At 38.7% G+C, this 72,089-nt stretch overlaps 1 protein-coding gene across 3 annotated transcripts; it reads left to right on the forward strand.

Moving 5' to 3' along the window:
• Positions 1-10,842: 10,842 nt before the first annotated feature.
• Positions 10,843-51,954, forward strand: USP12 (ubiquitin specific peptidase 12). Of its 3 annotated transcripts, none has more exons than XM_064504989.1 (9): positions 10,844-11,447; positions 24,507-24,587; positions 32,571-32,784; positions 36,241-36,467; positions 41,585-41,661; positions 41,889-41,972; positions 44,826-45,023; positions 47,061-47,139; positions 49,226-51,954. In XM_064504989.1, the coding sequence occupies exons 1-9, from the start codon at positions 11,187-11,189 to the stop codon at positions 49,325-49,327; spliced, it is 1,323 nt and encodes a 440-aa protein (XP_064361059.1). In that variant the 5' UTR covers positions 10,844-11,186; the 3' UTR covers positions 49,328-51,954. The 3 variants fall into 3 exon arrangements, with proteins under 3 accessions (XP_064361060.1, XP_064361059.1, XP_025964665.1); XM_026108880.2 differs by having other exon boundaries at positions 10,847-11,234; XM_064504990.1 differs by lacking the exon at positions 44,826-45,023 and having other exon boundaries at positions 10,843-11,447.
• The last annotated feature ends 20,135 nt before the right edge of the window (positions 51,955-72,089 follow it).

A 72,089-nucleotide genomic window follows, 5' to 3' on the forward strand; every position in this document is an offset into this window, starting at 1 on the left:
AAGTAGCATGCTTATAGTTTTAACAGTGCTACAGATGCCCTGTTTAATAATGCATGAAGTAACCAGAGTTACTGCAAACTCAAGTATTCAGCAGACTGTAACAATCTTTCAGCAAACATTACTGCCTTACTCTAGTTGTACATATCTCCTGGATGCTAAAAGAAAATCCTCTCCAACCTTTAAAGCCACTTCTTGAAAGAAGAGGAAAGAAAAATAAAATACAGAAACTACAGGACTAAAAAGTATACTACTATTTGCATTAAAACACTTCATATTTGATTATAATCCCGATTAAATTCTCTTTCTTAGGTGCTACAGCAGTGTTTGAATTTGTGCTCGGAAGGTTCAGCCATCATTGATTTGCCTTTTTGCAGTCCAACCTCCTCTCCTCTTCAGTCTTACACATATCATGAGACATCACAAGATACAAATGCTTTAAAATAGTCGTATTTAAATAAAAAGAAATTCATTTTATTCTCATCCTTTTTTGAACATTTTCAGTTATGTGCCATCACATTTTTCAAGAGTTTTCTCTTGAAACTTACTATAGTAAAACTTAGTATAGTAGAAACTTACTATAGTAGAAACTTACTATAATAAGTAAAAGGTGAAATTCTCAAGTCATCTTCATCACTTGACCCCAGTAACTGTGGTTGCAAGGGAATTATCACATATAATGAGCGTTGGCTATACTCTAACAACTCTGTCAATGAGACGATAAGAGCTGCTCTGAACAAAGATGTACAGCCACAAAGGAACAACATAAGGGTGAGTTAAGTGAAATCGAGAATTAATAAACAATAAACTTTACCAAGTTATACCTCAACTTTTCCTCATGCAAAATGGGAATAATAACGTGTATTTACTGAGCAGGGTTATTGTTGATTCATTAAGATTTGCAAAATGCTATGGTGTCCTTAAATAGACTGCAAAATATGTGCTGCTGCAAGCCAGCCACAGCTTATGGTGCTCTTGTCCAACTTGGAGGGAGGGGGCAAGGGAGACAGAGGCAGTTGAAGTGATAGGCAAAAGGGACAAAGAAAACAGAGAGGGCATGGCAGAAATCACTACTGCAGGGAGAGAAGAGGAAATGGGGGAGGAAGTGGAGAGGGGAAATGGAAGGAGGAAACGAAGTCATATGGGACAAAGAGGCGATGCCAGGGTTGCTGCAGTGTAAAGACCCAGGGCACAGATCCATAGGAAGTTAAGCTTCATTAGTTCTGCTGCTCATGGGATAACCTGTGTTTATAGCTGTTGTTTTTTTCCTTTGTAGAGCAAACAAATTCAAAGTATAACCAGATGGGAGTATTTAACTGACCACCTGCAAGTACAGAGGGGAACTATGGGTTTTCCAGGGCATAAATCTTCTAGGAGAAGAAATCAAAATTATTCTACTTCTGTTTTACTCACAAAGAGAGCATTGTATGAGAACTGATTGCAACATGTACTTCAACAATAGCTTTAGATCAGCGGAAGCACAAAATATTGCTAACTGTGACATATGTTTCAATTAAAACGAAAATAATGAACCACCCATTAGTGTTATGAAAAACATAGGCTATTATCAGTAAATGTTCTTTAACAACTTTGTTTTCTACACAAAGTTGTTTCCAGTATTTTTTCAACCTCTCATTAATCAGGTTTTCCACTACATAACTGTTTGCTGTAGGCATGGTATTTATGGTGGCAAATACCCAATTCCTCCTCAGCTTCCTTTGCATCTTAATACTGTATAGAACTGATTAATGGGGGAGACTGAAATGATGCAAAGACTCTTCACCTGGAGGCTGCCTGTTCTCATATGGTGAGTCAGTGTTGTTATTACATGACAGCTAATCTTACTTTTGGAGAAATGATGCCAAGCTCACAAAAATACTACCTCACTGGCTGCAGTGGGAAGTTTTGCATCATATTCTGATAGAGAACACAGAGACTGAAGTGTCCTCTACTTCTCAGCTCTAGTAATGGATTTTCCAAGTTAAAGTTCACATGTGAACTATCACTGACTTCTGAGGTTTTCATTCTAAGGAGAAACTGAAGTTAGTCAATACAATGGTTCCCATAGTGCCTGTCTCAAGGATCAAATCCACTCAATTTTAAAAATGTTACTATTATAGAAAGTATTTCATTACAATATTAAACAACCTTATTTCCATATATACTTGTGGCCCTATTTCTGTAAAGGATCCTGCAGAGGACTCTGCAGCTGTTCAGAACAACACCAAAAAAACACACGGTTATTGTTTTCGCACCTAACTCACATCCTTTCATATTGAGATCACTGGGACCCAAGTTATACATGTTTCTCTTGAAGAATATGATCAAATCTTTCAAATGAGTTCCAATTTTTCAAGTGGAGTCTTTCTTCTGTCTAAGAGCTATAACTTTCTCAGAATTTCATCTTCTTTTAACAGTCTAAAGGCTGAAGTAGTGATAATAATTTAGAAATCTACTGTTATTTTCAACAAAACTAAATTCTCCTATGTCTGTTTTTACAGTCACATTGGACACCTCTCTGACTGAGGTATATTTTAAGTGGTGTTGGTAGAAAATTATATTCAGTTCAGTAGTGTATAATTTTTACCTTCTCTTTTATTCTTTTAACTTTTCATATGTTGGTAGTCTCTTGTGTAATAAAAGGTTAATCGTTTGCCAGCTATATATGCGGCAAGACGCCCAGTATCAGCTGAGCTGTGAAAGTAAAAGTATCAAAATATCCTCATGTGTGAACTCTGCAAGAAACAAATAATACTTTCTGCTTTAAAAAAAAAGGGCACACTTACTGAGGAAGCTTTGGTCTTTTGAAATGAGCATAAGGCCAAAACCATCATGAACAAACTTTACTCTGCCACAGGACTCTCTTTCACTTGAGTTATTCTGTTCGTAAAATTGATCTAATAATGATTATTTCTCATTTCTCTTTGTAAAATATTCTGAGATATATTGATGAAAAGTGCTAAAGAATTAAATAATTATGTATTGTACAATTATAATAGTTTATAGTTATAATTTTTATAATTTTGCATTGTTTATATATTTTTCTATAGTAATGCATAACATTAATTTCTCATTTATGATTATAACTAGGACTGAACTTACTCTTTTGAAACTATGAAGGAAATATATCACCTTTTTAACTAGATGCCTGAATTCCCCCATATGTGGTTAGTCCACCCAACTGTCATGGCTCCCAGACAGCAGGTACAGCTATTTTGAAAATAGTTGTTTTTTATGAAAATGTACCGTGAACATAATTTGCAAAGATTAATTCACTAATGTAGTTGTTTAACTGTCAGTCAGTAGAAGATGATGTGGTATGACACAACTTTCCAAATATATTTCCTGTTGTCTCTTCCATCCCTAAGAAGGATCCAGTTTCACTCACATAATCTGTTAAGATTCAAAGTTCTGTATAATTTACATAGAGCTTCACATTTTCTTGGAAATACAAAATACAGTTTGGGGAAGTTTTTCTTTTATGTCTCATTCTCTATTACTTCCTAGAACAAAACTTGTCACACCAGTTGCCCAGAAGGTAAGGTGTGTTTCCAGAGCAAGGTTGGTTCACTTATAGCATGACAACAGTGGATGACTCCAGTGGGCTGTGTGTCAATAAAAATCCAGATGGTGAATTCAGATGGTATTTTTGCAATGACCAAAAACCCTGTTATCATGTCTGGATCTAAAATTAGAATTTCTAGAACAAATAAGAAGGTATGTACAAAGCCCCGAGCAACCTGGTCTGATCTCACAGCTGACCCTGCTTTGAGCAGAAGGTTGGACTAGAAACCTCTAGAGGTCCCTTCACATCTGAATTATCCTATGGTCCTTTTATCCTTTGATCTTAACGGTCATTTATATTAGTCCAACAACAGATGCAATATGGCTGCATTCACATACTAGAGCAACAGGCTGACTGACTGGTTGATTGACTGGAAAAGAGGGAGGGAAAAAGATTGATGGGGCCAATTTTGTTGTCAAGCAACATCAGTGAAAACCTCATGTGCCCCAGACTCAGCAAAACCATCTGTAGTTACAGGTGTAACATACAGACGTAGATACAGGCATAAACATACCTGTACCAAGCCTACACTTCAGTTTCTAAAGCCAACCAACCCACACAGCCTAGAGTAAGCTGGGCTCCTGCCAAACCATAAGATTATGAAACAAGGAGAGGCACAGGATGAGCAACAGCAGTTTGCACTTGTGACATTGTCTCTTTGCTCCTCTGTGTCTATTGGTGTCTCTGTACATTTGGAGTATAAGCTCTTCAGAAGATGGAATGTGGTTTTCTCTCTCTGTCTCACAGAGTGATTAAGGAGGTGATGAGTTCTGGCCCCTGACTTGCATTTCTAGGTGTTATGGTAATTCAAATATTATATAATAACAACAACAAATATAGAGTTCTTGAGAGAATTAATTCTATCTGTTCATCTAAAGCATTTCTGTGAGAAAAGCATCTATTCTTTAACTGAAGCCCTCAGGAGATATCAGATGCACCATTTCTCTTGGCAGCATATTCCAACTATTAATTTCTTCCACTGTTCAAAAATGTGTATAATTTCTAATTCGAAATATGTTTGACTTCAGTTTATAGATATTATCTCTCTGTGCTAGATTAAAGAGCACTGTAGTCACCTTTCAATCTTCTTTTTGATTAGCCAAACACATTGCACTCTTTAAGTGTCTCTCTGCCAAGAATCTTCTCCAGCCTCAAATCATTTCTCAGGATTCTTTTGACAGTAAGGACACCAGAGACAAATGCAATGTTACTACAGAAATCTCACCAATGCCATACACAGAGGTGAAATAATGTCTCTCTTTGTGCTTGCCATGTCCTGGGTTATACAGTCACGGATCCCATTATTTGCTTGTACCATAACATTAGACTGGAAACACTTAATTTCTTTTCCATCACCATGCTCCATAATACAGCCCCTCATCTCTGCAGGCATGTCCTGCACACTGTATTCTTAAGTAAGTATACTTGTGCCTATGTTAAAACACAGTGCATTTGAATGGGATAGATTTACCAAGCAATACAGATCCTTATGATACCATGTCCTTAATTTAATTTCCCATTTAGCCACTCTTTCTCTCTGCTTCACAGAACATAAATTTTGCTTTCACATCACTGACAATATTGACTGGCATATAGTGTAGAACTAATCCATCAAGAGCTTCTCTCAACATTTAGAATAATAATTTTAAAATCTTTATCCTCGTTATCCTTGTGAATGCCTTTATTGTTTCCTAATGGTATATCATTAGAACAAATACAGTCTTATTTGTTTCTAAATGCTAGATAGAAACATGTACTGAAAACTTGTTTTCCAGATCATTATTTAAGTTTTACCATCTCCATCTAGTAATGGTCAACAGGATTCATTTTGTTCCCAACATACTTGGAAATGTCTTCTTAATGACATTAGCTCTGCAAATCATGGATTTTTTTATGTCTTTGACATGCAGTTGTGATTTTCCATAGATCAAAAATTTTAGTACATATTGATTACTCTTTTGTCTTTTTCCCTTTGTTATACTTTTGAATTTCTAATTACTTCCTTTGCTTTGTTACTAAGTCAGGACAGGCTTTTACCCCCTATTTTCCCTTCCTTTATGGGGTAATAATGTCCGTCTGTCTAGTAGAGTCTTCTTTAATAATATCTAATATTTGTTGACATTTTTCTACGTTGCTCTTTTTAGCTTTTTCCAAACTTTTCTTTAGCTCTGAGAAGTTTCCAAGTAAGTTAGGAACAAAATACACCATCTCAATACTATAGGTTCATTAGTAGATGGAAGGTGGTAGTACACTTAGTCCTCTCATCAGAGTGAATGTAAAACAGGTTGCTAATGAGAAGGCAAATACTGATGTCCAGCCCCAAGTCTTATCCCTCCACCATCAATCTTTTTTGATCTTAATAACATTTATAAAAAAGAAGCCAAATGCTTGTAGCAGTATGTTTTGTATTAAACAATTATCAACTACGACTTCTAGAAATTCCAGTTGTAATTTACTACTTGCCTCAGGGAACCTCCAGCATGTCTCTGAAGTGCATGTTCCCCAGAAATAACTGATATTTTGATACACTAGAGAAAAGTAGTAAAAAAGTAATAAAAAAGGAGTAAATTATTCTTTAAGATGATTTGTTGATCTCTTAAAATCACAGAAACACAGGATAATTCAGGTCAAAAGAGACCTCAGAAAGTCTCTAGTTCAACCTCCTGTTCAAAGCAGGGTTGGGTCTGAGGTCAGCCCAGGTTGCTCAGGGCCTTATCCAGTTAGATTGCACAACTGCTCTGGGTAACCTCTTCCAATACTTAGTCTGCATCATGAAAAGGTTTCTCCTTATATCCAGTTAGAACATCTCTTCTTTGCATGAGACCAAGCACCATTGTGAAAAGCCTGGCTCTATCTTCTAGATAACTCCCTCATAAGTACTGACAGGCTGCTATAAGGTCCTGCTGAAACCTTCTCTTTTCCAAGCTGAGCAAGCCCAGTTCCCTCAACCTCTCCTCGTAGGGCAAATGCTTCAGCCTATGACCATCTTGGTGGCCCTCTGCTGAATTTGTTACAGTTGATCTACATTCATCTTGCATTGGAGAGGTCCAAACTGGACTTATTAATCTAGATGTGATCTAATGAGTGCTGAGTAAAGAGGGACAATCACTTCCTTCCATCTACTGGCTCTGCCCCTGTCCACACTGCCCAGGATGCTGTTGGCCTTTTTTGCTGCCAGCACACACTGCTGGTTCATGCTCACCTTGCTGCCCACCAACCCCCAGATCCTTTTTCACAGAGCTGCTCCCCAGCCAGGCTGTCCCCAGCCTGTACTGGTGTCAGGGGTTCTTCCTTCCCAGGAACAGAACTTTGCATTTGTCCTTCTTGAATTTCAAAAGGTTCCTGTTAGCCCATTTCTCCAGCCTGTCTAGGTCCCTCTCGGTAGCAGCCCTGCCCTTGAACATATCATGTGGTTCCCCCCCAGTTTGGTGTCATCTGCAAACTTGACAAGAGTACAATTTGCCACCTCTTCCAAGTCATTGGTAAAAGTGTTAAACGGGACAGTACTCCATGTTTTACCAGCGTCTAGGCAGAGCATGACACATGAACCACTGCCTTCTCAGCTCAATCATCCAACCAGCTTTTAATCTTGCAGACTGTAACATCCCAATTTGGATACAAGAATGTTGTGAGATACAGTTGAAAGCTTTGGTAAAGTTGAGGCAAATGATATCCACTGCTCTCCCATTGTCCATAAATCCAGTCATTTTATTGTAGAAGGCAATCAGGTTGATCAGGCATGATTTACCCTTGGTAAATTCATGCTAACTCTTCCCAGTCACCTTCTTCTCCTTCATGTGCCCAGAAATGTGTTCTAAGAGGACCCACTCCATGAATTTCCCAGGGACTGAAGTGAAGCTGATCAACTCATAGTTCTCCAAATCATCTCTTTGGATGACCATCCTTTTTGGCCTTTTTTGCAGATGGATGAAACATCTGCCTTTTTCCAGTCATTGGGGACCTCCCCCAGTCTCTATGATGTATCAAAGGTGATAGAGAGCAGCCTTCCAAGGCATCAAGCAGCTCTCTCTTGGATGCAGTCCATCTGGTCCCATGGAGAGTCAAGATCCCTATAGTGATCCCTGACTCGATCCTCACCGATTGCTGGTAGTTCTTTTCCTTGAATCCTGCCTCTAAGCACAGAGTCCTGGCAGAACTTGCTGATGAAGACTAAAGCAAGGAAGCTATTGAGTACCTCAGCATTACCTGCAAATGCTTCACTAAATCACCCATCCTATTCAGCAACAGGTCCACATTCTCTTTATTCAGTTTTTACTACTGAAGTAGCAGTAGAAACTCTTCTTGTTCTTGACAACCCTTGCATCAATTCTAGGTGAGCTCTGGCTTTCCTAACATCATCCTTACATGCCCAGGCAAGGTTTCTAAATTCCTCTTTTGCAACCTATCCCTGCTTCCATGTCCTGTGTTTTCCATGTCCTGTAAGAACTGTTTTTTTGCATTGGAGCTCAGTCATGAGTTCTCTGCATAGCCCAACCAGTATCTTGATACATCTACTTGTTTTCCTGAGTATTAGGATGGACCATCCTTGTGCTTTCCTGACAGCTTTCCCATGCTCCTTTACCCCTCAGAGCTGCTGCTCAGGAGATCCCACCTAGCAGTTCCCTAACAAGCTGAAGTCTGCTCTCCTAAAGCCCAGCATCCATTCTCTGCTACTCTCCTTCCTCAACACCCTTACCACCCCTAACCACTGTTTCCTCATTTAACTGTGGGTCATAATCTACCTCCCCTGTTGTTCCTACTTTAAAGTTCTCCACACCAGGTTGGCCAGCCAGTTGGCAAAGATGTTCTTGTCCCACTTTGTCAGGTGGATTTTATCTCTCCCCACTAACACAAGATATCACTGTATTTTTCTCAGATAGGATTAGTTAGCATACCAGTCTATATGCATTATAGTAACTCTGTAACAACCTGTTTTTAAAGCTCTCTCTCCTCAAGCATACACAAACACATATGAACACCCCTAGTCTACCCACCCTGTTTTTCTTAAGCAGGTCAAATAATCAAAATGTTGAACTCATAAATGATTCCAATCACCTCAAGAGGCTTAATGATGAGAATTAAATGAGAATTTCCAGCTCTCTTACTTGTTTCCTCAGATTTTACGTCATTTTAATAGTCAAAGGTAGAGAAAGTATTTCAGTATTTCCCTCCATTCTATGCAGCATGAGTTCAGTTTGTTCGTGACACAGCATCTCAGTTTCCACAGCATTGTCTTTTTTTATCAAGCTCTATGTTATTAATTTAACATCTTCCCAGCTCCTCTGCTTAGACTCCCTTTGAGATTAGCCCCCATACGTGTCAGATGCTAACAGAAGCTAACATAGTCATACATCCCCCACTCTTTCTGAAATATGGTCCAACATTCCACTATATCTAAATTGTCTCTTGGAACTACAGACAGAAAGCACAGTTCACACCAGGTATATTCTATCTTCTTTCTCTAAATTATGGACAAGAAGGAGCTTAAAGACAATCTCTGACTTTCCATTTGAGTGCTATTCAAGATTCCTGCAGTTCTCTATGACCTGTACAATTCTACTTGGTGCCATATAATTAGTTCCAAACTGAATTATCTTTCAGATAATCTTATAAACTTGCCCAATAGTGCAATTACATTTTGTGTTTTTGCTCAAGGGAGACGGTGTGCTGTCATATTTTCCTTGTGTCGTTTTTTTGAATATTTTGTCCACTCTGGGTTACAGAGGAATATCTCTTGCAGCATACCTGATTAATACTGCAAGGAATCATATTACATTTCTATTTTGCAGCTTTGAATTGCAGATGAGTTGCTGAAGATCTGATGGCTTGACACTCCTAGCGGGACGAATGTCCTTTTTCCCTTTTTTGCTCATAAATAGCCAATCCACTTCTTTTGTTTCTTTTCTTTCTCATTCCCTTGATGCTGTCCTCCCCCATGGTTTCTGTGGCAACAGTTTCTGAATGTAGTTATCCAAGAGGCATTAATTTTCTCAAATACTATACTTTTGAAATGTGCAGTTCCAGACCACAGATATTATATAAAAGATTGCTTGAGTATATTTCAGGTTCAATAAAGAGTTCACTTATAAAACTTTTTAAAGTCAGATTCTTTGTATTTTAGCTGAAGGGAAACTGTTACTCTGTATTTCCATTAATAGAGTTGTAAGCATTTTTAAAGACTGTTTATTTCTGAAGATCAAAAAAACTATGTAATTTAATTTTATAGGTATTAAGCATAACTTTCTCACAGTGAGAGGATGTCTTCATGACACATGCCTTATGTGGCTACACATCATTCTTAAGAATAATATATCTCAATCTGCTAGATATTTCCCAAATATTTAGAAAGGTAGGATACAGCCAACTTTAGATTTCTATAATGCAGACATCAACATCTGACGTGGTCATCCAAATTTCTGTTACAGTCTGCGGACAGAAACAGGCACATATAGGGAGTGATTCATCTCACTCGAGAGTAGACACCTGAAGTGTCTTACGTGATACAGAGAAGTACCTTGCAGGTCAGCTTCTATTTTGGAGATGTCCGAGGAGAATCCCAAACCCACTGAACCCAAAGAGCTGGTAATCTAGAGACCAAGCAAGGAAAAGGAAGGAAGGAAGGAAGGAATTCATACTCCTGTCTTAGGTGTGCGGCCCCCTCTTACTGTGAGGGACAACTGCTATTCACATGTGGGAAGCTACTTTGAAGTTGGTTTGGCAATCAACTGATGAAGGCTGATAGGAGGCAAAAGGTTTAGTTCTGTTTTTTAATTTGCTTTTGCTGTTTGGCTATAAATTATGTCTATTTATTGTCTCCACCCTTCCAGGTAACTCCTTCCTTCCCTGGAACTCTTTCAGCACTTAAATCAAGGAAGCAACGGCCACTGCCCCCTCCCTCCAATTCTTTTCCCCATCTCCATTTCCTCACAATGTGCTGCCCATCCCTCAGCACACGAAAGGGGATTAAACTGATTAAAAGAAACGCTGTCCCACGCACCCCGGCACACTGAGAAAAAGGTCCTGGCCGGCCCCCGAGGCGAGGCCAGGCCCGCCCGCCCCGCGCTCAGCCTGCCATGACGGGACGCCCCACCTCCCGCCCGAGAGGGCCGCCGCGCCCCGCCCCTCAGGCAGCCCGGCGCGCCCCGCCCCCTCCGCTCCACGCATGCGCGTCCGGCGCCGCGGGGCGCCGTGGGCGGAGGGAGGCGGCGGAGGGGTGGGGCCAGAGGCTCAGAGGAACTGGGCGGGGGGGGGGCGGGGCGAGGGAGCTGGGCGCGAGGCGGCGCCGAGGCTCCGGGGCGGGGGGTTGGCCGCGGGCGCGGCGGCGCTAGGGCCCAGCGGGAGGCGGGGTCGGGCCGTGCGGGCTGGCGCTGTGTTGGCCGCGCGCGCGGGGCGGGGGGTGAGCGAGGGAGTCTGGCGCTCGCGGGGAGTCACGCGCCGGGCCGTTGGGGCCGTTAGGGCCGTTGGAGCCGTTGGGCTGCGTGCGGCCCGCGGCAGGCGCTGGCGGGGGCGGCGAGGGCTGCCCCCGTCGCCTGCCTTGCCTCGCCTTCCCCTCCTACTCCCGCCCGGCCCAGCCCGGCTCCGCTCGGCTCGGCGCTGTGATTGGGCGGAAGATGGCGCTGGGCGGATGGAAATCCTAATGACAGTCTCCAAAATCGCCTCCATCTGTACCATGGTGAGCGCGGGGCCGGGTCGGCCCTGTCCCGCCGGCTCCCCGGGCGGTGGGGGCGCGGCGGGTCCCCACGGGGTGGTGGAAGGGGTCGCGGGGAGGCGGGCGCGGGGCGGGCGCGAGTTGCGGGGGAGGCCGGCTTTCCGCAGCGCCCTGGCGGCGGGTGGTGCAGCGGCGTGGGGCACGGGGTGGCGAGAGAGCGGGGCCGGCAGCGGAGAGGTGCCTCCCACCCGCGGCCGTGGGTGGGGATCGGCAGCGGAGCGTGGTTAATCGGATTTGGAAGGCTGGATCTTGGTGCAGACGCTGAGGGGATTGGGTTGGGCTAGGTGTGAAGGGGAATCCTGGTTATGCACGGGATAGAAATCCGTGGCTGTTCAGCACAGCTTTCCCCCCGAAGTGTGCCGGCAGCTGGGAGGGGGAGCTTTAGAAGCATTGGCCGGAGTTCGGGGTTGCTTAGTGCAGATACGTTTTTAGGACAGGATTTCTGCAAGTGCCTTCCGTCGCTCGATCCACCTTGTGATTGTTCTCCGCTTTTACAGTACTTTACTGTTGTTGTGGAGCTCTAATTGCCTTACGTATTACCAGACGGGTGCTTCTCTAGTTACCCGGAAAAGTGTTAGCATTCCGTGTGATCTGTTTAGCCAAGCGCGTTCCACTCACTTGCATGTAATTTGAATTGTTTGCATCGATCCGGGTCCTGATAGGAGACTTACTTCAGTGATTGCTTTTCATTACACTCTGTCTTTATAAATTACAGGTATAAGCAGATGCATCGATGTAATAAGGCTCTCGGAGGTTTTGTATGTGTGGTTTTTGTTTTTTTTTAAGAGGGGTGGGGAACTCAATAGATTCACTGATGTAGGAATGCTGAATTTAAGGAAGGAAGTATGCTGTAGATAGTTTCTACTTGTCATGGATGAGATGTGTTGATGGGTCATAGTCAAAGATCTTGCATCTGTGCTCTTTTCTACCTGTTCCTTGAACAAATGCAAATTCTAGTTCCCAAATCTGTTTCCACAGAGGAAGGGAAGAGATAGTTAAGGGGAAAAAATGAACTCTGTCATCCAGTTCATTACTTTGCTAAATTGAGATTATAACATACATTAATGTCAAACAACAGGAAATGCTTACATGTTTATCATTGGAAAGCGCACTATGATTTTCATAAAGCTTGCTGCAAAGAGGCTTTAATATCTCAAGCAGTCATTTCAAAGTGGCCCAACAGTATTTTAAATGAATGAATGTCTTTAAGTCCATGGGCTAAGATTGCTCAGGTGGTTGCTAGTCAGCTGTAGTCTTGTTATTTTGTGATATGGGAGATCAAATCTTTTCATTTGAACTTGGAGTGTCAGGGCTCTTGTACTCATGGGCTATGTACTAAGATCCTTATGTGGCCAAATGTTGTAGGACGTGCACCATGTACTTCAAGAGTTCTCATTCTCTGAAGTAGTTGTATTTTAAGTGAAGGTGTTGAGGAACCAGTGTGATTGATCCTTGTAGAACGGAGTAGTCCCATTTTGTTGCAGTCTTTGCTGACATAATTCCACCCACAGTTGGCCATCACCCTTGTGGCAATATAGTTTCAGTGCAGGTTCCTTGATTTAAGTCTATTGTGGGAGCTTGCTTTTCTTATAGACAATTTGGAAGTTACTGGTCTGGGCTGGCCAAGCAGCTAGTTTAAGATTATTTTGTATGTGTGGATATTAGAAATGATGTTAAATTACTTATGTTAATCCATAAACAATTTTTTCAACTAAAAATCTTCTTATGAGTAACTAAAGTTTCTATAACCAGGAAGCTGAAATTCCGATGTCAGTTAGGTATAATCTGTCTAATCATAATCATGTGCACTGAGGTGAAAAACTCCAGGCATAAGATTTTTCCCATGCCCTTCTGATGCTTGAACTTTAACAGTGCTGTGTGGTGGGACAGCTAGCAAGGGATGCCCAGAGTAAAACCTTTTTTAATATTTAATGTAGGGTTGTGCTTAAAAAAAATTCAGTAGGATAGTACTAAAAAGGACTTGATATTTACTCTGAAGTTGTTCAGAACAGCATGGTTAGGGTCAGGCAGATCTTTTAAATTTTAACAAGCATGTTAAAACATATATTTTGTGGAAAAAAATGAATATAAATATTGATTTTTTTTCTGGCAATTATTCTTTGTGTCAATCCACTGTTTGATAAATTCCCAGATAACTTTCTGAAATTTCTCACAAGGTTTTTCTCACCTTTTCCCCATGCCTCTTACAAGAACTCTCAAGCTTTTGCTTCTCTTCATGTGTTTGGTTAGTACAAAACCAGTAACAGGCTATTTTTGTCCAGAGACGACTTGTGCTGACACAAACCTAACATGTATGTACACTTATGATCTACAAAACAGCTGTTTGGGAACTATGTGTGTTGAAGCTCTTCTGTCTCAGGCCTGCATTTCATGACTTCCTTTTTTATATCCAAATTCAAGTTTTACTTCTTCTGACTCACTTATATTTTATGCATCTTACCCTTTTTGTTCAAGCCCTGAATATGAGAAAGTAATAAATTAGGTTTTACAGCACCGGCAGGTTGTGTGGGTACAGTGAAGAGCAATATCCAGGATTTTTACTTTGTTAGCCACAATGCCTTTTCAAATGATCTTCTCTTCGTTAGTTCATTGATCTGTACTCCTGTGTTCATAGCAGTGATGTTATAGCTCTTCTTAAGACTCTTTCTAGTGTTATATCCCATCTTTGGGCTTCCTTGTACCTTTTTCTACAATCACCACTCCCATGGTTTTTTGTGTTGTAGTAAGACTTAATTACAAGGCTGGAGATTGTGGAGAAACTCTGTCCTTGAGTGACTTAGCCACTGTTCTTGCTGCAAAATGGATGAGGTTAAATGCTTTTCGTTGTTTTTTTTATGCTTTTCCAGTAAAAGTAGAACTTGTCTTACCCTCATCCATGCATTAAACTGCAGTGACAGTCTTACCTGACTGAATTATATGAGAGGTTTATGCCTGGCTAGAAAATAGTAAGGTAACCCATGCTAACTGCAATGAAGGTGTGCCCCAAGCTGTATTCATCATAAAACAGAGACTGAATCTAGTATTTCTGACTTTTGCTTCTGCTGTCTAGAATCTAGCAAACACTTGTTAGCAGCTGAGAGGTACCAAGTCTTTTGGTAATTGAAGTAAAGAGTAGAAATGATCTTTGTAGCTTTAAAGACAGCAGTCTGAATATGTCAGACTTAGATGTACAAAAGGAAGTTGCAGTAGTACTTGTTTTTCAGTGTTTTTTCTAGAAACTGATTAATTATATTAGCAAACCTGAAAAAGTTTAAAGCATTTTAAAAATGAGGCTGATCTATAATCTGTAGCATTAGATATTAAAATATTTTGCTTCATCTTTCAGGTATTTGTCTACGTGTTCCCTTCCTTTGCAATCTGCTAGTGTAGTGTCTTATATATGGGGCCAGTGTACTTTGTTTTGAAGTGCCATAGAATGTTTTCAGTGATTAATTCAGACACTGAAAACTGACATCAAACACACAGTTTGTAATTTGGATATGGATTGTGTGTAACAGCATGTTGTGTATCAGAAGTCTGTGTATATCTTAGAATACAAATTTTTGGTTTTAGACTTGTTTTTTAGAGGAATAAGACTTAGGGAGTCATACTGAATAGCTCGCTATTGTCCTTTGCCTGCCTGTCTCCCTATCCTACCACTACCCTTTTGTCTATTTCAGTCACATTTGACAAGGTTGAAGAGGTCTCAAAGATTCTTAACTTCATATAAGATTATGTGAGAAAAAGCCTGGTAAGAGGAAACAGACCCTATAAGTGCACAGCTGAGGTAAGCTTGCAGAGCACACAGTTACCCATCTCAAACATCGTATGGGAGAAATTTTCTAAAAATACTTAACTGCAAGAAAAGCTTATATTTGCAATTAATTGTAAGATAGGTATACATATATGAGCTGCATTACTGCTTAAGGAATTATATGCTTACAATAGAATTTTCAAACCTGGTTGTGAAATCTGCGCTTAATGTAAATTGAAGTTTGCCAGAGTCAGCCAGAAATGACTACCATGTATTTACTCCTGTCCCATCTAATTGGGCCGTCTGCTAATTGATGATCAGTTTAACAGACTCCATAGGAAAGTGGAAGGAAGAGGCATGCTGTAAGAAATGAGAACTGAGAGTTGCAGCAAGGACAGAAAAGTCATGTAGAAAAAGAGCTTCAAAGTGAGTGTGATAGAAAAGAAAGCAGAGGATGAGACAAGTAAAGTAACACATGTAAGGGTTCTGACTTGTGCTTGCAGAGAAAATAGCGGTGTTGCAGACAGCTTTACCCAGCTGTCTGACTTGCTTGTGTAGCAGAGTTGGCAAGAAGGAACATGTGCTGTGTCTTAGGCACTCCATTTCACTCCAGAATCATGACTTGAATCCACCTTGATCAATGTACTGGAGAGTGTCAGCACATGTTCTGTTGTGGTGATTCTGTTGCAAGTGCATTAAATTTTGGAGAAGTATGTGTTAGACAGTTGGAGTAAGACCTTAAACCGCTGCAGGGAGGTTCACCAGAGCTCACCTATTGGAGTTCTGATCGGGAGAATATCCCATGATGAATATGACACTAAGACTCGAGGCATGATTGTGATGTTTGTCATCAGTACTTTCACAGATGTAACCTGTTACAATATGATAACAGAACATGAGTCTATAAGTTTGCTCTTTAAAATACTGGGTTTGTGATACTCTTAAATATTCTAGTTAATTTATACAAATTTGTTTTAGTTTACATCAAAACACAAATTTGACTGTCTAAATGAATACAAAAAAGTCAAATACGAGACACATGAAAGAAAAAAAAATCCTCAAGCTGTGTAGCTGTAAAGCAATATTTATACCATAGAACACAGAGAATTACATAGTTGGTATTTTGCTAGAATAATTTCAATTATACAAATGCCTTTTCTTCTTTTTATACCCGTATGTATATGTATATTCATCCTGAGCATGAAAACATCATGAAATACAAACTTGGACTGTAATCTTGCCAACAGTGTGAATTTTTAGATGCTTCAGTGGGATTAATTGATCCTATTAATATACAAAACCTGAATATTTTTGTAGTCTTTATATTTACTTTTTAAACTAGTGAAGCAACTAATTTGCATTAAAACTTGTAAGGGTGATTCTATAAAAATGTAATTAAAGGATATCTGTTTATTAATTGATGTCCTCTATTTTCCTTTTTCAAATTTTTTGAAGAGGAGCCTTGTGTTGATAACTTTTCCTTTCCTAGCTTAGGAAATTTACAAAAGTTAAATGTGTTTAATAAATAGTATCTTTCAAGTAAGGTCCTTACTCTATCTACTCTTCCAGTATAAAAAAATCTAGGTCTTTTTTCTAGTGGTGTTATCAGAATGATGTATCAACAAAAATATACCTGGATTGGAAAAAGCTTTTACCATTTTTCATAAAGTCAAAAATATTTAATGATTACATGAAACCTGTGAATTATAAAAGCAGCATACTTGTTTTTATCGAATAGGAATTACTTGGATTAAATTAACTTTTAAAAGGGTACATGAAACACAGCATAGTGTGTGGTTTATTAATGAAACCATTTGAGCAAATGTGTCCTTACATTTCTTTTATGGTCTGCATTTTGGGTGATTGAGTAAATCTGATTTCTAGAAAATGAGTATAATGCTTCAAACTGTCTATATATATATTTAGTTGGTGAAAGTTTTTGTAAGGTCACCTCCTGATCCCCTTGAATACTTTTCATAGACTTCCTGTATTGTCTGTTAGCATAATTCAACCTTTAACTAAAAATCTATGAAGGTAATAGTTTTCATCTTTTGGGAACCTGCTTAATAAGTGTCATTACAAAATGTTTTGCATTGAAGCTGGCAAAAAGCCATCTCATTGGAGGAACCTAAAGCAAATGCATCTAATATCATAAACAGTGTTACCCCAGGAGTTTTTTGGAAATATACAAGATAAATAGTACTTATCTTATTGACAGGATTTTATTTTTAGCAGTGCCACTGACTTCCTTCTGCCTTGAGGATAACAGACAAAGTCTATTTGAAGTGTAGCAGCAAATTCATAAGAATTGTAGAGGCATAATTAGGTCTTTGCATGTTTTGAAGATCTACTCCATGAAAGAGCAAAGCCCAGAGTTCTAATTCTTGGAGTCCCTGCTTCATATGTGAGGGTGACTTAGCGTTGTATTTAGTAATCCATATGGACTTCTTCAGAGGAAGTATGAGTGTCCGGCTCTATGAAGGAAAATACTTTGTGTGTATGCGCAGTCAAAAACAGGTGTGGTAGACATTCCAAATGTGAAGAGAATGTAATTTTATGCTATACTTTCATCTTCCTTGTGCCATCAAGCTTTTTTTTTTTTCACTTTGTACTCCATAAAAATAATTTTTGTTGTAGTTGCATGTGGTTAGGATATATAAAGACAATCAGTTAAGAAAATACCACTTTTTAAAGTATTTTAAATGTATGAACTGAAACAATCCAAGTATTTCATAGTTAAGGCTATCAAGTTGGGTGTTATTAAAGCATGTTTTTTCACAAATAAATGGACAAGATGATTACTGAAGCTTATTCAGCATATTTCACTTCTGCTTCCTGGGCAAGGAATGCATCATAAGAAATGCATTTCCATTTTGGTTTCTGTTGAAACAACAAATGTAAATTGATTTAATATAGCTATATTGTTTGTTCTTAATCCTGATAATATAAATGCAGGGGAAAATGTGAATTTACACATTCTGATTAAACATGACTAGAAGAGTAGAAATATGTATTTCTTCTTTTATAGAAGATTTCATCAGCCACAGTATTGTGCATTATTTAGAACAGGCTATGCAAATCTGTACCTCTTCACTAGTAGCACAGACAAGGAAGAGTCTTCTAATACCTGGCAAAAAAAGTGAAAGCACAATTAAATGAGTGGCTGTACTGCTGAGATTTATTTTTACAAATTATAAATAATTAGTTTAATTTTGCACTCATAATATTTTGTGACAGAATTCAGTAATGTTTTATTCTTATTGAGGAAAACATTGCTATTCCTGGTTACAAAGTTTACTATTTATTTTTAATGTATTTCAGTCACCAGGAAAAATTTATTTTATGTTATTCTTTTAGTTACCTGTAGCTTAGGACATATTTGAAAAATTTGGTTCATGTATACCTATGCAACATGACTTAGTTATGTGGGTCGCTTGTCATCTTTATTATTTCTTGTTTCCTGGGGAAGATGGAGAGCATTGCAGGGAATAATCAGGCATAGGGTATATATGAAGGGAGAAATGGATCTTCAGAATTTTGATGGCAAGTATAAGTTTTGAGATAGAAAATTTCTTTTTAAAAATAAAATTTTTGGTTTTACATGGGAAATTTACAACACTAAAGCTAAAATACAAAGTGTGTTACAGCAAGCTACTGAAAAGATGACCCTCAACTTTGTCAACTACTGTTTATCCTAGAAGGGGATAGATCATCCCCCCTCCTTGCCCCCTAAAAGGTAAGACTAACACCAGTATAATCTTAAAAGCATGTTAGACTGGTTATGGTCAAGTCTTTTTAAGAGAACTGCTTTCAGCTGGACTGGATGATAATGACAAGGTGGAACACTAAAACTGCTATTGTTTGCCTGCATGCTGACATGTTTTTAGATAGTATTTTTAATATAGACTGACTATTTTTTTCTTTAGATACACTAACATAAATACACCCACTCTATAGCATATATTACTTCAAATAAGGCATGTGTGCTTCTGAAGAGCTTCTTCCAGGCATCTTCTTGTACCACAGTTTGGTTTCCATCTTAGAGTGGTCTTACAGTGCACAAATTAGATTCCTCTTGGAGGAAATGAAATTGGTCAATGTACTGCAGTCACAGCTGGGTGTTCATTCCCAGAGCCAGGTAGAACCAGACTGGTGGAAAGCCCCCTAAAACTCAAATAGTGTATATGTTAGATCATGAGCACCAACTGGTATGCTTTACAGATCTGCTCCTATTGGCTTACACATGTTATCTCTCTCGAGTACTAGTTCCACGTGTAGCACCAAAACAGTATGACCTCTGCAGCAGTGAAAAAAGGCAATTGTAAAAACCAGGAAATAGTAGTTAGAGAATCTATGTTTATAAAACTTGCCAATTAGGGAAATTCAACTGTTCTTAATTAAACAAACTTAGTATATTTTCCTCTTCCACTGTGTTTTCTGGCCTTTGAGTCCACTAAACTGAAATAAAAATACTCATTTGTTTCATGTTAAATGTTAATTTATAGGAACCTCAAGCTCTTTTGAAAGTAAAAATTGAGAAACTATTTGTTTAGGGCTTCTCATGATAAACATGGATTCTTATCCCTGAATTAAGTCATTAGCAGCTAAGGGCATCTTTGATAAATCAAGTAATATAGCCTCTTTCTTAACTTGGTGGGGGAGATAGGAGATGAATCATTAATAATCTTAATTTAACCTTGTTCAAGTCACTCTTTATCACCTATCAGTTTGAAGTTGCACACAGGATAAAGTGTACAGTGGTTCACACTTACCCCTAACTTTCATTATATGTGAGAATACTGTTTTCTAACCATTGATACTTTAATATCATTTCCAGGATCATGTTCAGTAATAAATAGAAGTTAGGCAAATCTTGAAATCTGTCCAGGATTAGTGTGTTAAGATTAAAAACAAAATGAAACTCTGTCATTTTTGAGACTTGTCTTTTGAAACTCAAAGCAGCATGTGCAGCATCTAGAACAGAATAGTTTACAAAACTGAAGCTCATACAAAGCCAAATATTATTTTACATTTCTGGAAACTGTGTGACTTGAAAACAATGTAGTGTAACTTATCCTTACAATTATCATCAAGTATATAGAGAACTTGAAATTTGTTTCTTTATGGAATTGGATTTATGTGTTTGCTGTATTTTTTTCTGTATCGAAATAATTATGTTTAATAGGTCATAATCAACATTTTGATCTTTTCGAACATCTGTTATATTGTAGTGTTGTTTTTCATATGCTGTTTGAACACGTGCTTCAACAGATCTAAATCAAATGAAGTTTATGTTTTGTCATTATTATCTGTTCCAGTGTAAGCTGTAATAAGCCAAAGTAGATGTGTTTTAAGATTTCATATTATGTTCTTTTATACACACCTTTGTTGTTGAAATTTTCTCTTCATTTTATAAAGCTATGTTGTGTTAAGTGTTACAAATATGTATGCCAGTATAATTATCTTCGGGCTGGAAGAAGAGTAGTGTAATGCAGTATATATAGGTAAATATTAGCTTTTGTTTGATCTCTGTTGTGCCTCTGTTCCTTTCCACTTCTAAAATTCTGGAATAAACCATCTGCATGGGCCCTGTGCTTCCACTCAGGAAGGCAGAGAAACTGGAGGTGGGGTTTACTAACCGGAGTTAATGATGTTCCTTTCTCTCCACTGCACAGTGTCAAAACCAAGGTACTGTGTGGGAGTTGAACGCCAGTTGTATAGGTTGTTCAGTGAGCCCCGAAGGGGGAGAGGATCATTCTGGGATCTTCCCACATCTCAGTTAAATGGCAGAGGAAGTACTTCTATACTCTGCAGCATGCATCATAGACTGAAGTCTCCCAAGTCTAGATCCCAAGCGCAGTAAGTCCATCTTGGCTGGTAGGAGATAGACTCTGCTTCTGCCTCAAACCTTTGCTGACTCCTTGCCCAAAAGATCAAATGGTACCACAATAGTTGGTGGTATCACAGTGCTTCCTTTACATTCATATTTGCATAATGGAAGATTCAAATGGTATTGATAATATGTACTGTAATACAGAATGGGAAACGTTTCTTATAGAAGGCTAGTTAGCTTTTAAAAAGCTTTTCTGGATCACAAGGTAACATGCATTTTAGCATACTCTTTCAAGCCCCAGCTGCATGCTATGTCCCCGCTTTCTGCAACTAACATACTATGCATAGTATAAATTGTTACTTCAAGGGGAGGATTGACTTTTTTTTATTACAGACAAAAAGAGAGCTGTAGAGGGCAGTCTCAGTAGTTAGAGGGCTTTTATATTGGTGTGAAACAGCCATGCTGGTTTGTACTAATAAAACATTCATAAACAATTACAGTCAAAAATAGATAATACCTTGCTCTGAAATTAAGTGAAAATCTAAGCCTTGAATGAATAGCTTTGAATAATCAAAAAATAGTAACAATAGAGGAGTATGTTAGCCTGTTTTACTTATTGGCCAGTAAGGATCATTTTTATGCTAGAGATCTAAATATGATGTTTGGGTCTATACAAAACAGAAACATCAGAAAAGTTTAACCATAATCACCTTCATTCCAAAGACAGAATAAAGTAACTAGTTCATCCTGGCTTGGGGGAGGGGAGGCATTTTCTAAAAACTTGCTCTTGAATTTATTTATTTTTAATGAACTGGAGAGTATAACAATAGGATGTAAAAGGCCTCCTCTGTTCCTTTTTTTTTTCCTAGTTTATTTGTAAATAATATCCACCTTGACAGAGCTCAGGGCTGTATTTTAATTTTGTTTTGTTTTAAGGCTGCAAAATCAAATATTCAGAAGTTATGGTGTGCTTTGATCTAAATGAGGGCTTATTCCCCTTCTCCTTACCACCAGCACCACCATTTGAGAACAGCTTCTAAAGTAGTAAGTCGCTGCGGCCTTGTCTCCAGTAAAAGAAAAGCTACACGATACCGGAGAACTGCAGGGAATATGACTGATGAGAAAATGGCCAGGACCATGATGTGAATGGAGTGGAGCTATACTGACCATCTGAAGTGCAGAGTTATGTTATCTCTGGCTCCATTCTAATTAAAGTTGCCATCTCTTAGTGGGCGTTTGGCAAAATGTTTCCAGTTTGAGAACGATTGAGCTAGATTGCATAACCAGTCTTAGTTCTGCAGTATTGCAATCACATCATGGTAGATAACACATAATATAGTTTTTAATTTAATTGTATGCATTTTGATACAGTCATAATTTTAACTCTGTCCCCTTTCCCCATCTGTAATTGATCTGTGAAATCCTGAGCACTGTTTTTAATGCACTTTGTGATTTTTGATTTAACTTTATTCAGCCAATGGTGTTGAGCATTAGCAATATCTTTGGTATAGATGAAGAACTTGTTGGGAAAGAGCCCTGTACTTAGAGATTCTTTGCTGTATAGTATGGGCTATTTTAGCTTCACTTGGACCCGACTTTAAACTGCAATATTCATGCTCATTTATTAGTTTGAGAGAGGGAGAGAGAGAGAGTGAGTGTGTGTGTGTGTGTGTGTGTGTGTGTGTGTGTATGTATATTAAAAATATATAATCAATGTTGTATGCAATGAGTGTTGTATGCAACAAAGGAGATTTAGGGTTGGATACAATTGCTTCTCTCTAAAAGCAGTTTGTGTGAAACTTCATAGAAATTTTTTTTTGTTCTCTGAATTTTCCAGAGCAGGGGCTTGTGTATCTCTTAATTTTTTTAATAGTTATTTGCCATTAGGTAAGGCCATGTTCACAGACAGTTATTATGGAGAAACTTAAATACAGCAATTTATTATCCTCTGTGAAACGTATTGTTTTACCTAGTAGGCAAGTCTAAAAATGATGTAGCTAGGGTCCCACAAATGGATTTAAATGCTCTGTTTATGTTATGAAAGCTGTGTGCGCTGTGCTGCTAGACTATTTGTGAAGAGGACTTCAGCTCTTTTTCAAAAGGAGTGTCATGCTTCTGTTCAAACTGGTTTACATGCAACTGTTGATGGATAAAATATTATGTTGCTATACTTCCCTCTTCATACCTCTTTATTTTCCTTCTTTTGAAATCAAGTGTTTATTGCACCAGTTCAGGCAAAGGTCATATGTTGGAACCAGAGTAACTAAAGTTACTTTCTTTGACTTCTTTTTGAGGATCAAAACAACAGATTTGTTGGGTAAAATCTGCAGCATTTCTAATGCACACCACCACTTGCTGCATTGTGTTGTCATTAAATTTACAAAACTCAAGGTATTTAACAGAGTACTTTGAATATCATATAGTTTTAGTGCAAGTGAAACAGACTCATCTCTTTGCTTCCTGTGAACAATCTCTCTCTTTTAACTTTTTACAAAATGTGCTACACAGTGTGGGAATTATCACTGTAGAGAGGAGCTCACTATTTGGCTTTGTATCACCTGCTTTGCAATACTATATAAGTGCAATTGTTACTCAAGGAACTGCACTCTGAAAATAATAAATGCAGCACACCAAAACAGTGTAATTGCATGAAAGTACAATCAAATGGTGTCACTTATTTTGAGATGGTTTTGAATAAAACATACTTAGAAACAAATCTCTGAGAGGTTTTGGATTATGTTGAAATCATTTGTTGGTGTTGGAATAGGTTCTTCTCTATATTATGAGTATCTAAGACATATGGAACAGAAGACTTGCTGGGTGACCTGCCTACTTTCAGGCCTGTGTGAAATGATTTTGTCGCCAATCTAAAGAAATAGAAAGTGTAAATCAACAGAGAACTCGACCAATTTTTCTGCATTCTTGGCCATTATCTCCCAGCCTAAGAGCTTGCATTTGCATTAAGAAATAGGACTAACTAAATATATTTGGCTAATTTGCCATGTATAATTTTTGAGCTGGGACACAAACTCTGCATTCTCCATCTTTTCCATCTGGATACAAATGGGAAGATGTTTAATCCATTCTTCATTTTTACTCTCTGGTTTATTTTTGTTTTCCTCCCTCCTGACTAGAGGGATTGCTTCAGTGTTGAGAAGTGAGCCTAACTCATTAACCCTAAGTCATATGGTCTGAGATATGACAATACTGGTTTAGTGTTAACGAAGTCTATACCTGTGACCGTATGTGGGGTTTTTTTTCCTGTAGGTAAAAGTAAAACAACATTTTGTTTGGAAGATAAAAACATTTGACCCAGACAACCGTAAAACTATGCAAATGTAAGAATCAGGATTGAAATACAATGTGAAATGCATAGCTGTATCTCAGTACACATTGTAGAAAACATAGCTGGTTCTTGAACAATGTCTGTTTGCCCCAGATGTCTACTGTGGCCAGACTCTAAGCTGTGACTGTGTTTCACATGCCTGAGATGTGTGTGAGTCGCCACTCGTGGCTGTAGTTATGCATTTTAGAATTTTCAGAGGCAGTCATTTATCCTTTCAGAAAAACTCAGAATATCTTTCTCAAGTAGTTAAACTCACTGTGTATATAGCTGCAACACTAACATTTTATTGCTTTTAATTTTTAGGGCGCCAATGCCTCAGCTTTGGAGAAAGAGATTGGTCCGGAACAATTTCCAGTCAATGAGCACTATTTTGGTTTGGTTAATGTAAGTTTCAGTGCATAACTTGATTGCTTTAAAATTACACAAATGAATTTGCTACATGACAAGATTTTCATTGAGTGAATAATTAAAACACTGAAAGACATATTGATTTAATATATTTAATGTATTGAAATATATTTCAGTATTCAATATATTGAAATAATTGTTGAAATTGGGCTGTATTTAATACTTTATTTCATTATATTTATTATAGGCTGTTTTTCTTTGTTTAAATCACTGTCTTCCTATTAAAATGTAGCAGTCTTAAATATTTAGTGTATATAGCTTGCAGTTGGTAATATGCCAATTTAAGTGAATAAATACAGTAAAATAAAAAAAAATCTGTGGAAGACCACTGATGATATGAAGCATTCCTGTCTGCCATTTGTATTAAATTTTTTTTTCAAAAATATTGACCCTGAAGGCGAAAAAGAAGTGCAGAAAAAATGTAATCCTGTTCAATTCTATCATAAGTTTCCATGTGTAACTTATATTTTAATTTCTGGTATTACTTGTGAAAAGTGTGTCTTCTTTTAAGAAGTTTCATGATTCTGTCTGAAATCAATCATTAAATAGTTTTCTTTTTTGGGACTTCAGAAAGTACATATTAAAAACAGGTAGATTTGACATGAGCTATCATCTTGATTTTCTTAATGAAACTAATGAATTATAATACTGTTCTGCTACTACAACATACATCTTTACCTCTACGTTCTTAGCACTGACATGCTTCTGGAATCTGCCCTTAAATTAGTAATTTAAATTAGTAATTTTTCCTTTCTCATGAAAGGTTGAAATACCTTCAAAATATGCCTTTTTTTTCCCCTGAAAAGATGAAATACTGTAGTTGAACTGTTAACACTTGCTGTTAGTTCCATAGCTGAGTTAAAGCTTGTCAACTCATTTCATTCAAAGCTGTTCTTTTCTTTTCTCAAATCCGTTACTCTGTTGACAGATAAACCTATTTTCCTAGTCTCTTGTCCCAATCCAGAGGATTTGTCATGCCTCTCTGCACGTATTTCCAAATGGATTGAAAATCGTTGCATTTTTTCTTTTATACTCACAAAAACTGCTAGCGTTAACTTGTGCCCAGGATACTGGTTGATACAACTGTGGTCCCACAGTCTCTTTTTAGATTTGAATGTATCCCCTGTTTTTGCCATAGAAATGTAGCTGGAGAAAGAAAAATACAAAAGACAGACCTGAAAACTTACAACATCCTCATAATAATCTTATACAGTCAGAAAATCCCAAGTGGATCTTGTCTGATGATTCCATTGACCAATTCCCTTTCTCTTGGAAGTATGGCACTTTTAAAATTTGAACTATGAACTATGGCAACGAGCAGAAGCCTTTTCCTGTCTTAGCGCTGTCTTTTAATAATGCTTTAAAATTTTTGGAACAGTGGCTTGGCTTAAGCCTATCTCTTCCTGTGTGGTTGTATGTCTCTACAAATGTTTATTAAAATGACCCAAATATTCATACATTAAACAAATACCAGATCAACCTGCAGATCACATATTAGAGAGAAATTCCACATTTGAATTAACCATTTAAATTCAAATGTTAAACTGGGTAAATATACTGATATATTTCCACCTTAACTTTTTAATCTGTGCAAGAAATCAAATATTTGAAGACCTTAATCCAAAATACAGAGAAAATAGAGTAAAATTTTTTTTTGAATTTGGTATGAAGTGGCCCATGCTTTTGGCATATATAAATGGTATTCTGTTTCCTATCTCCTACTTGATGCATGTTTGAAGAAAGAAATGTTGAACATAAAATGTGTTCTTGTCAACAATTAAACTTGTCCAGGAGTGGGTTATTATTTTTCCATTACTATTTTTCTTCTTTGCCATCTTATAGGACCGAATGTTTACACTGTTGAATATATACCTCAGTTCATCAAAACCTGTATTTACTTTTCTATTAAATAGCTACAAAGTACAAAGAACAGATTTAAAAAAGACCCATGTTTTAGTTTATGCAGTCTATCTGCTATAACTGTAGTTGCACACAGTATGATATTATATTAAGAATTAAAGAAACAGTAAAACTCTACTGAACTGCTAATCTTGAAGCCCGACATACTTTGTAGCTGCAAGAAAAGTTTCAGTAAAAAATAATGCTTCCTACAATGAAGACAAACAAATTCTGTCTTTCTGCCATCCAGAGGGCGTAGGGAATTTGAGAGGAGCTCTGTCTTTTTTGAAGTCATTGCCCTCAGCCATGCATATAAGAAATGAGCAGCTCAGATATCTCCAGGTACTCTTTTAATTTCCTGTGTAGAACAGGACAAAAGATATTTCTTATTTTAGCTTCAAACAATGAAGTTTTATGGACCAAACTTCTTAGAATTGTAACTGAAAGTGAAATGGGATTCTGTTAACTCTGTGGCACGCTGGTGTTGTGTGTTTCAGGTACAGTGGTTGACGAAGGCAATTCAGTCATGCTGTTGCTTGAATGGGTTTCAGATCTGTTATACTGATTGTATTTACTATTACATTATTGGGATGCCATTACATGTGTAATAAATTTGCAGAATTCAGATCTGCCGGGAAGGGGGAAAGGTAGCAGTCTCTTTACTAGCAAATAGCCAATTTCCTATTCAGAAGGAGTGACAGAGCTGATGATAATTAGGAGTAATGAACTGTTAGATTGGAAGTGACAGCAATCACAAATTTTGTCTCCATTGAATTTTTTAAATCATTTTATAGCAATTCCAGGAAGTGAGCCTTTTAGACGTTAATTAACATTTACTGCTAAATTTGTCTAATTCATTTATCAATTTTGTTTGTCCTAATTTTGTCCACAGTAACTGAGAAAGGCCATATGATGCGGAAATCAATAGCTCTGTTCTAGCTGTGTGATAGCTAGTCATTTGTAATGTCTGGGACAAGATTTTAGATACAGATGATGATTCTGTAATAGAGACCTGTGAATTGTAAATGTAGAGATTATCCAGATATAATGTGAAAGAAGAAAAGGTAGAAGGACCCTCTTATCTCCTCTCCAGCTTTTGGGGGAAATCCAGAAATTATTCAGAGGCTATGCTGAAAGAACAATTTGAGACGTAAAAGAAGAATTAAGAAAGGGCAATTATGGGAAGCACGTGGAAGAACAGATGGTCAGTGGAATGTTTGATTGTGTCAATGCAAGCTCTAAATAGAAAATTCTGCCTACAATTAAAAGGACAAATACTGTTCATGAATTCAGCAGAAAATATTTAAGATACATGGTAAGATGAAAATGTTGTTAGCATGAATTACTGCTATTTGAATCCACTAAACTGAAGATCGTTGTGAACTGGCTATCTGAGATAGCGACTCCTCTAACAATGCTAGACATGAGCACTTTATTCACCTAATTCTAATTGCCCTTTCAGGGGCAAGTCAAAGTATTTCAGTATTTCAGGCTTGCTGCTGATTCCTTCTCTCTGTATGTCAAGCCAAATGGTAACTACAGAAAAATAAAGTTAGCATTGCTAACGTCATCTGGAGAGCCTGAGCATATAGGAGTGACTGCTGATAGCAGGTCAGAGAAAGGTTTCTTGCCTGAATAGAGATTTTACTGATGAGATTCAACAAGTATCAACTGCCTGCATAGACGTAGCTCAAATCTTTAAGCTATGCATTAATAATACATATACTATATGTTTGATGATACTTACCAAAGCTGTAGTCTCACCATTCCAAATCCAGCTCATCTTGTCATTTTTTTCTCTAAAAATTTTTTTTGGGACAGTTACAGGCTTCATTAGTCAAATTGCTGCTATGCAGTCTTGTCCCACTCCTTTCTCCAGCTCTGGCCACCTCTGTCCTTGTGCTGAGCCATTTCAGCTTACTTAGTGCCAGACTCCCCCCTTTTTCTTTTGCCTTGGTTGAATAGTTTTCTACCAGTTGAGTAAGCTGAAATGGTTCCATTCCAGGTCAGACAAACTACAGTGCTGGCAGAAGGTGTAACAGGGAGGATTATGCATCTGGCAAGGGAAAGGAGTGTGGGGCCATGAGGATCAGATTGGGATAAGACTATGAACATATAGCATCAGCACTGCATTATATTACTGCAGTTCTGAAGTAGCTCTGGCAACTTGTAAACAGGTGGAAAGAAGTATCCTTTTAGTTCCCATTTTACTAAAAATGTCAGCCATGAGTGTCAGGTGTAGGAGTTGAATTCATTTTGAACCAGCTGAAAATTCAAGAAGTTTGGCACACAGAAAACGTAGGAATGCACATGGACAATTAGGTCTGCATATCATTCTTCTTTCCCTCTAAAATTCAGTAATGCAAGCTCTGAATGTCTGTGTTCTTCACAAATTAAATTCATGATCTTATCCAAGGAGTATCAAGTAACAAACATTTTCAATCTCATAAGGTGACCACTCTTCAGAGTTTATCAGACTTCCAGAACAGAAAGTTTGATTACTCAAAGTCTCCTGCAATGGATTTGTGTGTTTTGGAAGAATCACGACAAGAAGAAGAAGTTGTCAGAACCACTGATGTATCGGATGGAGGAGGAACCATCCTGGTATACCGAAACAGTGTTCTAAGCAGATCTGTGATTGTGTAGGTCTCTTGATCATGCTTGGAGATCTGTATGGTTCAACGAACAACTTTTTTTCTCCATTGTATTACATCAGAAGACTAAACTCTAAGGCCATAAGCTATTGGCAATGAATTCAGATTGTTGCAACTTTCCTGATGGTCTTGCTCTTTTTTTCCCCCCTTTTGTTTCCAGGCAGACTTAGGTGTTGTACCGAAACAGTGTTCTAAGCAGATTTATGATTGTGTAGGTCTCTTGATCATTCTTGGAGATCTGTATGGTTCAACGAACAACTTTTTTTCTCCATTGTATTACATCAGAAGACTAAACTCTAAGGCCATAAGGTATTGGCAGTGAGTTCAGATTGTTGCAACTTTCCTGATGGTCTTGCTCTTTTTTCCCCCCCTTTTGTTTCCAGGCAGACTTAGGTGTTGTGACTTTGATATTGGGCTTTAAAAAGGGGGGTGGAGGGACACATTGTGTGCAGTATTTTTGTGAAAAAATAATCTGATTTTTCAGAATTTAGAACAGAAGAACAATATGAACAGAAAAAAGACACTTTCTTTTCTCTTAAATATGTATGTTTTAAGACGCTCCTCACAGGAACAAGGAGGCGATCAACAAACTACTTGAAAGCATTAGTTAAAATAACTCCATTGTATACAGTCTGTTTTACCTTTCCCTGATTGAAATTGAGAAGTTTCAGTATCCTATACAGGTAGACAGATTAATATACAAAATTACTATGGTGGCCTTTCTTACTGTCTTCTGCTGTTTCTCTGAGGCAGACTTCACAAGCATTTCATTTTCCAACCATTTGAGTAATGCTAGCGGAATATCCTTGTTTTAAATAGTTTGATGGGCTTTCCATACTATGCATTTCCATATCTCAGAGTGGTTGGAGCATTTACATTGTCACTACAAAGCATACAGTTTATGCTTACAAACTTCCCATTGCGTAGTGGGTTGCTTTTATCTTTTTACAAGTATTGTGCTTCTGAGGCAGTGCTAATTGTAAAGTGAGGAGAGAAGAAAGGTGTCTGTTTTTCAGGTTGGCAGGAGAGCTAAGGATTAAAGAAGTAGAATTAGAAAGTGATACATGCTGTAGAAGTCAAAACGGCCCAGATTGACAGTGTTCAGTAGATGGTGGGAGGACAAGGAGACTGGAACAAGGTCTTAGGTATTTTTGAAATCAGGGATGTGCTTTTGTATTGGAGTCAAAGATGGAAAGGAAGGTAATAAATGCTGCTCTTACCACATTTCTGTGTATTCCAAAGTCATAATTTTTGAATAATAGTAAGCTTACTTTTTAAAAAGATTTTAAGTTTTGAAGCTATGAAGATTGATTTTCTAGATATAAAACAAATGTGAAATAATACGATTTTCTTCATGAGTCTGTTGTCAAACAATCTTCTATTGATTACTGTCTTTCTGAATTTGATTGGAGAAAACCTCTTAACTGAATCTACAGGCATATAGGTTAACGTATAATTACATTAAACTTAATCATCTCATTTTCTTTCAGTGTTCTAATTTCTTTGTTGCTCTGCATTTTGGTTGTCTCTCACTGCATGTTTGCTGTTCTAATTAATTTGTCCTCAGACTGCTTCCTTTTAAAATTGGAATGTTATGAATTTTTTATTTTGCTGCCTTTTTATCTTTTGACACTTGCTGCAGAAATTATAGCACTTTTTCCATGTGATTTGATTTAAAGAACTTTCTTAACATTTTAATATAGTTCTCTTTTTACGGGTATTTTTAATTATAAACTCATAAGTAATCAGCTTATATTATTAAGTGTTTTGACATAAACTACTGTGTGACTTTATCTGCTTCCTTTTAAGAAAAAAACTGTCTTTTCTTCTTAAAATCAGTGACCTATTTGAGTGTAGAATTGGGGCACAAAGAAGCTAAAATAAGCATTCTCTCTATCTTAAAAAATAAAAATAATTGGTGTTAATTTCCTCACTTTTTTAATATGGTGGTCTAAAGAATTTGTAATGTCTCTTCATTTTCTTTTTTAATTGCTCATTCTTTCTGTGTGTCTTGGGTATTTATAGAGCAGTTCTTCGTATTTCTTTAAAAAAATGAAGAACAATTCTTTACTTGCCAGCTTTCTACTTAAATTATGTGTAGTGTTCTTGTTGGTCATTGTCTCAACTGGGAGAGAGTGAAAAACAATTACTTCTTTGTTACTCCTTAGATTTAAAAGCTTTTAGTCCTTTTTTTCTATTTGAAGAACTTGCTCTTAAAATACCCCTAAATGCACTCTTTTTCCTATATTACACTGGCCCCATCACAATATAGCCTTATAATTTGCTACCAATATATGCTAATATTTTTATATAGAACATAAATATGAACATTATTTTTACATTTTACAGAATGTGTGTAGTAGGCGTGTGTTTCAGTTTGCAGGTTGAGTGAGTGCGGCTGAAAGGTTGGATTACTTGCTGAGGGCCTTATGAAGAATTTTCTGAGACTTTCAGTGTTAAGTAGTAGGCTCCACTGCAGGAGAGCAGTATGAAATGAGAGGAACTCTATCCGCTGACCACTCTCGATGCCTTCGTAGAGATGGTGTGGAAGTTTCTAGTGTTGGCGTGAGCTGAAGACAGTGTCAGTGATCAAAAGACTCGAGGGAAGAAGTGCCTAGCAGCGGGGAGAAGTCTGGGGGAGAGGAATATCCGGAGTGTCCTGGTACAAAGAGGGTTATGGATGCTTTTCTAGCTGACTCTCTTCCCCTGAATTTCAGTTGAGGGGCCTGCCTCCATCAAAATACACATGTTCAAATTGTGTATTCTTTTTCTTTCAGTCTCAATTTTGAGACTACCACCTGTGCCATAGCTTTGAATCCTAAACTAACGATATTTCAGTGATTTAAGAAAATTCTTGAATGTGTATCCTGTCACCCTGAAGTGGAAATTGACACTGTAGGAACAGGGTAAAGCAGTTATTTCTGACTTTGATTGGAACTAATAAGATTTGGAGAATCCAATTTCTGAAATGTCTGAAAAGCTATCTTAATTTATAGCTGAGTTTCTTCATAGTACAAGGTCATGCTGTACCTGTTCTTTACTGTTATGGCTGACGTGGTGGGTGGATAGGTATTTTTACTTTTCTGAGTAATTCTGGACGTATTTGGGGAGCTGCAAAATAGTTGGTATTTGCTGAACATTTTGATCCACGTTAATGCAAAATATTATTAATAAATTAAATTTAAAGTAAGAAAAAAACAACATTGTTCGAATTTACCAAGGTATTTCTTACTTACAATATACTTGTCCTTTGTGAAGCAGGAATATGCTTTACTATCTTAAAGTCGAGAAGAAATGACTTGCAGAAAATTTGTCCCTGCTCATGCATTTTCTTATACTTTGGATTTAACTTTTCGTCTCTACAGTAATGCAATGCAAGCTAATAAATCTCTCTCTTATTTTATAGTTTGGGAATACATGCTACTGCAATTCAGTTCTTCAGGCACTTTATTTTTGTCGCCCATTTCGAGACAAAGTCTTAGCATACAAGAGTCAACCAAGAAAAAAAGAGAATCTCCTTACATGCTTAGCTGATCTCTTCCACAGTATAGCCACCCAGAAGAAAAAAGTTGGAGTAATACCTCCCAAGAAATTTATAACAAGATTACGAAAAGAAAATGGTAATATTTTTCTTTTTCTCCTGTAATAATTATATCAATTGTGATTTAGTTCCAAAGTTGAAATAGTGGAATAATTCACCTATGTGTTTGCTAAGCATAAAAAGTGTTCTTCGTGCTGCAATATAAAGAAGAGCTGGCCCTAGAATAAAGATATAAACCTGGAGCCATTTTCAGAGAGAATCTTTCTCTCTTCATGTAGAGCTGAGTGTATTGTCAGTAGCTGCTTCTGAAATTGCTTGTTAATTTTGCCTCTGTAAGAATTGTACTTTTATAATCAAAATTCACTGTAGAGCTTTTGTTCTGTATTTTAAAAAAAATTACTCTTTGAATGTAGATACTAGTTTCCCAAATTGGATGTGTGGAAAGGACGATAAGATGTCTGTACAAGAATCTAGCTTTTAAAAACAAACAAGTTCTTAAAATCGGTGAGGATTTATGCAATACTTAACTCAACCAACTTTTTTTTAATTTAAGAATTAATGCATTTTTAAAGCAATAAGTGGTTTTATTTAATTTTCTTAGTGTTATGGATATCCCAGGTTTCTAGAGATTTCCCCAGGTAATTTCTTAGTCTATCTGCAGTATTTATTGATCAAAGCATTTTAGAAAATAATTCTGTATTAAAATACAAACGGAAGCCTGTACTACTTGATTTGGGTACTTTTTAAATAAATCAACATGAAATTTTACTAGAAAGTAACCATTAGCTTTAAGTAAACAGTATAAGGTAGCATATTTACCACTGCTACAATAGAAATGTTCATACTGTTGTAATCTCTCTGAGAGCATATATTCAGACTGAAAAAAAATTAAATGTTAGGATGACCACCTCTGTAAGTAAAAACAAAGAATGAAATATGTTTCAAATTTTAAGTGACCCCTATAAAATGCACACAATGAATAGTAATAATGGCATTGGCAATGTTAAAAAAGCTCTAATTTGATGTGCAGTCTCTTACCTACGCAGATTAGAAAACTGCCATTCAGTAAATATTGTAAATATAGTTGCATTTACATGATGTATTTACAGAACAAATTAATCATACTGAATATTACTAACCGCAGCAAGTGCTGCGGTCAGTTCAAATGGAAAGTTGAAAGTAAAACATAGGAGCCATTAAGTTCTTTTTAGAAAATGTTATTTTTTAATGCTTAATTATGTCATAGCACTAGAATTCTAGTCAGGAAAAGGTGATTGGAAAATCTTCATGACTGGAGATCAGATGTGAAAGTTCAGCTCTTGTTGGCTTTTTAGGTCTCTTAATGATGATAGTCTTACCCTTCTTACAGAAGTAAATGGCTAAATTGTCAAGCATAGACATTATATGCGCCATTAAGTGTTTATCATTTGGGGCTGTAAATAAGAGTTAGATTAAAAAAGAAATCAGATGGGTATGCAGTACCAACTATAGATTCTACACTGGTCAGAATCCAGCCAGACTGGAATGATGGCTGAGAACATAATCTTCACATGTTCCACGCTACAATCCGGGTATTCTTCTCATTTCCAAAGTCTGAGTCCAGTATATGTTCGTTAATGATCTTAAAGCTTAGCATGCTAAGAAGCAGCTGCCAGCTTGAAGTCAGCTGAAGGTATACCGTTATGTTTGCTTAAAACTCTTCTAATTATAAAATGAACAATAGCAAGGTCATGTGTGGAATTCATTCTGTTGCACTTCATGTCAGTTTACTGACTGGGCACATAGCCCTGAAGAACTTCTGAGTAAGTGTTTTACCTCAAGAGACTTGCAGCTCTTGTTTTGTCTTTACTTACTCAATTAAATAAAGGTGTTACAGTTGGCTAGATTCAGAATTAGCCTATTCTTATTACTCAAAAGCAGTGTAGCAGTTCATTAAATAGGCTACTTGGCTTATAGGCTTGGTTGACTTGTTGCATTATTTAATATCTCCAAGTGATCTAGATTAGCATCAAATTCTCCCTACTTTGCTAGTTGCTCAGGATTTTTTTTTCCTATTTGAAGAAGTATACCCCCAGATGCCATCAAGTGAATGAGAGTAAAGCTTCCGTGTAGTCCCAATATGCACTTCAAAAACTAGGCTTCGCTGAGAATCTTTTTCACTCATCTTTCTAATCCTGGGAGCTACCCTTCACTGAAGGCAAGTCTCCTGGTATATTTTTGAACTAAAAGCAAGTTGTAAATTCTGATTAACTGGAGTAATTGCACATTCAGAAGATTTGCATGGTATTAGCCAGTGATATGGGGTGCTTTTTCAGTTGGCAACTAGATTTCCTTGTGCTAGCTCCTGCTCAGGAAGAGAGAACAAGTTGCTATTACTAAATCTGGTTTATAGCCTTTATAGTATATTTTCTTAATCCACTCCTGTAGTGAAGCTCTGGAGGCAAAGGACTTCTCAAGGTGGTATCTTGAAGGACTATAATAGGCAGTGTTTTCAGGATGGTACCATTTTGAACGAGAGAATAGACTTATGAGAATGAGAGTCTGACTTTGTACAGGTTTGTGCCACTGAAACTGTTCCACTTCAACTGAATTAATCCTAAAACTGTTATGCTTAGGAATGTTGAGTAACTGAGGACATCAAGCAGAAAGCATGGTGGAGCCATCTTTATCTAGCGGACAAGTCCACCAGTAATAGAGGTGCTAGATATATCAACCTCCAGAAGCAGTTTTTCGGATCTTGAAAGATGGATCTATTGTTTGAAGTCCTAATCGAAGCTTGTTTGCTGTTCCTTGGCTAGGTCTTTAGACTAATTTGGCAAGGCTCCTACAGATAGTGCCTTACTTAGAGCTTTGAGTAAGACGATGGTTGTTTAAAAATACTATTATCTTTCGGTTCTTTGCTTTAATCTTATTTTCATTGCTAGTATTGATGATACCATGCTTGTGACAGAGCAGCAGTTGGCTTACAACCATAAAAGTGAAAATAAATAAAGCAATGTTTCTCGCATTTATTGTTCATATTCTTCCTCTGATAGAACATATAAAAAATGAAATGTTTCCTGTTGCAAGTTCTCAGTGCATTTGTGTAAATATAAACATCTAATGCCATTTGAGATGCCCTGTTTTATCCAAGACGTTGACCTAGGCTTGGCCAACATGACATGGCACCCATAAGATCCAAATTGGTATGGACTGGCATCTGGAGGCTGGACTGGATAAGCTAGACATTTCAGATGGCACCATAGGTACACCTATATTTAGGTAGTTGAATCATGCCCTAGTTTTCTCACAGAATGGTTCACTGGTAATTCTCTTGAGTTGAGATATTGCTATAAATATAAGCTGATTTCCCCTCCCCTTCTGCATTTTTTGCTTAATTTGTAAAGTACTCATCTTAGCCTGGTGTTGGATTGTCATGTATGATTCAAGACCTGAAGTAAAGACTGATTTTTTTTGAAAGGTTTTTTTTTTTGCTTTTTTAATTTTGTATGTGCACTAACAAACTAATTAAAAAAATGTGTTCTTTATCTTGTAGAACTTTTTGATAACTACATGCAGCAGGATGCACATGAGTTCTTAAACTATCTATTAAATACAATTGCGGATATCTTGCAAGAGGAAAGAAAACAAGAGAAACAAAATGGTCGCCTACCTAATGGCAACATCGACAATGAAAATAAGAGCCCACCAGACCCAACCTGGGTTCATGAAATCTTTCAGGGAACATTAACTAATGAAACTAGATGTCTTACTTGTGAAACTGTAAGTCTGTATTTATTCTGTAAAACAAATCCTTCACGTTTTCAGAACTCATTTATCTCAGCAAACTAACATAATAGACTGATTTCTTTCTTTGGAAATCTTATGTTTGTATGAACATTCATGTTTTTTTCTTTGTTATTGAGACTATTTCAGCAACTAATGCATGAGTTCTGGGAAAAAGCTGCTGGTCAATTTTTAGGAAAATGACCAATTGAATTTTGTCAGTATGGTCATAACCAACTCCAAAATTTAGATTCCAGTTGATATATTTCTAAGAGCAATGAAGCCTGATATTTGGGGATATGGAGTTTTTTTTCAAACTTACTGTCTTAATGACTTAATGTTACACTTAGTCATATTTTCCAGAAATAAGCATTCTGAATCAGTTTTCACAGGTTTCTAGTTTTTAAATTTAAAGCCATTAAAATCAAGATATTGTGATTTGCTTTTGGCTTTGAGACATTAGACTGGGATTTTCAAAGAATGTTGTTTTGGTGTAGGAAAAGTAATTCTTTCTTAAACTTCTCTCCACAGGCATTCTTGTACTGCTATAACCTAAGAAATAAACGCCCATTTTGAAAAAGAGCTATCCTAAAATTTTGTTTGAGAAGAGTTCCACAATAAGAAAAAACATGTATTTCAAAAAAACTTACAATTGAATTTTACCTGCTTGAGAAAGATAAAAAGCAGCACAATCCAAAAATTACAGTAATTGTGTTATGGTCTGTGCTTTAAATATTGTAAAAAGCTAAATGACTATACTTTTTGTATGACTCTTCATACCTGTTTTCCTTAACAAAATTGGGTAACACACATATTTCAGTGTGATGTTGGAAATGATGAATTAGTTGGATTAAATCCATATATTTCTTACGTCTTTTCCTCTGTCGTATAGAAATCTCACTTCTCTTTTATGTCAAAGAAAATAGCTTCTTAATGTCATAGGTAATACAACTGCAGGCTTCAGTTAGGCTACTGTATTTTAGGTGCTGATTTCTAACTACCATCTCTCTTCCTCCCCCCGCGCCCCAGCAGATTTCCCCCTCTTTAATGATTATAATATATCAACTGTCATTTGCTTCTTTTTTATTCCTCAAACAGAATCTTTCTTTTTTTTTTTTCTTGAGACATGAATTTAGCTTAGTCTGAATCCATACTTTTGCTTGCTATGTCAAAGTGAATTATTCCTATCAAGCTTTTGATCTACATGCAGTCCTTAATGCAACTTCAAAATACTGGTATGCTCTTACCAGCATTTTTTTTTTCTGGTTATCTGACCTATCACAATTTTGAGAGTTTTACTAATATTGCTCTAGTTTGCAATGTTCTGTTTTTCTCTTAGCTGTTGCTGAACAAGATATGCCATGTCAGTTTACAGCTGTGCCTCCTTGACCTGTTGCATTTTAAAGAGTATTCCAAGCCAAAATGTTCTAATACACATTGTTTTTTTAAATATATTTTGGGCCTTTATATTTCAAGTCCTAATAATCTTAAAACTATCTCATCAGCTTCTGTCTATTCAATGTATCGGCTTCTGTGTATTCAAAAACTAGTTGCCTGAAAATAGGCACTGAAGTATGTATTTAGACTCATTAAATGAGTAATAGCACTGTGAAGAGTGTCTTATTTTCAAACATAGCATGTATGATTGTTTCAATGTTTACTGGAAGCTGCTGGTATTTAGAGTCTTTCAGTGTTTAGAGATATAACCTAAACTCTCAGCAGTACTTGAATATAGTTCATGCAGAGGTTTACACAGCAATAAAGGTTGAATTGGTTCCTTTTAATCATAAGTCAATAACTTTGGTGTATTTTTGGCCTAAATGGAATATAATGCTTGCTTAATAATATATTTTGGAATATAATAATATGGAATATAATGCTTACTTAAAATACAATATATCTTTTCTCCAAATGTGAATGATCATCTTTTAAGTGGCCCAAACTACTTAATGTTATTAAAATCAGCATGGCAAGATTTTATTGTGCTTTTGGCTGTCCTGATTATAGAAAAGACCTTCTTTCCAGGACACGCTGTCTCATTAGTCTTTCTTTGATCTAAGAGGTTAATAGACTATTTAAAGATTCATCCTCCATTTAACATCTGAATATGGAGGGTAGAATATAAAGAATGTAGAAATGGGTTTTTTTGAACAAAGATTTATGTCTTGGGTCAAGCTACATTATAACGTAACTTATTTATGGAACAGATTGTAAGTTGTCTTTACATGCTGTTAATGTGATTCCATGTTATGGTGCCTTCCCCCTCCTTCGCAGAGAGGCAGTATAATGAAGTAATAGGAATTTGTGGCTAACTGATTTAAAAAAAAAAAAAAGTTATCCAGCAGTTCATTGATTTTATAGAGTTTTCCTCAAGATTTAAGGAAAGCCTGATAGTAAACCAGACAATAATGTAATTGACTTGATTAAGATTAAAACTGAATACTTGAAATAGCTAAATGTGGGGAGTACTTGTATCAAGAAAAAGGGGAAATGGTCTTAGCTGAAAAGTATCACACTGATATTCAGAATGTTTGTCTTCAGCTGATGGTCTTGCTATAGTTTTACTGCAACTGTGCAGGTCATGTATTTCTTCTTTATCTCAGTTCTACTTCAAAGAACTTAAAGGAGGCAATAAGAATAAAAATCTCAGTGGTCTCTCTTACAAGAATATCATAGAAGCCTTAACTATGTCCTATTTCTCCCCCCGCCCCTCTCTTCTAAACCCATGATAAAGCATGTCTTTCTGAGTATTAGTCTTCTGGGTTTTGTGCTCTGTGTGGCATTGTTCATCGCACTACAGCTGACCTGTCTAAGTGCAGATTATATCTGTGAGGTCAGGACATCATACCATCCACTGCAGCCAGAATGCTGGGACACCCAAATTCTTCACTAATACTCAGATGCTCATACTGTATTTGGAGAACTCATATGGCTATCTGAACACATCAGGGCTTGATTCTGCAAGCAGTGAAGTTTTCTGACTGTGTCCCTCCTTGTGTCATTGTATAGATAATTGAAATTTATAGCATTGGAGATGAATCAGTTCTAGCCTAAGGAACTTCCAATGGTATCTACTTGAAGCAGAACTTCTAGACAAGAGGGGGTTTTTTTTCCTAGAATGGAGGATGATTTTTTTTAACTAAAACTGTTTGAGTTAACATAAATTAACTTTTCAAACACTAATATTGGAAGAGTCTTGAGAAATAAAGAATAGCAATTTCTAAATAATCAGCATAGCTGGAAAGAGTCCACTCAGCTATTCTTCTTTCAGTAGAACCTTTAATGGTTCTTAATCATCCTGAGTATTCAGTGGACTGGCTAACCTGAGAGAAGTTCTTGAAGGCAGCATCGTCAGTATATCATTCAAATGGGAAGAATTTGTGTTGTGAACTGCTGGTTTCAGTACCAATCTCCTTTTAAACCAAGCACAATACATCCTATCCTCTTCTCTGTTCCCCACCCTCCCTTCCAGAATCTAAGCGTGATAAATGTATATGGAATTTTTACTGTTCCATGGAATTTTCTTTGATTAGACTAAGAGAGAAAGAAGTATCTAACTGCATGTCTGAATAACACTGATCACAGGACTCCTTTATTCCAGCTGAAGGCTGCAGCAGAATGTTTTCTAGAACTACTGATCCTTTCTGAGCTGTTTTAAATCCCTAGGCTAAGATGATTTTCACTCAGACTTCTTAATGTTCCATACTGAAGTATGATAATTCTGTAAGTCGTTTGCAATGGGATTTTTTTAAGAATTGTTCATATTCACATGCCTAAACAATAGGGATATCCCCAAAGAAATGAGAAAATGAGAATGGCACGCTGAAGATGCAGGTGACTTTTTTCAATCCTATGAAGACATCCAAGATGTTTTTAAATGTTCTGTGATCCCTTTAGAAGACTAACCATTACACTTCAGCATTTAAATGATGCTGTAGAAGTGATGTATACTGGCCTAGTGGCATATTTTCTGTACACATATACATAATCTCTTACAGATTAGCTGCAGAAGAGTGGGAGAAATCTTTCCCTAGTCCCATTACAGATGTTAGCAGAAACCTTCAATGTAATTTCGTAAGTTTTTGGATTTGCCCAGTGATGATAATTCTCAAAAACAGTTGTCCTAACCACCTTTATTTTTCTTTTTTTCCTCCATGTATGCTGCCTTTAGTAACTGCATGCTTCTTATCTCTTGATAATCAAACAACAACTTTTCAAATGTGTCTTTATTTTAAGTTGAAAAGGGAACTTAAATTTCACATGTCTTAAAGATGAACTTATGTTCATTTTCCTGTAGCTGTTTCATTTCTGCCCTTTCCGTCAAGAAACTGCAGACAGACATCTTTTCTAAAAACATTGTCTCATTGGTGACATTGAGTGTATTCAGATGTGGAGGGGAAACACTAGCAGACAAAAGTTAAGGTTGCAGTTTGATATTTCCTAAGCCTTTTAATAACATAGTTATTATGTGGGTTTCACCCATCACCATTCAGGATTTGTGATGGAAGTTCTCCTTTGCTTCCAGGGTTTTCTTTTGTAATTTAATTGATTTTCTAATATTTTTTGTAAGAAATAGCTATGCACAATTCTGCCCCTGTCAGACCAAGTCCCAAGCTCTCATTTACCGACAAATTTGCTTTCTGTTGCTCATTTAAGAGCATGATGATTCTAGCACTCATGTTTTGAAGCCTATTTCTGGCTATCTGTTAGGCACACTTGATAGGCAAATATGTATCTTCCAGTGAGAGGGAATCATAGGGGAAGAGCAGAGGTGAGAGCACTACGGAGAAGAAGAATCCCAGTGATTGCATTCCTTTCAAAAGAGTGAGGTATAGAAAGAACTTGATATTAATATTCATGAGCTGAAATCACAACAAAATGACAAGACATTATATTCCCCCCCCCCAGACACATATACACTTCCATCTTCCTATTTCCAAACAAAATTAGAGATCTAGCAAACCTCTTAAATACAAAAGCCACTTGTCACAATTTGTTTAAAGGCTATTCTAAGGTAAAAGATACATTCTCTCAAAAGTAAGTGATGCTGAAAAACCAAGGTAAATCAGTATAACTAGTTTTATCTATAATATGTTGGACCTTTTTTCCTGCAGATAAGCAGCAAAGATGAAGACTTCTTAGACCTTTCAGTTGATGTGGAGCAAAATACTTCCATCACTCATTGTTTAAGGTAGATACAAAAATCTGAACTTAATCTTAATTTGTCTTTCATCTTTTAAAAGATGAAAGCGAGAAGTAAAAATAAAAGTTCACATTCATTTGACTTAGCAAATTTTTGGCTTGGGTAAACTAGAATGTAAAAATCATGTGTTTATAACTTTTTAAAATGGCTGTATGTTTCAAATAAGAAACTACTGTCTATAGCTTTTCTTGTTTTTTTTTTTTTTTAACACTCAGGGGTTTCAGCAATACAGAAACTCTGTGCAGTGAATACAAATATTACTGTGAAGAGTGTCGCAGTAAACAAGAAGCACATAAAAGGTACATCAAACCGTGGAGAAAAAAATCCTACCTTTAAATAACTCTTGTATTTCATTATATATGTGTGTGTATTGGGCAGGGAAGAGGGTTTTTTATCCCTTAATCGTCCTCAGTCATCTTCTACTAAAGAGTAACTTGGTTGCATTGCTCTTGCTTGAATTCAGTGAGCCTACTTGCAGGAGTAATAGGAATGCATGTAAAGCACTTTGGGAGGTATTCGATCATGATTTATTTTAAGAAGGAAAAATATAATGGTCTTAAGCCCAAAAACAAGATAAAAAGAACAGTGCAAAAAAACTAACAGTGACTAATCAAAGGTTATGGGTAATGATCAAAAATCAGTGATTTCATGTGACTTTTTAAATTTGTTTTTTTCTAAATTAAATAAAACCTGTTTCATGGAAATTTGATAAGATAGGAAAAACTGATAGAGTAAACGCATTAAAGCAGGTTAATAGAGTAAACACATTAAAGCAGGTTAATTTTTACGGTTGCTCTAAGAGACAGTTTCGTATTGCTTTTTTTCTGACACAGTCAGAATGAAGCTCATAATGTTTCATTTATGTTAACTGAGTTTCAGATTTCTTGGAAATGTGTAATTAGGTGTGCTAAATTTTGCTTGACAATGCTCCTGAAAAGCAGCAGAAATGCTGTGGAAGCCTGACCCCCCGCGCCCCCCCCGCCATACACACATTTCTTGCCTGTCCAATATTGCTTTTACTCTTGTTCACATCTTCAAACAACTATGATTTGGGGTACTGTGCTGTATTTATTATCTGAGGAAGTATTTGGCTGCTTATAGATGAGTTGCAGGGATGGGAACATTTACATGCTGTACTGGTTATACCACTGATTCTGGTTATTTGGTTTACCATAGATTAAACGCATGGCTTTTGGCATATCTCTTATGCAAAGTCTACGTTGACACATTACCTAAGCTTACTAACTGGTGTATGTTAGAGGGTTGTGAAGCCAGGTCTATCCTGTTGTTTTCTGTTGGCTTAGCTCTTTTACTGCATGGGAGATAATGTGATCCCCAACCAATGTAAGCTGTGTTGACATAAACCTGTGCTGTAGGTGCTGCTGTATTGGCAAAACACAGCTTTTATTGTTTATATTTTGTTTTTCACGTGGGGCTTAAGTTGAGTTGCACTATATTGATGATTTTCTTCTGTTTCTATAAGAAGTTTATCTGTGATAGTGTCTACTCAACTAGGAAAAGTGGTACAGTGGATTTCTTCACCAGCAAAAGAGCTCCAGTTGTCAAACAGAGTTGCACTATAAGAAGAGGACTTTCATTTTGAAAAAAATGTTTACCTTCAAATGTTAGAGACTGTAAGAGAACTGAATTTTTACAGTGAATTTAAACAAGGAGTATGTATAAAAAGAATAGTGCATGGACAGACACTAACACAAAATAGTAGGTTCAGCAGAAGCGTAAAGATAGTAGATTCCAGTCAAAGGAATTTGTTGTTTAAAACTTTCCATAAATTGTTACTTATTCCAAAGGTAACATATTATTAGTACTACCTACTGTGAGCTTAAGAACCTTTGACAAATGTATGCCTTTTTTTTGAAATAGACCAGAAATAATGCCCATATCTCAGTAATATAACAAAAATATATTAACTCTCCCTAAAAATAGTTTCTTCTGTCATCTGTCTGCCTTTCTGCCTTTCTGCCTTTCTTCCTTTTTTTTCATTTATTGGTTCCCTTCCAGGCCATGGAGAAAACTTGGATCTAATAGTCTCCTGCAGGTTACTATCACTGTAAATTTAATGAGAGAAAAGGAAAGAAAGTGAGTTTCCAAGGATTTTGTCTCCAGCCCCCTACCTTTTGAAAAAGGATTGCTGTACAGACATCTTGTATGGTCTTAGTAGACACATCTGAAACCTTCACTGGGCTGTATTGTTGAGGCTTTTGAGCTATCTTTTGGCACTGAAGGCAGTTTGACAAATTCAGCACAGTACTGATCTGAGGCAATTAACTGTGCCAAGAAGCAAAGCACTCTAGCTTGGGTGCTTCATTAATATGGGCAAATTTATCACCCAGTGAGCAGAAGTCTCTATTCACTGTCACGCCAGCTGTGCTTGGCTGGTGAGGACTTGTAGGCACTGAGGTGTGATCTCAATGTCTCAAATTAGGGAAAGGGGCTAGTGAGCCCTCAGTAAAGCTAGATTCACACTTTCTAGCTATTACTGCCATAAAGTAATGTTCCAACGTACATACAAAACTGCTGTGCTAGACCCTAACCTTATCTCGTTTGGGTAGTGTGAGGTAAGGTGAGTAACAGTATACTATTTGTATCCCTTAGCAATATTAAATGAGTGGTTTGATATAAAAACCTGCAGTAATATATGTAACAAAATGCTGTTGCTTATTTTATAATGCTTGTTTGACTTGGCCAGTTTACTAGGAAATTCAAATGGAACAGGATCTCTGAAACAACTTTGTTGCAATAGCTCTACTGTATAGCAAGTGGGATGTAGGTTTTGCTTTTGGGAACTCAGGAAAGCTAGGGGGAGGTATGTTTAAAAATTGAATTCTGCTCTATGCGGTCGTTATTCCTCAGTTATTAAGTGAGTTGGTCACAGCTCTTTTTTAGCATATTTTTTTAAATACGTTTGCAGTTCTCTCAATTGTTAAAATCTACTCTTAGTTTAAGCAACAGAACAAACTGCTATTAGCTTTGTGATATAGGACGTGCTCAGTATTTGTTAAACAGCTGATCATGTGAACATCTTTTAATGCTTGCACAATTTTTTAGAGTTTAGTAGATGAGTTTTCTGTTTGTCAACATCAGCACTTTTGCTGGATATTGGAAATGCTAGATTTTTTTTTTTTTAATTTCAGGATGAAAGTAAAAAAGCTGCCTATGATTCTAGCTCTCCACTTGAAGAGATTTAAATATATGGATCAGCTGCATCGATACACAAAGCTTTCTTATAGAGTAGTTTTTCCTTTAGAGCTTCGTTTATTTAACACCTCAGGAGATGCCACCAATCCTGACAGAATGTATGACCTTGTTGCTGTGGTAGTTCATTGTGGAAGGTAATAACTGTATTTTATGTAAAGGATCTTTGTATGAGCTTAACTATGTTTAAAAAAAAAATTGTTAAAAAAAGTTTCATAACTCTAACAGCATTTAAAAGTCTCTTAAAAAAAAAAGAAAATTCTCTTAGGAAGGAAAACATTTTAGAACAGATGTTCCTATATACAGCATTTCCTTTAATATTTCTTTCTTTTACAGACCTGAGCAACATTTTCTGAAGTATGAATTGTGTTGATTAGTTTGTTTTCTTGCTGTCAAAGTATGACTGGTAGATTTGTATTAGATTTTGCTATATTCAACAAACCTTTTTTTAAGTCTTAAAATCAGGGCTGCAGTACAAACTACTTACTGAGGAGATTAAAAAAAAAACTCTAAGTGGGAAATGATTTAACATCTAGAATCACAGAATAATTTACATTGGAAGGTCAACTACTTCAACCTCAAAGCAGTGATAACTTTGACATTAGATTAAGTTGCACAGGACTTTGTCCAGTCAAGTTTCAGAAATCACTAAGGAAGGACATTTCACTACCTTGCTGGGCTATGGTTCCAGTCCATCAGCATTCTCGCTGTGGATTTTTTTTGCCTTATATCCAGTCAGAATCTCCCTTGCTGCAGTTTGTGACCTCTTCCTCTTGTCCTTTCAATGTGCATTTCTGAGCTCTGCCTGGCTCTGTTTTCTTTATAACTCCTCCTCTTTAGGTAGCGGAAGACAGCAGTTGGATCCCCCACTTAATCTTCTTCAGGCCAAACAAAACGAGCTCCCTCCATCTCTCTTCATCCATATTGTGCTACAGTCCCTTGACCACCCTGGTTACCCACCACTGCACTTCCTCCAGTTTATCAGTATCTTATACTGACAAGCCCACATCTGGAATCCCATGTCCAGTTCTGGGCCCCAGAGTGCTGAGTAGAGAGAAACAATCACTTTGCTGCTGACTGTGCTCTTGCACTGCAGCCCTGTATGTAGTCAGCCCCATCACCAAAATGATGTGCTGTTGTTGACTAACAACTCAACTCGCTGGGCCCACGGGCCCTTTTCTGCAGAGCTGCTGCCCAGCCAGTGGGTTTCCAGCCTGTACGGTTGCATGGAGTTATTCCAGTGCAAGACTTTGAATTTGTTGAACTTCATGAAGTTCTCATCAGCTCATTCTTCCAGCTTTTTGAGGTCCCTCAAAATGGACAAGTACACATACATGTCGCTCACAGATGGTAGCCTTCCCGCCCCAATCTAGACATAGGAAAAATTGTATGAGTGCCATTAGTCAGTTAAGGGAGTTCCAGAACTGTTTAGTAGTTGTCCACTTTCAGAACTAGCTGAACCTTACAACTGAAAGTGTATTGTTTCCTTGACTGAAATCTGATTAATATATAGGACACGTTAAGATACAGGTTTTTTTTCTGTAGTAGTTGTGGAGAAATTTCTTGTCTGTCGTAGCCTAAAGTGCTGTGCATTAGAACTGTTTGGATTTAATTGGGAGCCCTTCTCATTGCTGTGAGAATTCTTGAGACTTCTGAGCTGTCAGTTTAATTCAGTTTTCTCTTAGAGTGGAGGGTTTTTTGCTTGTTCGTGCATCAGTTATAGTGATTCCTGATTGAGACTGTAGATGAACAGCAGCTCTACTTGTTTTTCTTCATGAAGATAAGAAGTGGTTTGGAATTAAGTCCATTCTTTTGTAACATCAGAATGTTTTCTTGAGTTTTTCCTTCTCTCTCTCTGTCTCTCTCTCTTTTTCTTTCTTTTTTTTTTTTAACTTCATTTGTATTTTTGATGCCTGTGCTGCTTATTCCTCATTTGGAATTATAATCCTTTTTTAAGCACAATATTAAATGTAAAGATAGGTAAGACCTTCCTGTGAAGACCATTTAAGTGGGGAAAGAAAAAGGAAAAGAAACATGCAAACAGAAACTGTACTGGTGTCTATTTTAATTATTGTTAAATGTTGCTTTTCTACAAGAAAAACACTTCAATGAAATAGTTTTCTACATACATATGTGTTATGATTTATGTTCTTTTTCTAAATTTTATTTTACAGTGGCCCTAATAGAGGACATTATATTGCAATAGTGAAGAGTCATGATTTTTGGTTGCTTTTTGACGATGATATTGTAGAGGTAAGCTTTGTATAACCCTGGCCTTTTTTCCCCCTCCTAGCCAGAGCACTTGTGTTCCCTATGTATGTGTGATTACTTAAAGTGAAAGGACTGGTATGCTAGTGAGAAGAGGGTTCGACCCCAATGTAAATGAGTGGTAACTGTGAGTGCAGAGCTGCACCTTATGGTGTGACTCTATGATAGTTTGAATTGCGTTTTGGTTTTTATACTTCTTGAGAGAAGCTTCTCTGCATATGGCCAGCCTCTTTCTCCTTTGTTCAGTAAACTATTCCTGTGGCCAGAATATATGGCAAATAGAGATATAGAGAAGTTGAGTTAAATTGGAAGGATTTGTTGGAGGAATTGCTTGTTCATAGTTTTTTTTTTTAGGAGCTTCTGATATAAGATAATGGCCTAGTCACATTGTTCTATTGAATATCCTGGATTGCTTCAGAAGAAGGTGCAACAAATATCAAAGTAGGCAGAAACTTCAGGTTTCTGAGATTTCACGCTGAAACTTGAAAGCTAACCCTGGAAACAGGAGCCTTTTGCTTCTGAAAATCTTACTAACATTAACCATGCTTCCAGATACTCCTTATTATTCAAAAAAATTCTTTCAAATGTTTCTAAATCTTTATCAAGGACTTGTAGTAAATTACTTTTAACTAGTTTTTTGGAACAGCAGTATTCCCTTCACCAGTTTTGACTTTCTCTCCAAGAATAAAAGGTAACTCATTAAACTGAAAGGTGACAAAGAGCAGAAACTGCTGGTGTCCCTATTCTTTTATCTTGTCTTAGGTTTTTTTATTTGTTCTGTCATCTTCCTTCACGCCTCCCCCTTGTCTATGCTTATGCATGGACAGAGGTACGACTGTATTGTCCAGATTCTTTTTCTGACCTTATTTGGATTAATTAAACCTGTAAAATGAATAGTGTGTATTTTTCCTTACAATACACAGGAACTGCATAATTAAAAAGAAAAATGAGTGAGACAGGAGTTGGACTTACTGTGTTAATTGACAGGACAAGTAAGCATATTGAGGAGTTCTTTCCTGCAAGCCACGTTAAAGACTCTTTTTCACATAAGGGAAAGTAAAAGGATTGCCTCTGTATCCTGTCAAGATACAGTGTAAATAGAAATGTTGTCTATAGGGTCGAAAGTTTGCTTTTCTACAGGGAGAGCAGATGGAGTTGTGGTAGATCTCATATCATTTCACAAACATTAGGGACAATCTCTCCTTGCAATTCTAAGCAATAATACTTGGCAGTAATGTATTTTTTTCTCTTAGCTGTTCCAAAGAAGAAAGAAAGAATATTTTTGCTCTTTGATCTAAAATATCTCACTGCCTGCTAGGCGCATGGTTCTTCAAGTTTGAATGACTCTTTCATTCCAAATAATGGGAATGAGATTAAACATGAAGTCTGCCTAAGTGAAGGAAAATTTTATCTTTCCACCTTTTTGTTGTCTGTAACCTAATTGCCCTTGATTTAAAATGCGACAGGAGAGTTTGCTTTTAGTTTCAGTTTCTTTTGTTTACAAAGACATTGACGGTGAAAACCTGACTATACTCTTTTCACCCTCCAGTAGCTTTACATCTTTCCCCCGAGAAACTTGGTTATAGGAGGCTTTTCCGACTAGTATGATCACAGGCAAATGTTGTTTATGACAAACTTTTTTCAAGTTAGTCTTCCTTCCTTGCCTTCTCTGTATCCTCATCTGCAGTTTATTGGCTTACACAGTTTAGTTTAGTAATGACGGTCTGTACATACAGTCTTCATATTGATTTTAAAGTTTCAGTGGGGCAGTGTTTTCTTTAAAACTTCCTTTTCTGTGATTTTTTTTTCCAAGTACTGCACCTAAAGTTGCATGCGTAACAGGTTCATGTAATACTAAAAACATAAATATATGATACCATCTGTGCAGTTGATGGGAGGGAGGGAAACCAAAGCATAAAAGATTTAAGAATTACTTGGATTTTATTACTTTCTGAAAGAAGTGAAAGTTATTTTTGTTTGATATTGAGAAGAGTTTTTAGAGTGAAATTTCATGTAATGTATGTTTTATACAAGATATTCTTACTTCAAATTTTGGGGTTTTTGTATACAGAAAATTGATGCACAAGCTATTGAAGAATTCTACGGGTTGACATCAGACATCTCAAAGAACTCTGAGTCTGGTTACATCCTCTTCTATCAGTCTCGGGATTGAGGGGGAACTGTAGTGAAGAGAGATTCTTATGCCTCGCTTCTTCTCTAACTATCTTGGAATGGAGCAAGCACTGAAGAAAGGAATGCAGGAAGCTCCAGGGGCAGTAGCACAGTTTGCACACAACTAAGCAAAGAATTTGAGATTTTTAAAACCTTCGTATCATTTTCATTTTATTTGCTCAGGTATCATGTTGACTACACATCTCCATTGCATCCCATAAGCAAAAAGAGAGATACCAGCCACTCCTGCAGGAGCTTTCAATAGCTGATATTATCTTTGTGGTCCTAATTCAAACCCCATTAAGGTCACTGGAGAACTTTTCATGGACTTCAGTGGAATTTGAATCAGGTTCTAACTGCACTGCCAGATTAGTGCAATAGGAGTATTAGAAATCTGATATTTTTTACAGACTTCTTGTATAAAAGGTAAAGGACTTTTTGTGAACTTCATTTCCTGTACTTAAGTTTGAAAGAATGAGGTTGGGAGGGTTAGTTTGTAAGCAAGAAGATATATTTGGGCCCAACACAATTGCCTTCTTGGTGGTAGTAGTTTAACTGAAAATATGAACTGGTGTCAGGGAGGCAAGTATGTTTTTCTTCTCTGAAGAAGCTTACGTTATTTATAATGTATGATCGGGAACAATCAGTCAAGATTATGGCTTTTAATCTCCGTTTGGGGAAAGATTTGGTTTGTAATAGTTTATTTTTATTTATAAATTATTGTAACTTCTTAGGATCCTGTGTGTTGTCCTTTATTCTAACAAGTATTGGAATTTTTTTATATTGATTTGAATTAAAACTAATTATCTTTAAGTGTTAAAAAACAGCCAATATAAATTCTAAAAGCAATGCCTACAATGTCTTTAAAAATGAATAATACAGAAGAGAGATTTCCTTCTGGAGGAACTGGTATCTGAGTATGCTACTTTATTTAATTAAATTAGAATATTCTCTGTGCATTACTGGGTGAAAAAAGTGATCAAACTACTACATAGAAGACTTTAAGAATGCATATCATAAGCAAATGATGGTGCAGTGGTGGTATACTGGTCTTCATAATTCTTTGTTTCTTAATGATTCAAACTCTAAGCAAATTAGAATGACCTGGATCGAAGTAAACAGTTTTCAGAATATTATTCCCTTTCCAGAAAATGGATCCACTTCAGTTACCAGTGGCATGGGTGACTATCTCAAAAAACACTCAAGGCCTCAAATGTAAAATATGTCTGAGTAATAAAAAAAATTAAAAAAAAAAAAAAAAGCTTGGAATTTGATGAAGCTGAAGACACCACATTCCTTTAAAAGTAATAACAATACTTAGGTCCTGTAGGGTGAATTTTTCTGAAACTAAACAGTTTACCTTATGAAACAGCATTAAGAATTAAATCTTGATCCAACACCTTATATGTAAGAAATGTGAACTATTGTGATTTGACATTCTTCCACTTACCAATATTCTTTGTCTGACAGTAACTGAATGTAATTTCTGCAGAATCATGGGATATGCATTTCAGATTATGGCAGTCAGGCCTTGGATGTCCTTGTCACCCCTCTTCAGCTAGTAGTTTTTACATTATCTTAGTTTTCTGAGGTTATTTTATTGATGCTCTTTAAACTTTTTAAAAGAATGTCTCCTGTCTGCTGCTATAACTCACTGTTTACTTACCTGTATCTTTTAGCTCAGGAAATGACTTCACCTATACATTCAGTTGAACAAATCTTTAACAGGGTCACTAAATAAATTGGGCTATTTAACAACTGTCATACTGTAACAAATTGCTTTTATAAAATGCAAAGTTTCTAAAGCTCTGGCTTGGTTATAATTCTTTTATATAAAATTATGTATCATGATTAAACTACCAGCATTTTAAAGAAAAGCTTGGATACTATGGGAGATGCGTACAAATATAACAGATCGGATTTAAAGGATTCCAATTATTTTAAAACCTTTTTTCAGATTTTAGTGGAAAAAGGGTTAAAGGGTGAAGCAGTTGGTTAATGGTGCCTGTTAGAAGGATGAAGTCCTTTGCATACTAAAGGTACAGTAATGTAAAAGAGTTGTCATATTACTTTTTCCTAATTGGCAAATGTTCGGTTATCTGTTTTTGGTTTGGGGTTTTTTTTTTTTTTTTGGTGTAGTTAAAAGCCAAGTTTAGTAGCTTAATATTTTATACCGTAACAATATTTAAAACATTTTTGTTTTCACTGGTAGCCACAAGATATTTTGTTTTACTCCTGCAATGTATTTTTATAAAATACTGACTCTTATTTTGTATAGGCATTTTGAAATAGTATTCCAAATGATATATTTCATTTTACTTCCAGTGCAGCTGAAATAATCATAACTTCTTGATTAAACTGGTATCAGAAACTGCAACATACTTTAAAAAAGAGTGGGGAGGGGGGGAAGAGCAGGGAAGTACAAAGTATAACTGATTGCTGTGTAAAGTGTTACAGAATTATTTCTTGGTTGTAATACAATGGGAAGTGTGGGAGGATTGTCAGTTGTTGTAAATGGTGGAAATGATTTGCTGTGTAACTATGTAAATGTTAATTGGGACTACAGTCCCCTATTTTGTATATTGGAGCAAAAACTTCTATTAAATAAAGTATGTTCTCTAAAGGTAAGTACTGTATCCTTTGTAAATCCCTGATGGTCAGTCAGCTGCTTTTTGTGCTTTACAGTGTTTTCAAACCTACAAAAAGTAAGTAGAATTTCCTGCACTAAGATAACTACCCTGAGCCATGGAGGGACAAGTGTGTTTGTACATGCTGCATCACATATATTTCTAGATCTTTTGTTATGAGAATTGTTCTGTGGAATTCATGTTTTTGGTGTACTGTACTTCTCTGGAATTAGATTTTGTTAGTTTCTGAGGTAGAGAAGAGGGAGTGTTTTCAAATACCATTCTTTCTTGATTTTCATTTCCTCAAAAAGGTACCTTGCTATAAGATATGTATCTGAATTACCGAAGCGTTTTTTTGGATCCCCACTTTGGGGGAGGGGGAAGGGAAGGAAAGGAAGATGAGAGTGTTTACAGTATTTACATATGAGAGAGACTGACCAAAGAGTTGCATGGCCAAGAGTCCAGCATCAGAAGAAAAAGATACAGCTGGTTAGAGTATCCATGTACAATTCAATAGCAAGTCATTCTTTACTTGAAGTATACACTACTGTTCGTAATTAATATACGTTCTTTTGGTTTTACAAACAGTTTATATCTTGCAGTATTTGTAATTGGGAAGACCACATCCATAGCCTTCGATTGCGTGGAAATAGTGACTTCAGTTAGTGTTCAGGTACATGGAAGGTTAGAATTAAACTGTGTTTTCAAAAGCCAGTCATAAATCAGATTTGAATATCAATAGGTGACATTCAGATGTCAGTACGTAGGGATTTGATGCCCTTTCAGATGTTCTACCACACCCTCAGACATCCATATAGGACTGGTAGATATGAGATCTGCAGAAGACCTGCATCCTTCTGGAGCAGCAACTTGAAGCCAGACAGAACATCCTGCCTTGTTTCCCCTGTGTCCGGGTCTGTTTACACAAGCACTATTGTATATGCACTATTTGGTGCATATATAGATGAAATTTCATATTGCTTGGTTACTTTTTTGTGGTGATGTTTGTAAAGTTTAAAATCTGAAATGTCTGGAGCCTCTAGTTACTTCCATTAATTCCCTTATTAAAGAAACTTTATCTTGTGCTATTTGCTCCAGTCTTTTAGCCGTAGGTTTAAGATGATCGTATACAGACTTGTTATTAAGCTCATCCTTTTAACTAAAAGAAATTTTAATATGTGAAATCTTGAAATCCTCGGTCTTCATTTAACAGAACTTACTTAGATGCATTCCTCCTTACCTTTCTCTGCAGAAATTTCCCTTACAGGAAAAATCTTACTAACTGTGTACAGTTAATGTAATAAACAGGTCCTTGTAACTTTTTTGTCAACTGCTCATTCAAAATCAATAGCTATGTCTGAGCATAGTATACCCACACAACATGGATTATAAAAGAACAAGGATTTTTTTTATATATGCAAAATGTTGTCTATTTATTCACATGAAGAGGTGACATCTTTTTTTCTATTTAATGCTTGGCTTTGTTCAATGACAAAATTCAGCTTGGGCTGAAAGGCTGGCAGTGGGAAATTTTAAAAGCTGTCAAAAATGCATGGATAACTGAGGATACAAAAAACAGTTTTTGTTTTTTTAAAGTTGCCTGAGAATAGTTATTTGAAACTAGCTTTCATCCCTTTAGGTGTATTAATAGATAACAGCAGCAGTACCTGTATCTCTTCAGTTAACTTTATCTGTAAGAGGAGAAAACTTGGTTTCAGTAAACATTAATCCATGGGTTGCAGTATCACATTGCAGATACTTACATGACTTTTGTTTAAATGTTAAATAATCTAGATATGGTTTGTTCAGTCTGAAAGAGTGGCTTTACAGTCCAAGATGTTCACTATTCCCCCCCTGTTTGGGTTGTTCTTAAGGTTTTGTGTTTTATAAATTCAGTCTTTTTTTTCCCCCCTCTTGATAATACAATGTGCACGTTTTCCTTTCTGTAATTTTCTTGTAAGGCTTTAAAGTCTAACCTCTCACAGTATCCTGTGAGATGTATAATACACTGGTCTCTTCAGCCTCCAAAGTACTCAATTCGTATTCTACATAGTCAAGATCTGTTCATTTTGCTGCAGCTTTGCTGCTGATCGATTGTTATAACTGAACTACGTGGGTCAGCTGCCATGCAAACAAACACATGCTTGATCTTTTAAATACAGAGATCTCTGAAAGCTATTGTATTCAGTTTTAATGATGGAGTGGGGTGAGGCAACAATAAAATTAGTTTGGTTTTCAAAAACATCTGGAAAACTGCTTCTTCCCAATTATTTTTTTTTCCTGAATAATTTTTAGTCTAAAAATCTGCTGTTGCAGTTGATGAATCCCTTTTGGGGAACGCCTATAAGAATGTGTTGGATATATAAGGAGGACTGTTTGCAGATATCACCAGTTTTGAAATGAGATGAGTAATATCTTCCAGTTTCTTCCCAAATGTACAAATAAATTATATTATTTCTTTCCCTCTAAATGGCTTGTGATTGCTGTCTGCATAAGCGGTTTTAACGGCTCAGAAAAGGACAGAGGTACTGTCTACCTAGCCTTTTGTGTAGAGCTCTCTGCTGGCAGCATTAGGGAGCCTTAATTACACAAAAGGATCATAAATTTTGTCTTTGATCTGCATTCCACAGGTTAGGTAATCCAAGAGAGAAAATATATAGCATAGATTTTTTCAGAGAATAAACTTTCCAATTATTTACTAACATACTAGTTATAAAAGCAGCATTTTCTAAAATAAATGTTACATTTAATGCAGATTTCTGGTGTTGGGGAATTTAGGGTCTGTTCAAAACGGCCTGCCATACTCTAGGCTTTTATTGCTTATTAGAGAGTCATGTCTTTATGTGTGTGTTTAATTTGTTATTTGAGTTTATATTCAAAGCTTCCAACTGTATGCAAATCTATCGAGTTGATATGACTGCATTACTAAATGCTCTTCCAGACACAATTTAGACTAACTTCCATGCATACGTATCAGTCAAATGAAATACAATCTTTTAATGGTCTGATCTACAGAGAATTTTCAGCTATTCACTAGGAATACTTTTTATTTTTGTATTTTCTCTTACTGTTTTTAAATTAGAAAAAAATTAAGATCTCCAAATATTTTACTAGCATGCTATATTATTAAGTGATTCAATATCCACAGATGCCTAGAAATCTCCCTGCTGTCAAGTATCTTACCAGCTGTTCAGAGTGTAATTGTCATCACATCATAACACAAGTGTGTATCAACTGCTTTGAGCTTTGATTGCTATTTCAACTCTGTATTTCACAAATGACACTTTATGGTAGTGGCTGCTTTGATCAGCTCGTGTAAGATATTGCTGATGATGTTCAGCTCCAGTTGCATACTTCCATGTGTTCACACCTATTTGTGTTTCCAGAAACTGATTATCCTGATGTTATTGCATGTCAGTCTTCTCTGTTCATCTTTCATGTCAAGGGAGACTGCTGATACGCAGCTACAGGCAATGTTTGCTAAATTACTGAACTGTGTTTCAGAGATAAGATCAATGTGCAAGATTTTTGCACTGAAAAGATCTAGAGCTTTTTGTCTTCTAATCCTCATGCCAGTGTAGTGAAAGTTTTCCTGCTCTTCTTCACGGGATATGACTTCCTAGTGGCACAATTTATATATACATAAATAAGAAGCTGTTCAACAATATTATATTCACGACCTTTCCTAAAAATTGGTTTAAAGTTCTGTGATTAATAGTTTACTGAAATACTACTTGCAAATCATTAAGTTTGGTTACTTCAGGTTCTAAGTCTGCTTATATGAATATTGGTTTCCCATTGCTGCTGTTATTTTTTTAATTATAGTAAGGAAGATCTGGAGATTAGAAGTCAACTGTCACATTAGTATTACATTTATTTGGCAGACTGGTCTATTGTGGGTGTCTACATAATTATATGTAGATGACTGACTCTTGCTAATGGCCAACTTGAGGGTTTTTTCTACAAATTCCTCAGTTATTTGATGTTTCTCCTAAAGCATGAGGAGGAATGAGAAACATTTTGACATTTTAATACAAATACAGGCTGAATGTAGGCATGGCAAATGCTTAAATTCTGCATTATCTCTAAACATGGATGTCTTCAAACTGTTACTTTCATACTGGAAGACAGACTGCGTATATAAAAACAAAAACTTTTGAAACTCAAGTGCCTGAAACTAATTGTCTCAATATCAATTAAACACCTACCCTTCTGGATTTTTTTTTTTTGATTGAACAATTTAACATTTAAATCCTATTTCAGTTTTCTTAAAATCATTGGTGCTAGTAATAGCAATTGTCAAAGCTTTAGGAATATTGTAGATGTGGCACAATAGCAAAGCATATTCAAACCTATGTTAGCACAAATTTGTGTATATGGATGATTAATGCTATTCATACAAAAATACCAACATCAACAGCTCTCATATTTAGTGTGGGAGAAAAGTTCTATCTTCTTTAAATAGTCTTTTAAAACAGCCTTTGAATAGTCTTTGCTAATAACTTCGCTGTGTTCAGTTGAATTGCACAAATCTTTCACGAGAATTTAATCTAGGCTCCTTCAGAGAGTGTTCAGGGCTTGCAGAAAAGATTCCACAATAAATTTGGATTCCTTTATAAATTCAAATGAATGAGTTTCAAGCTGGAACTGAGTTGAAGAATATAGCCAAATGTACTTATGATTAGTTCATTCCCAGTTCATGAAGAGCTTTCATTACCTATAGAATTTTAAATCTTTGGGACTGAATTAATAACACTTGCAGAAACACGCTTATTTTGGTTTGTTGTATTGTTGACCTTAGGCTTTTTGTTTTTGATAAGAATACACAGTATTTGAGAAGCCCCCTAACTAAATTTAAAAATGACAATTATATAAACATATACATGAAATTTTGTGAAATTGTATGTGCCTTTGATAAAAATACTGCAATAAACATTTATGATGATGTTGATTAATCAAGTGCAATTCTGAGCTATAAAATGGCTGTCTGGTCTGAATGGAAACTTTTTTTTTTTTTTTTTTTGGTAAATTATACTTTGGTTTCCAGATGTAAATACTGACTTTTCCCTAATGTCTATCTTATGCTCTTTTCAAAGAGCCCTGAGAATAAGAACTAAATCTACTGTTTCTGTTGCTGGATTAGAACTGGTAAACAAAGGCAAATACTGGCCACTGTACACAATATGTGTACTCAGTTTTCTATAAACTGTGAAGCAATGATTAATGTTGCCCATATTATTCAAGAACAAGGCAAAATTAAATGCTATTGATATGGAACATTTATCCAAAATCATAACTTCATGAAAAGGCAATTCACGGTTTACCCTGGAACTAACCACTAGTTACTACCAAGCAATGTAGAGTAAAGAAACTAAGAGACTATGCTGTCACTTTAGTTACTTTGGCCCTGTTACTTGGGCTTCACGTACAACTTGCATATCTTACAGGAGGAAGAACACTGCACTGTGCTGTAGAATTTAAACACTCTCATTAAACCACTCCTTCCGAGACAACTGCACATATAATATGTTGCTACGTATTTGATTGTCACCTGCAATTTCACTAATGGCTAATTCTGTATCAGGGATGTTTGTTTCAGAGTGCTGTTGTGAGGAAAAGTAGTTAAGTTCATGCCAGTGATACATACCTTTAAAAACAGAGCTTCACAAGCAGCTATGAGAAAAGAGGGAATCTAATTCTGTTGAAACGTGTTCTCTTGTGGTGTCAAAAGCAAAATCTAGCAATTTGCTTAGGCAAACAATGGAATTGCAGGAGGGAGCTTTGAAGAAGCTCCAGCTTGTTGATCATGCAATGGGCCACCTACCAAGCAGCACTCGTCACAGTAAACATAACATCCCAGCGCTCTGATCCTGGTGCTAGCTTCCCATAAGATACTGGCTCAAACCCAATATGCTACTCATAATCTTCAGAGCTCTCGTGGAATGTGCCTAAAGTTTCTCAGATTTAATCTTTCTCTCTCTGATTGGAACCTACAGTAATGGAGATACCCAAACCAGCAACGGCCATGGTAAAATTTACAGGAGTGAAGTTTAACACTTTTGGAAGAGGGACAGGTCCTATTAATACTTATAATATTGCAGCTACAACTGGGTGGGAATTTTCCAGCAAAGATGATTTTCCAGCAGAGATGATTGTGTCAGAAATTGATGATTTGTGAAAATTGAAACATTTTGTGGGAATGTCATTCACCAATTTGTGGTGAAAGAGCTGCAGAGCTAAGAGACCAACCTGTTTATTTGCCTGCCAGCTCATCTGACAGATTTAGGGGAAGCCCAGATTCTAGGACTCTGGAGCAACTTTGCTATGTGCACTCTTCAGTGGCAGGAGATGCCAAGACTTACAGTGTTCCAGTCTGCTGAGCTCTAAGCTCTGAGCTCAGCAGTGCAGGGCCCAGGCATTGTAAGGCCCTGAGATTCAAGGGCTACCTTCTCTGCAGAAGTAGAGCCCTTAGCCCACTTCAACTACTCAGTAGTCATGAGAGTTTAACACAACGTAAATATCTTGAGGCTGTGATTGTTCAAGGTGTTCACATGCCATCATGGTTTCAGTGGACATTATCGCATATGCATGAAGAGACAGGATTAAGGTTGCATTCCTCCCATTTCTACCCTTTGCATGCTTGACTTTACAAGCATAACAACATTCATTGTGTAATAACATTCATTCATTCATTTCTGGATTTCAATAAAAGACAATGCGGGGGAAAACTCAAAAAAAATGGCATTTGAGCTGATAGGGCAAGCAATAGGATGGTTATCCTCTGTACAGTTTGATGTGAAAAGGAATGAACCAGGTAAAGTGACAAGTGGGCTTCACAGGGATTTTCTGAAGAAAATAGGTGACTCTGGGAACAAGCTCCTGATTCCCCAGGCTGGAGGAGAAAGTTTCCTACTTAACCCTTCTTTGCTGCAGCCCCCCCCCCCCCCCCCTGCTTCCTATGGTCCATTTTTGGATTGCTTTCCTATGCCATTGCTTGTTTGCTTTTAGCCCTGGGGAATTAAGCAGAGACAGTCAATGATAGTGTGGAAGCTATTCCCTTTCCAAAACTGTTTCCATATGCTCATAGGTTAATTCAGGTGCGAAGGGACCTCAGGAGGTCTCTCGTCCAACTTCCTGCACAAAATGGTCAGCTCTGAGGTCAGGTCAGGTTGCTCGGGGCTTTTTCCAGTTGGGTCTTGAAAACCTCCATGGCAGAGACTGCACAACCTCTCTGGGCAACCAGTGCATCTACTTCACTGTCCTCGCTGCAAAAAAATTTCTCATTGTACCCAGTCTGAACCTCTCTCGCTTCAATTTATGCCTATTGTCTCTCATTCTCCCACTACGCACCACTGGGAAGAGCTTGGCTCCCATTTTTAATGCTTTAAACCTGAAGAACTATTATTACTTAATATGACCTCTTGTATATCACAGAGCTATAAATTTCATCCAGCTATTCCTGTGTGATAAGTCTAAGTGATATCACGCATGACTCTTCACTGAAGGTCCTTCTTCCTAGCATTTCTCACTAGGCTCCTTGTTTGAACTCAGCACCTTTCCCTCTCACTGCCTTTCCAGCCTTCAGCCTTTTCATGGTATTCTTGTGTCTGGTCATCTTAGCCAGCAGTGTCCTCCTCTCCTATCTGCCTAGTCTCTCCCTCCCCTTGCTCAGCTTCACCTCCCTCTCCCTGACTCTGGTCCCAATTGCTCTGTGTGCATGAGAGTCAATATTCTCACAACCTGCTCCTCATCTCCGAACATTTCCTGCCTCTAAGGACAGATCTTTCCACCTATGCAGTAGCACTTTTTGCTCCTCCCTCATCCTCTGCCTCAAATCCCAGCCCCAATTCTTCCTATTATGTCCAGATCCTGGTCTGTTCTTGGTCCCCATGTGTCTCCCCAGTGTCAGTCTGATACTTGTTCCCTCTGCTCTCAAATGAGAAAGTGCTTGGCCTCTCCCTACCTGGGCTCAGCAGCAGGATGCTTATCAGAAACACAGGAAAAACAGACTCTGAGCTTTCTTTTACAGACTGAAGACTGCCTCTTACCCCACCATTTGTTTTGTGACTTATGTTTCCCACCTTTGATAGCTGCAGTTGTTTCACGGACTTAAGCTACTCTCTGTAACGTGGAGTTACCCTGCAGCCTGAACTGAGCAGAAGTCACCTACGATAGAGGATACTACCACTTACACTGTTTTTGTGTCTGGAAGCCCTCTCTCCTGTGCAATGTTGTTTTTTGGGGGGGGGTTTTGGGTTTTTTTTTTGGGGGGGGGGTTGTGCTATACAAAAGCCACTTGCTTTATTTATAAGTCTTCCTGTTTATCAATGGTCTACTCCTTGTCTCTGTGTGCTCCTGCTTCAACAACAATATCACCTTAATCTTCCTAGCAAATTCACTGTACTTTTTCCTACATCTCCATTTATGCATAGTATGAGTGCTCTGCTTAAAAACTAATCATGTGTAAGCTAAACACATCAGCAAGATCACTTTATTATCTTCTTCCTAAGCAAAATTATCCCTGAAACTCACTTGTAAAATAATGCCTAAACAGAGCCAAGGGATTCAGGGGCATCTGATGTGCTGCTTATTATACTGATCATCATTTTCTCATTTTCAATTTGCACCTCTCCTGTCTGTTTATATTTCCCAGTGAGTTATGAGCTTCTCCATAGATTGTAGGGGGAACCACATTATTAGTATCTGTTTATATAGCATGAGCCCAGAGGGGCTGGGGCCCTCTATGCTGTGGAACGGCAGTCGTAACAATCATTGCATACGGAGGATGTCAGGCATTCAAATAGCAGGAATTCATTACTGTCGAGCTCCTAATTGTTGTCATATTCCTACCTGTGTTTACTGTGACAGTGATGGAAACAGCATGTTTGTGCTGTGATATTAGCTCAATATTATTCCTGATTCTTTTATTTTCTTCCTTCTCTGGGGGGGATCTATGGGAACTAGGAATCTACGGGATTTTTAGTTCTCGGCTTCATGGGACACTGTTGCCATTGTAATGTTTTGTCTTGCATGGCAGGAACATTGGATTTTTCTGCTTCTGTAATTCTGCAGTTGTGGCAGTGGCCCAGAGTCTTCCAGAGGGCTCCCAGCAAAGCAACTCCGGCGGCCAGAGCGCCCTGTCCACCCTGCGGCAGCTCCAGCCGACGGGCTGCAGGTGCTGCCCCGGCGGGAAGTGCGCCAGAGGGCGAGCAGCTTGCAGAAACCCTCGCAACGGCTATTTCATCCTGTCACCCGTGAAACCCACCAGCTGCCAGCTAAGGCAAGGAGGGAAAGTCACGATAAAACAAACTCCGTGTGTTGCAATATCTTTTATGTGTACAGCTGTCTCGCTGCTGCTCCTGGTTCTAACAGCAGGCCTGTCTCATCACTTCCGCAACGATAAAAAGTGCTTGTTAAAGGACCGCTTTCTGCATAACAAGAAGCATCCAACCAATTCGGAGAATTGCTGTTTGTCAGACTACAAGTAATGAACGGATGCGGGACGGATCCCTGAAAAGCATGCATCTTTGTGCTTGTGACAGGCAGTTAATCGTTAAAATCCAAACAGTGCTCCAGTTGTACACACCTCTTTTTCAGCGAAGAGAGGTAGATTTTTTCCCAGTCACCCGCTGAGCAGCGATTGCTCACGGGATGGGCATGACAAGCCTAGCCTACAAAAGGGACGAAGCGGCCAGCTGCTTCCCCAGCCTGGCGCTGTGAGCTCTCCCTCAAGCCAGCTAGCCCCAGAGGTGGCTGCGGAAGGGTGCTTCTCCCTGCCCCCTGCTTCCTTGCGGGAACAAAACGTCGGCTCTCGCCCTCCTCCAGGGAGCTCCAGGGTGGACGGCTTCGCAGCCAACAGGATGGCAACGCAGAAAGCCCCAGAAGCAAACTCACAAGGAAGGGTTTTATAAACATTGCTCTAATTCTTTACAAAATGAAATGAGTCTATAATAGCAAGTAATGAGAGGAGGTGCAGTTCCAGCATGCTGCTAATTAGGTAGTAAAAATCCGAGTGCAGTTGTCAGCACCTCTCTCTGCAGCAATAATTCAAAATGTGGTATTCTTCCCCTGACAAATCTCCCTTAATGAATAAATAAAGTAACATTTGGTTAAAATCACCTAAAGTTAAAGCAAGTCCCATTAATTTTAAGCTGTTGTACATCTAAGACCAGTCTCCAGCGAAGTCAAGAGGACACATTCCAATTACACAGAAACACAAAAATATATCGCTATCTTCTTTATAAACAGTTACTGAAAATTGCACTTGTTATTTTCCCACAGCCAATGTCAGTAGCATTGCTTCCTTGCTTGGATGGACTCCAGCGCTAGCCTGGGCTGTGTGCGTGCCATGGCTTGTTTGGGAAATCAGCTCCTGAGCTGTAATTTATCACTCCAGCTGGTGCCTGTGCAGCATTACTGCAGGGATGTGCTAATTACCTGGTATTCAAGCAGAGACAAATACACTGCACTTTCTAATTTGTAGGTGGGATGAAGATGCTGGGCACAGGTCCTAGCTAAAGCAACCTTTTGTTTTGCTTTAGTGGTTGTTGCATTGGTCAAAATGGATGTTACCAGCTTGGAAGAGATTTTTGTTATTTGTATTTTATTTCCTTTCTATTCCAGCTTGGAACAAATACACAAATGTTGGAAACTTCCTCCAATTCAGAAATCCTCAACATGCCAATTTCAAGATTTTAAAATTTCTCGTGGAGTGGATGTTATTTGGGGCCTCATATTTATACTGTATAGTGGTTTTGACAAGCCAAGTATAGTGCCTAGGAGGTTTCAAAGAGTAAATTTAGTCCATGTTCATTGCTAAAATTTCGGGGGGAGGTAAAATGGCTGCTTCTGTTTAGAACATCTTCCTCTCTTTTCTAGATCACATCGTCATCTTCCATGTCACCGAAAGGAAAAGGCAGGCACCGAGCGGCGCAGAGATGCCTGAGCCAGCGTGGCAGGGCGGTACAGTCGTCCAGCCTGCAAGGGTGCCCTGTGAGGCACCGATTAACAGGAGGCCCAAGGGCTGTCACTCCCCAGCATCAGTGTTCACGACAGAGGCTCAGGATCCCCCATCCCCATCCCCGCCACGGCCCGTGGAGGACCACGTTGCCCAGCTTTGCAGCTCTGTAACCAGAGGCAAATGCATTTACCTCTCCCCTGACACTTCCTATAAAAGCGAGAACAAAATCCAGATCAGTGAGTGCAGGCAGATTGGCAAGCAATGCTTCAAACTCTGGGAGTTTGAAGAGCCAAGCAGACTGCTTTTTCCTTTGGATAGCGACAGTGTTGGTGGGACGTTGGACCCCAATGACTAATTGCTGTGTCCTGCTGGTTCAGAAACGCAGATCTCAGCTGCACTCCTGCTGTGCTCCTGCTGTCCTCGGGAAGCGTCTCCACGCATTGTGTCGAGCGGTTTATCCTCTCTGCAGAGAGGTTTCATGATCTGATGGACTGAACTTTGAAAAAGCCTTCCCTGGATTTTCTGCCTTACACTCCCTGCTGTTGCTGGGTGTCCTAAGGGACCGAATGTCATGCTCGCAGGCTGCCTATCTGCCTTCCCTCCTTGCTGCTTCTCCACCAATTTTTGAACTGAACCTGAGCAAGGGGCAGGAGTCCTGAAGGCCACCATGTTTCTCCAAGCTTCATGCATGCTGGCAGGCGAATAAAGGAGGGAGATACAAATTAATGTTTCCACTGGTTATTTATTTTAAAGTTTTCACAATTTTCATTTGTGTTGAGATACTGGGGAGTGAAAACCATATCTGAGAGCTGAAGATGGAAAAATCAGCTCCCTGCCAAGTGTCAGTGACTCAGCCCCAAATCCCAGGGATGTGTCCTTAATATTTCTGCCCCTCTCAAGCTCTTCAAACAGTTTGGATTTTTATTACAACACTTCCCCCTGTAAAGGGGGGACTGTGCTTTTCTAGACTGAATCTCATTTTATTTCTGTCCCGCTTCATACTCTCCCTTTAAAAAAAAAAATCTTTCTCCAATAACTCTATCAAAACACACATCAGTGCTCATTTTTACTGATTATTTACAGTCCTTCATTACCTTTACATTGGGTCTTTTCTGAGAAGCTTCCAGTAACGGCCCTTAAAACTCAGTGCAGGGAGGATGGTCATAGGGGGGCAGGGGTAAACAATCACAGGTTATTTGGATTCCAGATATGATACTAAAATGTTAGCTCTGGTAACAGTGCTAGGGCCTTAGTTCTAGTCAGTCTGCCTTATAATGCTCTGCTAGTGCCTAACGCCCTTAAAGACATCCTAAACTAGGCATACTCTTGGTATAAGCAAATGTCCCAAGAATTTAAACCTGACTTTACCTTCTAGCACTCTGCTGTGGAAGATGTAGCTGAAATTAAGGTCAGCATCTATATCCAAGTGCAATAACATGGACCCACCTATCTCCAAGACCGCTCTACCATATTCCAGGTTTGAACTGTGTTTTTGCAGCCTTACTGCCTGGGGAAACAACAAGCTGAAAGCTGTCCCTGCTTCCCACTTGGCTGCACTGAGCAGAGATCTGAAGCAGCTGAATCTGGCCATAGTCTGTATTTCTTTAGATGCTCATCTAACCCATTAAATTGCACTTCCTGTTCTGAGGCTAAACGTATGTATTAAAAGCCTGCAAATATTACAGCTGCAATCAAAGGCAAAAAGAACTGAGTAGGCAGTCATTTATTTTTAGAACTGATAATAAACCCATGGAAAAGATTTTTGCGGTTGCATCCATGAATATCTTTCCATGTAATATTATGAGTTATTCACCCACTCCTTCACAGTCTGCTTGCTTGGAGCAGGCAGTTACTTGGACTTCCAGTCATAAATCTTCACTTGCCATGTTGTGAGGATCCTCCCAGTATGGTTTACATCAGAGGGTTCAGTAACCGCGTTACGTCAGCCCCGCGCGTATGTCTGACTAACGCAAGTGAAAGAAAAACAGCCCCTCGGCTGGCTGCCACCAGCTGGGAGGGAAGAGGGGCTCGGGGTGACCTCTGCGCTGCAGAGACCAGGGATGGGGCTCTCCATCACTCCCCAGGAGCTTGAAGATTGTGTGTCGGTGTTAGCAGGGCTAACTTTCTTCTTATTCTTCATAACAAATATGATCCTCTTATCTAGTGAATACTTCTAGAAAATCAATAGCTGCACTGAAGTACTGGGAAAAGAAGGATAACTTCTCCAGGCAACCATCAAAGGGAATCTGGAATAACAGGCTAGCTGTTAGATGGGCATACCAGCACTGGGATGTCTCAGGTCCTTGTGGTTAACCAGTGTTTCAGTTAATTACAAGTTACCAGAATATAAAGGTAGAGGATTCTGTTATTCAAAGGCAGAAATACAAAAAGATGACAAAAGGCTCCTTGACTGATATGAGCAGCAGCGGGTACATTGGTAGCACAGACGCCACTTTATACATAGCTGCCATCGGTGTTTTCCCACGACAGTTCAAGCCTCTTTGCAAGCCAGGTTGTACTGAAAATGCTAAACTGCAAGCAAGTCTGACAGTGATACTGAAACCCATGCACAAATGTGGTTGATCTGCAATTAAATGGAAAGCTTCCTCCTGAGATCATCTGAGCACAGATCAGATTCGCTGCAGGCCGACAAGGCTGCTTTTGCAGGAATGAAGCTTTCCTGCCTGGAAAGCGGGGTTGGCAGCGAGCCCAATTTCCCTGGCCTCATCCTCCAGGCACCAGGAGCAAGCGGAGGAGAGGCTGGTGGCACCGACTTCTGGGCAGCGCAAGCGCGCTGGGCTGTGGGCAGCGCTGGGCTCTGCCTTCCCCACCGTCCTGACGAGGCCCCTGCAGGAGCGCGCAGGCCGGCTCAGGGGTGCTGGGTGCTGAGGCTGCACACAGTCCAGGCAGCAACCAGGAGGCACTTTCCGTGTGAATTTTCTGCAGAGCTAAAGCTGCAACGGGGCATGTTGCCAGCGGAGAGTCTCGGGTTTAATTCCCTGCTCTGCTGTATTGTTTTTTGCATTAAATGCTGAGAACAGAGCCTAAAAATGCGTGATCTAAGCCATCTGCTTAGCTTGACACTACAAGTTCATCTCCTTTTGATTCCTCAGCACTTGCCCCTCTGCCACCTTCACAAGCCCCAGCCTGAGCAGCTCGGTGGCTTCCTCCCCATGCTTGCCAGGGACCCACACTTGGCCAGGCAGTGCCAAGACCTTGGGGGTGGCTATGAAGAGGGCTTCAAGCGCGAAGTGCTCTTACCCAGTGCTGCAGAGCTGCGCCCTTCGAGAGGGTTTTGTTGCTGGTTGTTTTTTTTTGCCAGGAGCAGCTTTGAAGGCAACGGCAGTCTCTCTCCCAGAGAGAGATAGAGAGAGAGAGAGAGAGAGAGAGAGACTTTCTACTTGTTATGTGAAACTTATATAAAAAGACCAGGAACCAGACCCCAGGCGCCCAGCTGAGAGGACAAAACCAGTAGAGCGCGAGACTTCCCCTTTTTTTGGTTTCCTTCTGTGCGTTGCATTATTTCTGGCACCGTGGCCCCATTCAGCAGGAGGAGCATTCAGGCAGACACGCAGCCTGCCTCCCCGTCCCTGCTGCAGGTGCTTCGGTCCGAGCCCTGAGTCAAGAGCAGACATGAGCAGCACTCCACAGGCTTATGGCAGGGCCTGAGCCTTTGAAAGGGATAGTATATTTGGGTCACTTGTATTGCCAGGTTTGGTGCAGCTCCCTGATCAGAGGGCAGGACTTTCAGACCTCTGTTTTTGAGTCTTTTTCCTTGCTCTATACATGCCACTGAGGACTGTATTTTGTTCCACTGGGGAAGATACAGGGGGGATAGATGCTGAAAGTGTGAATTCTAAGTGCCCCAGTCCTTTACTGGACCTTTCAGTGCACTATTTCCACTTCACATGAAATGTCCTTATTTCAGGTATATTTATGTAAGAGATTTAATCAAGGAACAAGAGGCAGTCTATACAGCACTTGGGCTACGAATGCCTGCCTGAAGACCACAGCACAGCGCCTGCTGTCGCAGGAGGGGAGGAATGCGGTGCCAGGGCCGCCGTGGGCAGGCGCGGGTGCTCCTGGGGTTCTGCAGTGACCGCGCCAAGGTGGCCAAGCGCTCTTCCGAACTTGGGTGTTCATGTCTCCCTAAGCAAACCAGGAGAACATTCCCTTCCTGAGTGTCAGCTAAAATTTCCCTGAAGAGACAGTCAGATCCAGCTTAGATTAGCTGAAGCAGTATGTTTATTTTAAGGCACAGACAAGTAAAAGATTCAGCGAGACCTACAGGAAGGTTTTCCAAATCATTTTTTAAAATTTCAGTCTGTAGGAGGTAAGATTAAGGCAAAGATACTACATTGCAACTCTCACATTATCCTGTTTCGTTTAGGAGGTCAGATTGAGCACAAACCTAACTACATTCCTCCCTCTTCTGCCTGGTGTCTTCAGATACAGGCCAATTTACTTTTAGCTATAGTCAAACAGTAAAAGATCTAATTTCCAGAGGTCCAACCTCCCTGTACCTCCTGCTGGCTTCAGCAAGGCTCACAAGGTTCCAGTGTTGATGGAAAATCAGAGCCCTGGTACATATTACACAAAGCATTTTTTACAGGTCTGATATCAGTTGTTGTATCAGATCCACTTGGAGCAAGGGGTTCAATCAACACAACAACTAGCTCAGTGTCAGCCTCTATTCTCCTTCTCTTCAGCTAGTTGTGATGAGCTGGAGCATGCAATGGGTATGAGGCTGCTTGAAAGGGGAGCATGAAGGGAAGGAGAAGCTGGCTGTGCTGGTATGGGTGCACTGGAGAGCTGAAGACTGCAGACAACCATGGAGTGCTGTTTTTGTTTTGTGATCACAGAATAACCCTGGAGAAACAACACTCAAACACTTGCTCGTCAGCAAATTCAATGCACTCCCTGCTGGCTCCGAGTCCCACCCTGCTTGCGCCTCCTGCGCAAAAGATTTCTTGCTGTTGGGAGGACAGAGAGGCCCTGGGTGCTCTTCCAAGCAGAGAAAGAGCAACTGAAGAGAGGAAACAGGAGGAACAGCTTAAAGTGAGACAGAATAAGTGGACTAGCCTGCTACAACTAAATCAGAGGGAGCAGCCCACCAGTGGGAAGACAGAGTCCTTATGCTATCCTTCCTATAGCCTGTTTCAGCATCCTGCACCCTTCCAGGAGAATAACATCTTTGGGACCACCTCAGAGAACCAGGAATTTGCTTCTTCAAAATATGGAGATAAACAAGAAGAATTTTATGAACTCCTTTGGCACTAACCTCTCCATGTGAGGGAGTACTGTACAGCACAACAAAGAATGAGCCTGATGAACTCTTGCTACACAAATTTGCTGGAGGGATGTGGGTGGAGGCTTTGCAGGGTGCTGGAAAACATTTTTGTCCTGACCTTCCAGGAGGTGGGAGCACTGGCAAGCCAGAGCTTTTGCCAGCTCCATGCCAGCATGAAGCCTCTCGCTGCAACACTTTTGCTGAGAAAAGTAGTCCCTGCTGCATTTCACCAGAATGGCAGCATGCTTCTTACCCTGCACCTTCTCTTCCTCCCAATAGCTCACGTGTTATCATGATTTGACTGCTGGGATGGCAGCAGTGCAGCTACAAATACCACGGTAATAGTATTTATTACTAATACCTGTTGTCTTCCTAGAGTGATCAAGCCAGTAGTCAAACATTTCATCAGAAAGGGCCTTCAATAGGTGTTTTCCATTGCTAATGTTATCGGCTGAATTACAGGAACCTGGGATCCAAGCACTGAATTCCCCTGTGCTTGCCATCTCCCTTGCTCCTGTGTCCACCACAGGCACCTCCTGGCACCCAGCTGAGTCCGTATGTCAGTGTGATCAGCACCACGGCAGCTACGAAACAACAGGGAAGACTTTCTTCATCAATATCCATATTTTCTTGTGTAACCTGAAATGTTCAAGATACCAGCTGCTCAGCTCCTGGGCTGAAAATGCAAGTGGAGACTGGGCATCCCTCTCTAACCGTTGTCCATGCTGGCCCTGGGTATGCACTCGCTTCCTGTGCACGTCGGGGTTCAGTGAGGAAAGACCACAGAGTGGTGGCTGGGAATTGTGGCAACTTCTACGAGCAGTCCCCTGTAGGCACTCTTCCAAGGCCAGTTTGCAGGAAAACTACTAGTGTTGGGAATACGCCTCGTGTCTATAGTCATTGTGAAAATCTGCATCTTGTTGCTTTTCGCCTCAATAAATTATATGTAGGTGGAACCAATTATATGTAATGTACTTCAGCTTCCTAAATGCAAAGCATAGGAGGCTAAAATGTGCCCCAGATTGACGTCAGCAGTACTTCAAGTGGGTAGCTGAAGGCAGCAATCCTTTGATATCTGTCTATTTGTATCTGTTTTGCTGATGTCATGGGAAGGGGTTTTTTTTCCATTCATCTGTTTAGAATTTTTCAAAACTGTCTTTTAAGTAATGATTTTCACTAGCAGAAAGAAAAAGAATTAGCAAAGACTGGGAGCTGGAGTTGTTGTTTCAGGAATATGATGCTCTACAGAAAATATTATTTTGAGCTTTCTGGGTTCTGAGCCCAGAGTCATGTCTGCAGGTGCGAAATGCATTGCTCACCAGCCACTGGATTTTAAACTGTGGCTATGTCTCCTGGCACTCAGGGATCCAGGTAACGGTTTTACTTTCATAAGCACATCTGTTCAGCAAGAAATGGTTTCTCGGCAGCTTCAGAAAGGCCAGAGCTGTCTCAAAGCTGTGCAGACAAATTCAGCTCTGTTGCAGGCAGGTAGCAGGGATGGAGAAGCATGTGGGAAGACACTGGGGCGGAGGCCGGGATATTTGAGGGGGTGCTAGGGCTGGGGAATAGCCATCCGCAGGCAGGAGCAGAATGGCTTGGGAAGGGCTTTCAGGGGTTATCAGTAGGGATGGCTCCCTCATCCTCCCATGCCACCTCCTCCCTCGTTCCTATGGAGCAGGGAAAACCTCACATTAAGCTCTCTCAGATTTGGGAGCCAGAGCCTCCCTTCTGCCCATGCTGCTGCCTCCTCTCCTCACCAAATCAGCCCACGGAGACAAGGTGGAGGACACACAAGTGGTGTGGAAATACCTTCACCCACTTGAGTCGTGCAGAAACAGCACCCTTCCTTTGGGTAAACAGATACAGCTCCTCTGAAGCATGTGAGATACAGACTTACAGCAGCCCTACTATATTAAACAAATAAAGAGGAGGGGCTGTGATTTCATGACAAGCTACTGGGGATGTACAGTTCTCGCTTGTATAGAAACAACTGTTAATTTAAGCAATGACAGAGATTTATTTACATGATGCTGGGCTTTATCTAGCACACTCAGTGACCTGCCGACTCTCTCTCCTGCACTAGTCAAGATTTACTTGAGCTGGGATGAGATAAACAGAGAGAAACGCTGTGAGGGAATCCAGGTGTGTAACCAGGGTGGGAAAGGGACTAGTCCAGTGCCACGGGCTCACAGACAGGGCTAGTTCTCTCTAAGGATGGCTCACTGAAAATGTTTCCCTCCAGTGAAGTCCTGGTGCACAATTTAATAAACTGCTAATTGTGTGATCTGTTGAGAAAGGAAGCCTCACAAAAAAATACACGAGCAACTTGAAGTCCTTCCTTAACTTAAACCTTGCATTCCTTTGGGTGCTAGTGCTGGCTTGCCTGTGTGGGCTGCCAGCTCTGCGTTGCCCTTTGACAGACAGTCTTCTCTCTGACCTCCAGGCAATGCCACTGGTATTGGTGCCCCTTTGCAGCTTCACTTCTTCATGCCACTAAGCCCCACATTAGAGGCACTTTTACAATGCAGTGCTCCTAAAAACTATTTGGCACTTCGTACTTTGGCCCACTTGGGCAACCCCCAATGCCTTTCAGAAGGGCCAACATGTGGCCTTGAGGTTCGCAGTGTCTTTAAAATGACCTTTAATGATCTCACAGCCCCTGTGCTCCACCATGATCTCCTAGTTCCCCCAGTTCCCAGGCAAGGTCACCAGTTCTCCAGAAGTCACATAGCTTGTGGTGCCCTGACCAAGATGTTCCAGAGTTAGGAAATGTTCAAGGAGTGAGGTCACTTCATAGCTTGCAACCTTTGAATTTCCCAGATCTCTTGACTAATTAGTCTCAAATGTTCCAGAGAATTTTTTTAACTGGCATAAGATCAAGACTGTGTATACTCAGGGAGACTGCCTGAGATTTCACAGATACTTTCAACTCCACTGAAGTTAGCACTACACCTATATCTCTTTGAGGCAATCAACCAAAACTCCAGGAGAGAGGGCTATGCTTCCTCTTCGCTTTCTTGCCAAACCAGTGAATGTTTAAGTTTATGCTGCAAAACAAAACAACTTCAGCAGGAGAAACAGAAGAAGACTCCCCTAGTGTACATGGTATATCCTAAAATTGGAAGTGTAGGCCACTTGCCCAGGAGGACTTAGCACATATGAGTTCCAAACCCCAGCAGAAAATGTGCTTAAATTACCCAGGAACTGCCAAAAGCCAACAGCCGACATCCATACCCACCTCCATCTCCTCTTCTGTTTAGAGAGAGAAGTCAAGAAGGATTCAAGACCAGGAAGACTCCGAGCTATCCCCCTTGTGTATGTTAGGGCCCCATATTCCTGACACAGGGAGCTCCCACCATCTTGTTCTGGGCAGTTCCTGAGGGCCGGCCCAGAAGCCCAACTAGAGGGATTCAACCAGGTGCCTAACTCAGGGTGGCTTTCACTATGTTGCAAGAAACTGAGAAGTTAGAGGCTGTGCCAGAGGCTCGGGCCCAAAGCAACCCCCCCACCCCACTCTCAGAGCAGACCTTTCCTCCACAGTACATAAAATACACTTATTCAGGCAAAAACTGGATCCTACGGTGTCCCTCTTGTGCTTTTCCCTTTTGATACAAAGCTTCAGCAGGCCAGGGTCAAATCTAAAATATTTCACAGGGCTGTAACAGTATCTGCAAAAAAGGAGGCTCTTCGTCACTGATTTGCAGTGAAAAGGGACACTGGGCAGGAACTCTATTTGCAGCACTAGGATGACTTGCTCTGTGACTTGAATATGATTTGCTTTTTGCCACCTTTTTCTATGTTGTGAGGCATAATGATTCTGCAAAGTACTCTACCCTCTCTGGATGCAACTATGATCATTGCTATTGCAGGATTACATAGGAAATAG

Source organism: Dromaius novaehollandiae, chromosome 1 (assembly GCF_036370855.1).
Source record: "Dromaius novaehollandiae isolate bDroNov1 chromosome 1, bDroNov1.hap1, whole genome shotgun sequence".
Taxonomy (NCBI): Eukaryota; Metazoa; Chordata; class Aves; order Casuariiformes; family Dromaiidae; genus Dromaius; species Dromaius novaehollandiae.

Coding starts and splice junctions, on each gene's coding strand:
- USP12 (XM_064504989.1), top strand. CDS start 11,187: ATGGAAATCCTAATGACAGTCTCCAAAATCGCCTCCATCTGTACCATG. Junction 36,468..41,584: donor GATGTCTTACTTGTGAAACT/GTAAGTCTGTAT, acceptor TTTTTCCTGCAG/ATAAGCAGCAAAGATGAAGA. Junction 45,024..47,060: donor GTGGTAGTTCATTGTGGAAG/GTAATAACTGTA, acceptor TTTATTTTACAG/TGGCCCTAATAGAGGACATT.